The sequence below is a fragment of the Phoca vitulina genome, unplaced genomic scaffold, assembly GCF_004348235.1.
Source record: "Phoca vitulina isolate PV1807 unplaced genomic scaffold, GSC_HSeal_1.0 scaffold96, whole genome shotgun sequence".
Taxonomy (NCBI): Eukaryota; Metazoa; Chordata; class Mammalia; order Carnivora; family Phocidae; genus Phoca; species Phoca vitulina.
The window spans coordinates 16,589-88,677 of record NW_022589799.1 but is presented as its reverse complement, the minus strand read 5'-3'; the positions used below and the strand labels follow the sequence as shown (position 1 = coordinate 88,677).

Sequence of the window (72,089 nt, the reverse complement as noted above, 5' to 3'; positions counted from 1 at the left end):
GAGCTGGCAACACTGATGGGCATGTTGGCAGGCCCTTGGCAGGAACTGGGTAGACAGGCAGGATATCTCAACAAGAGTTAAGTCAAGTTGAATGTGAACTGAACAGCAGAACATACGTATAAACCTAGAATAAAGATACTTTTATTTTTTCTAAACAAGTGCTTGTTTTTCCTTATGCTTGTAAATAATGGGCAAAATCCATCAATATTTATTAATTCCATTAATTACCCATGTTACCATTTCATGGTTGTTTCGTGGCCTTGCCAGTGAAGATGTGCTCAGTCTGGTTTCAACCCTTGCCTACCACCACTCCATGTGTGATGAATTAACTAAAGGAACAATGAATCTAATTCAAAACTGTATCAGATTCCTTACTCTCCTCCCATTCACTAGCAAATTTAAACGAACCATTTGGTTCCCATTACCCTCTTGACTAGAAATAATTATTTTTCTTAGAACCCTGAAGGCATGAATGTGTATCCCCAGGAGAGTTTTCTATTAGCTTGCTTCTATTTTGAAATAAATTTTCTGAGGACATGAAATGAATATTTTTCCATCTCTCCATCTCACATACCACCTAAGCAAAGTGCCTGGATCCAGCATACAGGTTTTTAAAAATTGATATTATTGAAGCAGCTTCCTTGCGCCTTCTCATGTGCTAAGCACCGCCCCCCTTTCTAAGATTTTATTCATTTATTTGAGAGAGAGAACGCAAGAGAGATCACAGAAGGAGAGGGAGAAGCAGACTTGCCACTGACTGATTGGAGAGCCTGATGTGGGGCTTGATCCCAGGACTCTGAGATCATGACTTGAGCCGAAGGCAGCTGCTTAACTGAGCCACTCAGGTACCCTGTGCTAAGCCCCTTTTAATGGTCCTAAGCATTAAGTGAGGAAAATACTAATCTGCACATTTTACAGTTGAAGATTTATATTGTCTAAACAAAGTCTTTGAGATCACCAGCTCATAAAAAGCAGAGCTAAAATTTGACCCCTGATCTCCTGATGCCAATTCAAGAGACTATTTCCTTATAATAAATACATATAATAAGAGATTATTTTCTTGCTTTGTAAAATAGTAAGCATCTTGATTTCTAAAGGAACAGGTTTAGTCACAATCATCATCACTACCAAAGGGATCTGAGGAAACCACCTTAATGCATCTGATGATCTTGTTAGCAGGGACCTGCAGGCTACCCAGGGACCCAGCCCTTAGGAATGAGAGGCTGGCTGGGGGTGATGGATGTGTGGAGGAGTGTATCCCAGGAAGGGAGAACATATTTATAAATCATAAATCTGATAAAAGTTTGTATACAGAACATACAAAGACATATACCCAATTAAAAATGGACAAAGGATCTGAATTTTCATTTCTCTAAGATATGTAAATGGACAATGAAAACATGTTCAACATAATTAGTCATCAGAGTAATACAAGTCAAAACCAGAATGAGATTTCAGTTCACACGTACTAGGATGGCTATTTAAAAAAAAAAAAAAAAAAAAAAGGACAAAAATAGCAAGTCTTTGCAAGGTTGGGGAGAAACTGAAACTCTCATACATTGCTGGTGTGTAAAGTGGTACAACCACTGTGGGAAACAGTTTGGTCATTCCCCAGAATGTCAAACATAGTTACCATATCCAGCAATTCCACCCCTGGGTACATCTCCAAGAGAAATGGAAATGTACATCTTCATAAAAACTTGTACATGAGTGTTCACAGCGGTTCCACTTTTAATTTTTTAAGGAACCTCCATACTAGGTCACAAAAATGTTTTAAAATTAGATTGTGATGCTGGCTTCACAACTCTGAGTATCTTAAAATTATTGAATTGTATACTTTCCATGGACAAATAATATGTTGTGTGAATTATATCTCAATAAAGCTGTGAAAGAATCAGTTACAATTTTAAATAGAATTTAATTGAATCTATAGTTTGATGTGTATGGAAGAGCATCTTTGTAATACTAAGTCCACTGGGCTATAAGCATGATCTATTTCTCTATGTACTTAAATCTTCAGTGTCTCTCAAATTTTATTAAAAGGTATCTTGCAAGTCTTCAAATTTAGAGGTTAGATTTCTTTAAAAATACTTTATATTTTTGGGAGTGCCTGGGTAGCTCAGTGGGTTAAGCATCTGCCTTCAGCTCAGGTCATGATCCCAGGGTCCTGGGATCAAGCCCCTGCATCTGGGCAGAAGGGATCCTGCTTCTCACCACCCCCCTCATGCTTGTGCTGCTCTCTCTCTCTCTGAAATTAAAAAAAAAAACGTTTAAAATACTTTATATTTTTGACAATCGCATAATTGGAACTTTAAAAAACTTTTCCTACCTATGGGTTGATTTTTATATATTCATTTTATATATGGAAACTTAATAACGTCTATCTTAATAGTGTATCTACGTATTTGCTTTATTTTTCTACATACACAATCAGATCATCTAAAGTAATGCAAGTCATGTTTTGTTGTTTCTAATCCTTATGTGTTTTATTTTTTTTTTCTAACTTAAATGCCTAGCTTGAATTGTCAGGATGTTCTTGAAAAATAGAGTAAAGAAAACTTCATTTACTAAATTTTAAATTTTGTTAAGAATTTTTAATAATTAAAATTTAAAAAAAAGAATTTTTAATAATTAGAACTGTTTCATAGTGCCATAAAAACAAGTATCAGACTGATGCATCAGTAAAATAAAATACAGGGTGGGAGCAGACCCATGAATATATGGGAAGTTAATATATGACAAAGTTGGTATTTGAAAACAGAAGCCCTTAATAGTCACAAAAAGAAATTCTAGATACCTTAAACACCTAAATGAAAAATAAGAACTCTAAAAGTTTATGGAATAAAACACAGGAGAATATCTTTTAACCTTGGAGTAATGTGGGCTATTAAAAACAAGATATGCTACCAAACATCACCAACATCACTGTCATGCTGGGGCTCCACCTGTGATGTCTGGGCTGGGACTCAGGCAGAAAGAAGAAAAGAGGCATGGCAAAGGGTGTCTACCATCTCAGTGAGCCCTTTGAATTTTCTTAAAGCTCTACTTTTGGACATTTTCATAGTTTTCATCAATTATAGACATGGCCAAGTTGAGTGGTTTGTTTCCTCAAAAGTGTCCCACCCCACCCCCAAAATGCAGTGCATACCCCTTTCAGAGCCACGCCCTTGGAAACTCCTAAGGTGATTGCTAAATCGACTTTTCTACCCTCAACCCAGGACACTGGCATCTCCTAATGTCTGAATCCATGGAGGTGTCATCATAGGTATGAGTTTCCTCACTTTTTGTGATGAAGGTCACGGGTGTGATCTGTCAGATACAAGGCAGCACACCCAGAACACTGTTTCTAGATGTCCAGTGGTCCCACCGTTCTTTCCTAGAAAGTCATACTGTAATCAAAACTATTTAGTTGTCCCCAACTATTTGGTTGTATTCATTCTCTCCTCTTCCTTAATTTTAGAACCTCTATATTATCAACATCAACCAAGAGTCCAGTGTGGGGAGGAGGCAAACTGTGAACATGGAGTGCTCAGCATCACTGTTTCCTCCTCCCTCTTCCTCCACTGTCCTGGCTAGCAGGCACATGTCGCTGGCAGCCCTCAAGGACTGCAAAAGAAGGAAGTAGAGTCGTAACGCCCCAGGAGAAGGGCCAAGCAGAGCAAGCAGAGTGGGGACAGGGAGGAGCTGGGAGGTAGAACAGCCTAGAAGCTATGGCGCCCGAAGCAGACACTGAACTATCCCCTGGATGGAGACATTTCCCCCAGGAGCAAGATAAGGGGCCAGGACAACTCTGATTTTTTAGCATAAAAGTAACTTGAGCAAAAAACTCCTGATTCCAGGATCCAGGAATCTCCTGAGTGCTCTGTGGGACTCTGACCTGAGGAAACAGGGTGACTTTCTAAAGCTCAACATACAATGCTCGTTCAAGGAATTCTGGTCATTCCCATGGCTTCTCCACAGCAATTTCCAATGCCAGAGGCAATGGTATTCCATTCTACCTACAAGATAGGGACAAAGTGTGAACCAAGGAATTTAGATTCAGTCCAGCTGTCCTTCAACTACAAAGGCAATAAACAGTGTTAAACTTGCAAGACTACAGTGATTTTGGCTTGACGAACTCTTCCTGAGGAAGTAACCAGATGACCTCTGGCCTGTTGAATCATGTCAGAGAAAGCTCCAGCAAATGGACTAGGGGTAAGCCGTCAGATCAAAGACATAATCAAGAGTGAGGGTAATAGGGACCAAAAAAAAAAAAAAAATAAGGATTTCCATAAAATAATGTGCCTGACCTAGGAGCAGTATGTCACCATGTCATAAGAATAAATGCAAGCAAATTCACCTGGAAAATAGTTTAACAATTTAGATTGGCTCAAAAAGAAAAATTCAGCTCTATGCTGTATTCAGGAAATACATCTAAAACTAAGTAATTCAGAAAGTGGAAAATAAAGGGCCAGATAAATGTATACCAGGTAAATGTAAACAATAAGAAAGTAAGGGTTGTCGTCTATTTGACAAGGCATAATTCAAGTTTTAAAGTGTTTTGAAGACAAAGACTTTATTTTGCTAAGAGAAATAATTAACACTGAAAAATGTTATAACTATATGTGCCACTTAGTATACAGAAATTTGTATAGAGCAGAAATTACAGGATACCTGAGGAAAAAGAAAGAGTGTCCACTAAAGGATATAGAGAATCAATACTTAGTAAGGTAGATCTAATATACACACCAAACACTTAACCTGACAATTGAGAATACAGCTAATCTTCAAACGTCCACGAAACTTTCACAATAAAAGGCCATTATAAGTGTAAAAAGATAACCTTTAGAAAATCCCATAGTACAAAAATACAGAAAACATTCTCTGATGACAATGAAATAAATCAGAGAATATTTAGAAAATAAGAAAACTGAAAGACCCTTTTGTGTTATCTAAATGTGGTGTCTCTCGAGGGCCCCCAAATGTGGGACGATGATTGGGTGGAAGCCGGTGGCACGGACGGGGAAAGCATTCACCTGAGGCAGAACAGAGGAGATAGAAGTTTATTGAATCCCCCGAAAGGCAGGGGCGGGCAGGACCGCAGAAGAGAGACTTTCGGCAGGGAGGCAGTGGGTGGGTCTGTTTTTAAAGGGGGAAGGTGAGGAGGCATGGCAACCTATGGAATCTTCCCTTTTTTGGTAACCGTGCCTGTTTGTAAGTAGCCCATTGCTCAGTGAGGGCCTACGGGTATTTTGAGATGGGTCACCTGATGGGCCTGTCTGTATTCAGCCAGGGGTGGTTCTCTGTGGGTCCTTTCTACATTCCATCGCTCAAACCTATTTGCCTAAAAGCAGCCTCTACACTTTTTACTTGTAAGTTTAAAAAAAAAAATCGTGCCTTAAATACATACAACTCAGGCCGAAATCCAGAATAGAATGGGAGGAAATCTAGAGGCTTTTCCATTAGATTTAGAAAAAAATATGCTCACTGTCTCCAATGCCTTTCAACATTGTATTTAAGATATTAACCAATGAAATTAGACAAGAGAAAATAATTAGAGGCATAAGAATTTGAAAGAAAGAGGTAAGATTAGCTCTATTTGCTAATGAAATATATACTTGGAAAACCCTAAAAAATTAATGGCACTGCTACCAAACAATAAAAAGAGTTAGCAAAATAGCAGGTTATGAAATCAACAAAAATGAATAGCTGTCATGCAAAGAAAAGCAAGGTAGAAACTGAGGAACAGAGAAGTTAAGTAACTAGCTCAAGGTCACACAGCTGTTGCATGGTAGGGAATCCAATCCAAGCAGTCTTGTTCCAAGGTCTGGGCACCTAACCATTATTATCTGCCTTTTTTTTTTTCCTCTTCTGGAGTAGGGTCTTCTAGAAAACGTCGTTGGATCCCAGGGTATCTGGAAGCAGAACAACAACCTCACCAGCTGTGCTCCAGTACACTTGGAAGAGTCACAAGGGTGCCTTTCAACATAAAAATTCATACATTTATACCCACGATGCCACTGCCATGGGCTCTAACAATAGCAAAGGCCAAGTGCTCTGAGGCAAATCAGAGGGGAAGGGTGGGCGAGGCACCCAGAGTGGGGTTCCCAGAAAACAAAACTAAAAGGCTGACTCTCTGTGGCATTTGGGCATACTGAGGGGCTCCCTGGAGGCAGCCACCCTGACCTGGCTTTATCAATAAGGGAAAACAGTAGCAGTGCAGAGCTCAGGGTTATGGTTCCCTTCTCCTCTCCACCCTGCACTGGCCACTGATGCAGGAGGGAGGTCCTGATCCACCCCTCAGAGGGAAGGAAGCACCATTCAGAGAATCAGGCCGAAGAGGATGAGCAGAGGGGGAGGAAGGACAGAAGCTTAGGTGGAGATAAACCTTCAGAGTGTTCACCCTAAAAGTCTACAGGGTCTAAATTTAACTGACTTTAGCCTTTTCTTGTTTTTTCTGGGAACATCTACTATATTTTCATAGTTGGGGACCCCTCAACTCACTAGCTGAGTTTTATTGTTTTGCCAACACATATACATTATTGTCAATTATCTTATGATAGTTTTGAGTCTTAATTTAAAATAATCTGCTTAGAGACATGACTCTGTGTTCTTATTATATATTACTTTGTCCCTGCACAGCTATACATCTGGTTTATGTTTTCAGATGACCCAGATCAAAGCTGCTAGTCACATGCCATGCTATGTAATACTAGACAAAGGATTATGGTGACCCGAGCAAACAGATCCTGGTCCCAGAGCTCAGACACTGGGATTCTATCATGAGAAATGCCCAGTCAGGAACCCTGACCCCAGCACTGGGCAGCTGAAGACCCCATGGCCTCAGGGCAGGTGGATGAGGGACTTTAGGGGAGCAGATGAATGTCAGGGATGACCCAGCACACACTCAGTTGTGTGGTGCTGCCCCCTGCCTCACCCAGGGTCACAGCTCACCTTAAAGCCCAGGCCTGCCTCTCCTATAAAAGATGTCCCTGGAACTGGCTCCTCATCCCCTCCAACTGTCCTGAAACCTGCTCACTTGTCTGTGTTCAGGTATATAACCAGGGTAAATGTTTTTGGAAACCCAGGGTAGGCTCTGGGCAGGGGTAGAGATACAGCTGGTGAATTTTCAGAGGAGGAATGACTGGAATGATCAGGCAACCATGAGAAGGTGATATGTGAAGAAACATGTAAAATGGTTTTATTTATATCTGAAATAAAATTAGCTTTCTGACATAGGAATGTAGAAGTGCGATGTTTCTAGATGACGTTTGTCACGAAACTCATCTGAAACAGGCACCTTACTGGATGGAGCTATACTCCATGTCAACTCTGCCCTGGGGCTGGCTTCCCAAAGGCCTGTCTCAGAAGACTGCCCTGTTCTACCTGGGTACCAGGTTCCCATGCAAGTCTGGAAAGACTCCCTCTTCTGAATTCCCTGCAGACACAGAATTCATCTGGCAAGTAGAATGAAATAGCTTTTTTTAGTACATGGATCAACATAAAGCTTATTGAAATTGTAGGATGACTTCTTAAATCTTTTCTAGGTTAACTCATTATTTTTTGGTGGAAAGATACAAAATTGGACTGGAAGTAACATTACATAAAGCTTAATGCACATGAAAATATTTTGTGTTCTCTCTCAGCTGCATTGAACTTCTGCTCTATTGATGTCCTGCCAGCAGAACCAGCAGCAGTGCAAACTCCCTCCACAGTGTCCCCCACCCCAGTGCCCAGCCTCATGTCCCCCTCCAGTCTCTTCCTGCTGTGACTTTATCTCTGGGGGTGGCAGCTGCTGCCTGGGTCACTGCAGGCCCCATCTCTTCCATCAGAGCCAGCACCAAAGCCGTGACGACTATGAGTGAGTCCTTGGGGGCTCCAGTTGCTGCCACGGCTCTGGGGGCTGCCGCTGAACAGGGCCCCGAGGACCACGGGAAAGCAAAGAAGGAAGAGCCAGATGTTCCCGGGCTTTTCCCAGCCAAATGCTTTTTTCTCTTCTCTGACCTTTTGCTCTCTCTACCTCCTGGGTTCATCATACTTTATGTAGATTAAGGAGGTTTTCTAGCTGATATTCTCAGTGGATTTATAATCCCCAAAGGTTAGTATGGAACAAGATTTGCTCTTGGTCTTTTAACCTTATTCAACAATAAAACTCAAATTGTGTGATCAAAGTTGTATTTTGTTCTATTTTATTGACGCTCCTTCTCAGAGCTAGAATCCTTGGAAACTGTTACAATGAGATCTTTAATTCAGTGGACCTCTTCCATTGTAGTGTGAAGCAAATGCAAGATCCATTCCATCTTCAAGCCAGAGCTACTTCAGATGATGGCAGCAAAAGTACGGATGCATCTGTCAGGGCAGGGGTACAGACCATGGGTGGGTAGACCCAGAAATGCAGTGGCATAATGGAACCCCCACGAGTCTCTGAGAAATTACTTCCTATGTCATGACCACTTATTATTTAATTAACACTTTATTATTCTACCCTTGTTCTAGAGTTTGTATGTTTATGATTGTAAATAACACAAAAATTAACATCTTAAAATTCTGAAGTTCTGTTTGAATTTTAGAATATTATGTCAATGTCCCGATTTAGAATTGATTATAAAGCTGTTGCACCAGAACTATGTAAGAGGGTGGTTTTAATGCCTCTAACCCAGAATTAGAGAGTATCTCTTTCAAATAATAATGGGTTCAAATTATATTTTATTGTTTTCATTTGTATTTCTTTGGGAGAGTGAACATTTTCCCCAAATATTTATTGTTTCTTTCAATTCTCTATTTTGTGAATTTTTAAATAACTATTTCCCATTTATCTCTAAGCTCTTATTTTTTTAGAGGTGGGGGGAGGGGCAAAGGAAGAGAGAGAATCTTAAGCAGGCTCCACACCCAGCATGTGAGCCTGATGTGGGGCTCTATCTCACAACCCAGAAACCATGACCCGAGCGAGATCCAGAGTCGGTCACTTAACCAACTGAGCTACCCAGGTGCCCCAATCTCTAAGCTCTTATATTTTCTTATTGCTCACATGCGATTTTGAAAGTCATTAAGTCACATAATTTAGTCATTTATGTCTCCAACAAATGCTACAAATTTGGTTGGTATTTTATTAATTATATAAGTTGCTCTTCCCTTAGAAGGGAATGGCATGATTCTTGATGATTCAACTCTTCTATTGGTGATTTTGTAGTTTCATTCATTTGAGTCCCGAATACTTTTTATTCAGGTGATTTAAATGTTTCATGATTAGTGGCTTTTATGTAAAGGGCCACTGAGCTCATAAATTTAACCCAGAGTTTGCTTATTTATAGGATGTGGCCAATTTAGAGAATTTTCTTACTAATTCTAACCATTTTCAGATCAATTATTTTATTTTACTTTCTCAGTCTGTAATCATATTATTTGCAAATGATGATAGTTTTGTGTCTTTTTTTTAAAGATTTTATTTATTTATTTGACAGAGAGAGAGACAGAGAGAGAGGGAACACAAGCAAAGGGAATGTGAGAGGGAGAAGCAGGCTTCCTGCCAAGCAGGGAGCCAGACGTGGGGCTCCATCCCAGGACCCTGGGATAATGACCTGAGCTGAAGGCAGACGCTTAATGGCTGAGCCAACCAGGTGCCCCTTTCTTTACATATATATACATAACACGTACATGTTTCTGTACTTTTTAGTTTGTTAGAATTTCAGCACAAAACTAATTTATAATAGTAATTGGCACATTATGATTTTTTCACTTGCAACAAATTGTGTTCATCATCTCACAGATAATCTTTTTCCTCTGAATTTTCTAAGATCTTTTTACTGAGATCTAATATTGAATTTTATTAATCTATTTTTTCAGAATTTGTTGGGACACTTATGTATATATTTTTCTGACACTTGAGGTCTTTAGAAAACAGATTCTTTGAGTTTGGAAGGAGGATAACAGAAGAAACTGAGGTGCAGAGAGGTGGCATCACTGCTGCAAAGTCATGAATGAAGGTGGTGGTGAAGCTGGAAACAGGACTCTGCTCCCACACTTGGAACTACAGCTCCGGTCTACGGCCATACCACCCTGAACGCGCCCAATCTCGTCTGGAACTACAGCTCCCTGCTCCAGATAGAAGGGAGCAGAATTACTTAAAAATTGTTGAGTTATGAGTTAGTTAGTGTTTGTGCCCACATTTTACCTTCTCAATTTTATCTTCCTCATCTGGCTCATCAAAAACATCAACAGAAGTCTTATCAGAGATCTCATTGTTGCCCCTGAGTCTGTCCTGTTAGGAGACTATGTATCTTGATTCTGCATCTTTCCCAGGGATCTCTAACATCTAGAGCAATCATGTATGCAAGTGGTCACACTCTTGAGCTTTCCTATTATTTTTTTCCTTTTTTTAGTTATTTCGTTTCTGATACTTACTTGTGCAGACAAAGGTTAAAGGTACAAACTTCCAGTTATGAAATAAATAAGTCATGGGGATGAAAAGTACAGCATAGGGAATATAGTCAATAATATTGTAATAATGTTGTGTAGTGACAGACAGTGACTATACTTGGGATGAGCAAAGCATAATGTATAGAGATGTTAAATCACTGTATTGTAAACCAGAAAGTAATGTCACGTTGTGTGACAGGAGGCCATTCCTAGAGCGATACTTGCCAGGAAACTCTTTCCCACCCTACCCAGCACATTCATTCTGAGTTGGTTGCTGAAGTTACACAAAGGCAGTTAGTTCCTGGTAATCTGCAGTGGGGGAATGCAAGCTTGGAACTGAGTAATCTTCCTTGTCTCTGTTATCAAATTCATCATCAACACCAGCATCAATTTTGTCATCATTAGACATCTATTTTTCATGGTTGATGTTTCTAGAGGTGCCTTGTGAGAAGGTAAATAAATAAATGTATCTTATGAAAATGTATGAAAAGAGTTGGCTACCAAGGGGAACTTTCCATAATGGGAACATTCAACACTAAATTTTCTCATTCTAGGTATCTGTGATCTGAGGTAGAAGAAAACATTATGTTTTTGTGTTGCCTTTTGATTTTGGTTTTTAATTATGGGAAGAATTCCTTCTGTATACTCATTTTCTTGTATGTTAAGAAAACTCACTTTGTTTTCTTAATAGTTACCACAGTGCATGTGTGCCTGTGTTTCTGTGTGTGTGTGTATGTGTGCATGCATGTGCACAAGAGAAAGAATGAGACATAGTGAAGGAGAAAGAAGGTGGGGGAAGAGAGAGAGATGGTATAGTAGGAAAGGAGGGGAGGAAGGGAGACTTTCTGAGACAGGTTACAAGTTAGTAGAAACATGGACAGGGTTACCAGGCCTCTCATTGTAGTCTCCATGGAGGAATTCCATGGGACAGGGCAGCCAACCCATTGTTGGCTAACTCCCAACAATAATCAAGACATGCCCATACATAAGCCCATTTTATATCCCCACCTCCCTAGGCTGACCCAAGTACAAGTACAAATATGCTAGCCTTCAGGATCCAATCTGAGGGACTCTTAGAATAGCAGCTCTGTAAAAGATTTTTGGTGCACTGATCGAAGGAATTTATTCCCACACACAGGTACATGGACTTGACCCAGTGAAAAGGACAATGTTTACTCCAGGGAAGTGGGACTCAGCCCTGGGAAGTGGTGTGTTGGTAAATGTTTAGCACTGGGATTTCTGGGGGAAAAGACAACATGAATTGGTGCCCATTTCAATATTGTAAATATTCCCACCCTGGCAGATTTCAAGCTACCAAACTGATGGCATTGAATGCAGAGTTGGGAAGAGAGGCACACATTGGCTGTCCAGCCCACCACTGGACTGGGACACCAGACCAGACTGGACTTGTTGGGAAGAAGAGCCTCATGGCACCTAGTAAAACTTGCATAATGGCTGCTGGACCCCAAAGTAGAGGTAGGTCTAGACCCCATGTGGTCAAAGGGCTGTTTCTCAAAGATAGACAAGAGTGACTTTAAGACGGAAAAGTTGGAAAGATGGGCATTGGTTAACTTCCTTAAAAAAGAAATTTCAGAGACCACAGTGTTAGAATCCTCTATCTAGAGGCAACTTGGTCTCCCCAAACCTGGGCTATAGCCAAGGGAAAGAGTATGATTTATAGGATGCTACATACACAACTGCTCCCCCAAAGCCCTGACTCCCAAGTGGGCAGGCTGGGAGTTCCCTTTCCCAGCTCAGTGTGGAGAGAACCAAGGGGCAGGGGAATGTCAGGGAGAACGTGCATTTGCTTTGCTTGTGCAAGAGCCATGTCCTGCTCCTTCCAGAAGTATGGCTCACCTGAAGCCCAGCCCTGGAGCCCACATAAAAGGGGTCCCTGCTGCTGGCACTTCATCAGCTCAGGCTCCTCAGGGATGTGTCTGTGGCTGTCTGGGACCAGAGTGGGTATTTCTATGGGACCCAGAGGGGACACTGAGCAGGATGGAGATGGAGCTGGAGCATCACTCTGGGAGAGGAGCAGAGGTGAGCATGAAGGAGAAGGACAAAATGATGGGCAAGGACAGAAAGTCAGGACTTATGTTTGCTCTGGGCCAACCAGCAACCACCTGGAAAGGGTTGTCCCTGTAGTCAGACAGGGAGGTGGTATATGACCTAGAACTGTTACAGTCTTACAATGGCTGGCCTGCTAACTTTGAACCCATTTCTCTGAAGGAAACTTTTCCCTGACTGTGCAGATTCCATATATATATATTTATGGAGATAACACCTCTTCTAGCAACTTCTGGAAAACATTTCTAGATAGATTCAAGTTGTAGAATTGCAATGGACTCAACATGGCTTTGAAAGGACATGAAATATCCAGTCTAGTATTTCACTCTAGCATTTTTGGTATTTCTTGATGTATTAGTTATAAACCACTTAAGAATGAAGAACTCTGGACCACTCTGCAGCTATAAAAGTAAATAAGACACATTCACTGTCTCACATAGGTTTCTGTCTGTGCATGTATTTTATTTTATTTTTTACACAGTGCAGTTTTAATAAGTTTAGCATAAGTCTGTTCCCACATGCTTCTACACATAAGTTTATAAACATATCTTAATGAATGAAAATGTTACTTGAATGACACATTATACCCAGTGTAGTTTCAATGAGCTAACAACAGGGCTATTACCATATGCTTCAACACATAAGTTTACATACACGTATTTTTAAAATTTTTATTTAAATTCCAGTTAACATACAGTGTAATATTAGTTTCAGGTGTACAATATAGTGATTCAACACTTTCATACATCACCCGGAGCTCATCACAAGTGAGCTCCTTAATCCCCATCACCTATTTCACCTATCCTCCCACCCACCTAACTCTGGTAACCATTAGTTTGTTTTCTATAACTAAGAGTCTGTTTCTTGATTTGCCTCTCTCTTTCTTTTATTTTTTTTTCCCTTTGCTCATTTGTTTCTTAAATTCCACATATGAGTGAAATCATATGGTATTTGTCTTTCTCTCATGGATTTCTTTCACTTAGCATTATACTCTCTAGCTCCTTCCATGTCATTGCAAATAGCAAGATTTCATTCCTTTTTGTGGCTGAGTAATAGTCCATCATATAGATCGATAGATGATAGATAGATAGATAGACAGATAGATGATAGATGATAGATAGATAGATAATAGGCAGATAAATGGTAGAGAGAGATAGATGATTGATGATAGATAGATGATAGATGATAGATAGATAGATAGATAATCACAGCCCAAGTGTCCATTGACTGATCAATGGATAAAGAAGATGTGCACATATTTTAGCTATCCCTCCCCAACCCTGAGGAAGGATTTCAAAATAGGGAGAAGTTTAATGGCTCTGGAGGTTGAGTTCTGGGTATGTTTGTTTTCTCATTCAGGTTTGCTGAAATCCCACCAAAACGTCCTCTCAGCAGAACCAACAGTAGAGTCAACTCCTTCCCAAATGCCTGCCAAAGTGTTCCACCCCTACATGTCTCCCCAAGTGCCCACGCAAGTGCTCCCCCACTCCCAATTTCTTCTTGCTGCAGTGTCAGCTCTGGAGGATACTGTGGTTCTAGTTCTGGGGGCTGCTGTTGATGACAGAGCAGAAGGCAAGATGAGAGCAAAACATAAAGCTGACACCCTGCAACCACCAAGCCCCCTCCCCCCACGTGGGAAACAAAAGCAGAAGAAAAGTTACTGAATTTACAGCCCATTGACAAGTCCTTGAAACAGGCAGAGTGACATTCCTCTAGAGACTCTACTGCCTGGATGTTAATACTTTGCTAAGGGCAACAATCTTAGCCCAACCCCCAGGATCCTGTAAGTCTACTTGAACATATAAAAATTCCTTTGGAAACTTCCTTTATCTCTACCCCCCAAGGTACATGTTGGCAAACATTCCCCAAGCAAATGGCCCACCAATATACATCTGAAGGGTCTCATGACTCAGTTTTTTTTTTTTTTTAAAGATTTTATTTATTTGACAGAGAGAGCACAAGCAGAGGGAGAGAGAGAGAGAAGCAGGCTCCCCGCTGAGCAAGGAGCCCGATGTGGGACTTGATCCCAGGACCCTGGGATCACGACCCAGGCCGAAGGCAGCCGCTTAACCGACTGAGCCACCCAGGCGTCCCAATGACTCAGTTTTTACTAAACCGTAGTAAATGTCCTTTCCTAAGAATAGCTAGCCCCCTCAAGATCCTGGAAACCTTGTTTCCAAAATACCTCGGAGGCTGACACTATCACTAAGCCCCTCCCAACTTGAAAGTAATGGGCCACTCCTCATGACCCCATTGCAGCTCTTTCTGCCCATGGGTCCTATCCCCATGCTTTAATAAAATCATCTTTTTACACCAAAGATGTCTCAAGAATTCTTTCTTGGCCATGAGCTTTGAACCCTAAGGTCTTTCCTACATCACACCCACTCCTGGGTGGGATATGTGTGACATTCCTCAGGCACTCCTGGCTGCCCTAAAACTAAGTTAGGAAGGGGAAACAAGTGGTTAACTAATGGAGATTACAGTCCTGCAAGACAGGAGTCTCCCTCAGTGATTTACAAGAAAAAGCATTCTTATCCGTAACCTAACTTCCAGAGACAATAGACTCAATTTCCTGGACCTCTAACATCACCCACCCATCCGTAGTGATGTGGGAAACAAAGGCAGAAGGGAATGCAAATGAAATAAAATTTCCTTATAACTGGCAGTCCATTGACAAGGACCTGAGATAGGCAGAGTGTAACATTCCTCCAGGAAACTCCTGTCTTAATGTTAATGCTTTGCTAGAGGGAAAAACAACCTGAGCTTGACAATAGCCAGGCGTCCAGGATCCTGAGAGTCTTTAGCACATGAAAGTCCTTTTGGAAACCTCCCTTTTTCCATACCGCCCCCAAGTCCCAAGTATATAATCAGTCACCCCTCACAGCTAGCTTTCTGCCCACCAGTCCTGTCCCTGTGCTTTATTTTTTTAAAGATTTTATTTATTTATTTGACAGAGAGAGAGCCACAAGCAGGGAGGAGGGGCAGAGGGAGAGGGAGAAGCAGACTCCTCGCTGAGCAGGGAGCCCGACCTGGGGCTCCATCCCAGGAATCCTGGGATCATGACCTGAGCCCAAGCAGACACTTAACTGACTGAGCCACCCAGGCACTCCCATCCCCCATTCTTTAATAAAATCACCTTTTTAGCACCAAAGACACCTCAAGAATTCTTTCTTGGCCTTTGGCTCCAAACCTCACCCAACATTCCAAAACTACGTCACTGTGATTCTGATGTAGGAAAGAATGTTAGAGTTCTAAGTTGATGGCCAAGAAAGAATTCTTAAGACATCTTTGGTGCAAAAAGGTGGTTTTATTAAAGCGTGGGGACAGGACCTGTGGGCAGAAAAAGCTGCACTGGGGTCAAGTTGGGAGAGGGGGACAGCGTAAGTCTCTAAAGAATTTTGGAAGTAAGGTTTCCAGGACCTTGAGGGGGCTAGCTATTGCTGGGAAAAGGTCATTTATTACCATCTAATAAAACCTTAGTCATGAAACCTTTCAGATGTTATATCAGTGGACCTTATGCTTGGGGGATGATTGCCAAGATGTATCTTGGGGGTTTAGAGATAAAGGAATTTTTATATGTTCAAGTAGACTTACAGGACCCTGGGGTTTGGGCTAAGATTGCTGCCCTTAGCAAAGTATTAACATCGAGGCAGTAGAGTCCCTAGAGGAATGTCACTCTGTTTCAAGGACTTGTCAATGGGCTGTAGGTAGTAAGGAAATTTAATAGTTTTTTTTCTGCCTTTGTTTCCCACATCACCTGGACTGAGGAAAGGGTGGAAGACAGTGGTAGGAATGGCCGGGGACTGGGGTGATGTGGTCATGGCGTTTCTGGAATGCATTTCGTCTGCATTAGAAGAAAACCCCTGCTTTTTAGCCTGCCCATCTCTGTCAGTCTTTTTTGCTCAGGACTGAATGCAATGTGATTACTACATAGGGTTGATGTGGGATAATAGACAGTAGTCCTAGCAAAACTGACCCACATTCAGTTAGTACTTGCTCATATGTTAGACACATGCTTTATTTCACATAATATTTGTCTGGAGTGTTCATTCAAAAGATATGTATTAAGTACCTACTATGTTCCAAGAACAGTTTTAAGATCTAAGAATATAGAAGTGAACAAAACAGATAAAAATTTCTCCCTCACTTAATTTATCCTAATAAAAGAGCACAGATGACAAACAAAATGAATAAGGAAAAATATGCTATTTGCTCATCCAACAAGTATATTTTGAGGGCACCAAGTGCTTGAGGAAGGCACTGTGGATCAACCAGTGAACCAAAGGGATGAAATTCTTACCTAATAGAGTTTACATTCTAAGGTGAGAAAATGGAAAACACATACAATATGTCATGTGTTAGATGGTTGTAAACTCTATGGAGAGAAATAAAGCTTGGAAGAGGGACAGAGTCTGCCAGGTAGGTGAGGATTATGATTTTAAACAGGGTCACCAGTAAGGGCCTCCCCAAATTCATAACTGGACAAAGACTTGAAGGAGGTGAGCAAGTTAGCCACATGGGCGTCTGGGAGAAGAACATTTGGGGGAAAGAAACAAAACAAGAACAAATTTCCCTGAAGCAAGAGTGTGCCTGGAAAATCAGATGAACTGCCAAGAGGCCAGTATGGCAAGGGATAGAGGGGGGACAGTGTGGGACATGAGGTCAGGGAGGTAAGGGGGTGGTGAAGTCATGAGTCCAGTCTGTGCATCCCTTTGAAAGCCATTGGAAAGACTTGGGCTTTCATCATGAACAGAGTAAGAATTTATTAGAATGCTTTTAGCAGAAGAGTTGCATAATCTGATGATTAATATCTCCATCTTACAGATGAGGAAACTGAGATTCAGAAGGTTCCACAGGTTGCCTAAAATCATGCAACCAGGAATTGGCAGGACTGTGAGGAGAACCATATACTCTTTGACAGGAAAAGGCATAAATTCATAGGAAGGCAGTTGGCCCTTTGTGTGGAGGTGTTGGGGTGGGGGGATTGGGATAAAGGAAAAAACATGCTATTTGCACTGGAAAAATGGATGGAGTGGTTGAGAAGGAGGGATTCACGAGGGAATATGATCCAGTGGATTCTCTTTGCAGTAATATATTAGGGAAATACAGAACTTCCCTGTATCCCTTTGCATCCTGAAATGCAAAGATGAGGCAGTTTCTCCTGAAAATTTCAGGGGGTGGTCCTTAAGACCAAATGCAATTAAACAGCTCTACAAAGTGGTACATAAACCCAAGGGACTAGTGACCTTGTGTATGTTGTAAGAGAATAAATGTGTCAGAGAAGGGCTGGCAGAAGTTCAAAGAAACTAACCCCAGTGGGTCATTCCAGGAGAAAGAGGGATATATGTGCACCAATGTTCCCTGGCCTCTGTAGAATCAAGAGGGTGCTAGTGCTGTCTTGCCTTGTGTTTCTGGCCCAGACACAGCCCAGACTCTGATCCAGGTGGGGTTGGGGTTTTCATATTTCAGCGACCCACATGTGCACACAGTGGGAAACCTGTGTGACCCTCCCCCACATATGTGAAAACAGTCTTTGCTCCATAAATGATATCCTTTGATGACTTTTACTGGGTCCTCTTGTGATAGTTTTGGTGGGTTTGGGGGACAGGAAAGGAGGCAAGGATGAGGCCAGGTGAGGGTGCTCCCTAGCAAGCCTGTGCAGTGGCCACGTGTTATAATGGAACGTGCCCTGGATGGAATTCAGAAATTCCTGTCTAATGTCTGCTCCTACCAGGCTGTGTGGTCTTGAGCAAATTTCTTCCCTCCTCCATGGGCCTCAGTCCCAATATAGAGGGGCCAAGCTCTGTGCCTGTGAAGGCCCTCGCCAACCCTCCATTCCATGGTTCTATGACATAATCTCCTGACAATCTAGGAGGAATCCCATACTGTCACTGGAATAATGGTTCAGGGGATCTCTGGCAAAAGTCTCAGAGCTGAGCCTGGAGCAGAGACACACACAGACATGGGATCTAAAGGAGGGAACATCTGTAGTGTCTTCTCAGACACAGAAGTGAGATTTCTCACTGGATACCAATATGCCTGTGCCCTCCATCTCCCAGGTGTCTGGCTTCTCACTTCCTCCTACTTCTCTTCCACAAAAAAGGAGGGACCCAGATTTTGACCTTGAGTGTCTACAGTGTCTGATCAAGGACAGCTCCCAGGATGTGAGGAGACCTGGGCCCTGCCTTCAGGGAGCAACATGTGAAATTGGGTACTTCCCCCTCTGGGTCTCCTGGTCAGAGTTGGGGTACCACTGACTGGAAATCTTGGTTTGGTTCATGCACTCAGGGGCACAACTTCAAACATGTAACTCATGTCAGGATTCATTGATGCTGGTGCTATTAGGGACCTTAAGATAATCTAGTATATGGATTCTGACTGTCCAGATGGTAAATCCTGAAATGAGCTAACCAGAGGATTGCAGAGAGCTTTTAAAGACCAGAAGGTCTTCCTAAGAAGAACAACCCATTAGGCCAGATGACTCAGATATTGGTTTGTGTTGAGGCAGGGGCCAGACCCCATGACATGTTTTAGTCCCCTCCACCTCAGAGATGACATGATTCTGAATCTGTGATTTTGTATTCTGTGAATCCATGATTCTCTCTACCTATTATCCTGTGAGTCTACCAGACTATATTGCATGAATCCATAGGTCTCTGTTTCTATGAGCTGTGTCCAAAGAGATAAGTGGGGCCTTTTGGGGATAACCCTGTGACTCACCCTGGCACTTGTACCAGTCATCTGACTTCTCCACACCTCAACTTCCCAGCCTATAAAATGGGTGGGGCACAGCCCACCCACCTGTTTTGGTGGCACATGGAAACAGTATCTCTCACCAGAGATATTAGTGCTGCCTGAAGATGTTAAACCCATTAGTGATAGCATGGCCCCACAAAGTATGAAGTGAGCCAATCAGAGCTCACGGATGGCACAAGGTGCACAGATTGGCTAACAGTAGGACGGCCATTGGCCACATGGAGGAAGGAGGTTGGTTTAGGCTGTACTGTCTGTGGAAAGCACCCCCATTCATTCAAGCGTTCATTTATTGGTCTAGTTAGTGTTCCCCAGGTCCTGTGCTAGAGCCAGATGATATATAGTGAATGTGTCCACAGTTACCAATGCACAGAGATTATGGTCTAGTGGGAATAACTCCATGGACACTGAGGATATAAATACACTGCCTCTGTAGAATAAGCCCCTACAATCATAGAATATCATATCCAGGAGGGGCTTCATTGACTATTTTATGGTGGAAAAGAAAAAGCCTAGAGATAGAAGGGCACAGTGGGGCCACACTATGAGACAATGGCAGAATCAGAACTAGGCTGAGTTCTATTTGCACCTTGAACTATCTCTATCTTGTTTTGTTGACATGCCTTAAAATGGTTGGCCTTCTACGACATTTTCTTCCCTATAGCGTGAGGTTGTCCCATCCTACATCTGAGATATAGGGACTTCTTAATGACTGTGTCTGTTGGTTGGCTAAAAGCTATGGTTCCTAAAGCATCATGTATTTCAACACTAAAAAAAGCATGTTGTGGCAGAAAAAAAAATTGAAGAATAAACCTGGGTTCAAATTCTGGATCTACTACTTTTATCTATGTGAGCTTGGGCAAGTTTTTTTTTTTTATTTATTTAAGACACTATTATGGAGGCTAAATGTGATGAGCTAAACCTGTGATATATATGGCCCCAATAAAAGATCATTCTCGTCCCATTCCCATCATAAAATATCAGGCCTGGGTGCCAGCTGAGGCGGGACACAAGAGAACAGGTAATGGAACAGCCTAAAACCACTTCCACCATCCCCTTTAGGACAGGACTGGTGGGTTTCACAGATGAAGCTATGGAGTGCTACAAGCCCACCCAATACAGGAATGATGGGGCAAAGCAGGAAACTTTCTAAGTCTGGGACAGAATCTCCCCCTTGCTTCCTCCAAATTGTTCAGGGGCAGACCCTGCAAGACCTGGCTTGGGCTAGGGAAGTGTCTGTGGACTAGTGGGAGTTTGTCTTCTTTGTTGAGGAAATTTGGGAGCTGTTTATGGTCCTGGAGAAATTGGGATCCATTATGGACAAATGCAGAAACATCTTTTCCTTAGAGGCTATGGGGCCACCCGGGGGCCTGCACGAGTTGATCTGAGGGAGTGGTAGTTTGTAACCAGGGCTCGGCTCAGGATCAAGATACCCTTCTGCATTGGGCAACCTGACATGGATCAGTGAGAAGAGCGTGGGCTTTGAAACTAGACAGACTTGGGTTCAAGTGATACTCCATTGCCTACCAATGGGACTACCTTGGTGAAATAGTTGGGCCTCTGGGTCTTAGTTTCCTTGTCAAAATAGGGCTAGCATAGCCTACCTCACAGGATGTGCTTAATACATATTATTCCCATTTCTCTTGCTGTATTTACTGCATTGAAGAAAGGGAAGGAAGCAGATATTCAAGGACAGTGCTATGTCCAGAAATAAAAGGCAACATGTTGTAGCAATAAAGACCATGGCTTATGAAAGTAGACTGCCTGCATGTGAATTCGAGCTTCTTACTTAATTGCTTTGTGAGAATGGGTAACTTCCTTAATCTTTAAGGGCCTCAGTTACAGGGGCATCTGTAAATGTACATCCCTTATGAACTGTTTGGCACAGATGTAGCATTCAGTTAAATGTCAGATTCTACTATTATTGTTATCACACAGTGTTCATTTGGCTGGAATTCCCACTATGCTGGGTTCTTGGGGATCTAGGCCTGGTAGTAAGGTCCAGAAAGGTGAGGATGGGGAAGTTATGCGGCCTGCAAAGCTGAAGATGTGGGTCATAGGGCATGAGAGGCTGAGGAGAGACAGCCTAGATAAAGAGCCCCCACCCAGTTTCCCAAATTAACAGAATAACCTGCCACTCCATGGAACTAACCTGGAGTTCTTGGGGGGCCTTGCTGCTATACGGAGGCAGAGACCACCGGGCCCAGCAACCCAGACTAGCAGGAGCCACCATGGAGCCCCTCAGAAAGAATACATTATTTAGGCTGAGAAGATACACCATCTAGCTTTTGGCCCAGTGTATGAAAAATTGAGATGCCAACTATATTTTGAACAAGTCCTTGAAGACTCAAGTGACCTAGAAACAGCTTCGTAGGTACAGATCTCATAGGCATCTCATCTCTCATAACTTCTAGAAAAAGAAGACTGACTTGTTTCATGAAGAAGGCCAAAGGAATCATTTATCTCGTGTTCGGGAAAATTCAATGTCAAGCAGAGACATGCCCGGCCCCTGAGTGAAGAGCCAGGCATTCTGGGGAGGAATGCAGTGCCAGCTCCGGTCCTCGTGACCTCTCCTGTTTCATTCAGATGCCATTAAATTGCCTCATCGCCACACTATAAAAGGCCTCCCCAATGGCCAGCTCCTCAGATCCTTGGCTTCTCCCCATCTTGCTCCTGTCAGCGAAGAGGGTAAGTCTATGCCTGGGTTAGGGACACAACAAGGAAGGAGAGGTGACACTGGGATGGGATGAGGACAGTCAGGACTAGGCATGAGGGTGGCTGCTGAAGGAGCTGGGGCAGAGCTGATGGGAAGCGTGGAGGCTGGGGCCTGAGGGGGAGAGGCAGAGGTACGGAACTGGAGCAGAGCTGTTGGTCCTGTGTGAGAAGGGGTCTTCAGAGAACCGCCACCCTCTCTCTCCCCGAGTGCAGTTGTGCAGTCCTCTCATGGGTCCATTTATGGGGTGAAGTGATAGTCCAGCTTGCCTGAAGAGCAAATGGTGGAAACTCAAACTCCAGCCTTGTCAGGCTCTGTGGGGCTCAGCTTGAGACTCACAGTGGCTCCTGGTCTACTGACAAGAACTTGCTTTCCCTGGGTACTGCCTGGCCTGGCAGGAGGGAATAGGGAAGCCAGTCTTGAGAGAATTTGGCGACGAGGGGAAATCAGCTGGCAAGAAATTTCCCAAGGAGAATCTGCAATACAGGCACCAAAGTGAGTAATAAGAGAGGAGGCTTGGAGAATTGGGTGGAACAGACATCACTCATTCCAGTGCTTCATTTTCCGCTGTGGAAACTGAGGCACACAGCCAGGCATAGCACAAGATCCAAGCAAGATCCCTGGCTCTGAGTCCAGCCTATGTCAGGTCTGAGTGCCTGTGACCTTCTCAAAAAGATTCCTGCTTACAGACAATTCTATTCATACGAGATGCTGGGGGTTTCTCTGGAAACCTTCTTAGTTCTGATGAGACCTTTCTTTTCAGATTTTGCAAAGCCACAGGAAGATGTGTGACCAGCAGAAGCAGCCACAGTTCCCCTCATCTTGTGTGAAAGGTTCAGGATTGGGAGCTCTACAGAGTACCAAATATACCTCTGTGAAATGCCCAGCTCCATCCCAGACTCAAGCCTGTGTGAAATGCCAAGTGCCATGCCAGACTCAAACCTACGTGAAATATGCAACTCCTGGCCAGATGTATGTGAAATGCCCAGCTCCATCCCAGACAACCTATGTGAAATGCCCAGCTCCTTGTCAGACATACATGAAGTGCCCAGCTCCATGCCAGACAACCTATGTGAAGTGCCCAGCCCCCTGCCAGACCCAGGCATGCTATGGCCAGGGCCCTTCTTCTGGCCAGACCTACTATGTTCAGGCTCCTGCGAGTAGCTCGACCACCTCATGCTGTGTACCTGATCCATGCTCTGCACCCTGTTCCACCAGCTACTGCTGCCTGGCTCCCCGGACCTTCGGGGTGAGTCCCCTGAGACGCTGGGTCCAGCGACCCCAGGACTGCAGCTCAGGATCATCTGGCTGCCGTGAAGGTTCTGGGTGCTGCTGTTTGGGGATTATCCCCATGAGGTCCCGAGGTCCTGCGTGCTGTGATCGTGAGGATGACTGCTGCTGTTAAATACAGAACAGCCCTGCTCTGGAACATTCAGCAGCCTCCGGCCCCCTCTCTGTATCCCCAGTTATGTAGAATCTTATTGCTTCACCATGTACTTTGCTTCTCTATGAAGGCAGCCTGCCAGAGTTAGCGTGTGCCCCAAACTTTGGCAAGAATAAAGCTCTGAAAGCAATTCATAGAGATGTCCTGTCTATTTGGTCCATATTTATGCTTTTCTATCAGAAACTCTTCCTCTCTTCTTGCTTCTCAACAAGAGGAAGGTCTACATGGACCAAGCTGGTACGATCCCAGCCTGGGATCCCCGAGCATTCTAGAATGCCACTAATAAACTTCCCCATGCAAGTTAGCTGGAGATTTTAGGGTCAGGAGATGCCTTTTTCCTGCCCTCTGATGAGTGTGAGGAGAGGGTTTGGCTATGCTGAGGCCTTCATGGTAGCATGACTGTTATATGTGAAGTCAGAGTTCAGCTTCCTGGTTGTTGAAGGGTCTGTGAAATCAGATCTGTTCAGGTGTCTCATGATGATGCCCCTGCTTCTGTGGGAGGGGCTCTATGGATTCCATTTTCTCATCTGATGAGTTTGCCCCCCTGAAACCCCAGAGTAAAGACCTGAGGGAAAGGGTGAGGACTCACCTGAGGCAGGTGGAAATTCCCCTTGTTAGCCTGGGAGACAGCCCTAGTAGTGAGGGAGAGGTTGCCAAGAGGAAGGTGAGCCTCTTGGCACAAGCGTCTGGGTCTGGGCCAGACTCCCTTTCTCATTAGCACTTCCTCTTCCATTACTTTGCTAACCCCGGGGGTTTGGGGTGGATTTTTATAGCTAGAGACTGTAAACCCACACAGTAAAAAAGAAATAGGTAAGGGGTAAGTGCTGTTCAAAGCAGCCCCCCAAGCCCTAGTGTATGAGCAGAGGAGGCAGCATATTTGGTGAATATGTAAATGAACATTCCAACAAGAACTGGGGACCTTGAGTTTGTTTCTAAGCAATGTCTTTCAGGTTATCCTGGGACACTTGTGGGAGTGTCACCTGGACTACTGTGCTGCCTTTGAACATCTAAGTCACCCATGATCCCCCAAATCACACTCCATCCCTGCAGCCAAACCCATTGCAGCCAGATCACTGGGCACCATGATCTCCTGTACCACCCAGTGGCTCTGGCAATGTTGGAAGTCTATGTGCTGCTCCTTCAGCAATGAACCAGGGCATGCAATGCTTTTATATTTATTAATTAAAATTACATAAGTAGCACGAGCTTTGTAAACATTCAAATAGTACAGTTGATGTTTGAACAATGCAGGGGTTAGGGGCACCAATCCCCCCCGCAGTCTAAAATCCACACTTTTGACTCCCCAGAAAGGTAACTATTTAATAGCCTACTGTTGACTAGAAGCCTTACAGATAACATAAATAATCAATTAACACATATTTTGTATGTTATGTGTATTCTATCTATACTGTATTCTTGTAATGAAGTGAGCTAGAGAAAAAGTATTAAGAAAATCATAAGACAGAGAAAATACATTTATAATACTGTATTTATTGAAAAAAAAACACATATAACTGGACCTGTACAGTTCAAATCCAGGTTGTTCAAGGGTGAACTGCATGACATTTATAGATAAAAATTTAGTTACTTTTTGATTTCCAATACCACACCCTTTTCCAGGGATGACCATACTGAGTTTGGATTAGATCTTTGTCTAGCACCCAGTGACCCAATGTATGTGGAGAATGGATGGCATCCTAAAAGCCCAGCCCAGCACTGATGTGTCAGAAAGTATTGTAGGGAATCCATTTCATAACTCATAACATTCTTCTAAAATTCCCATTTTCTCTCCTCTTCAATTCTCCCATATCTTGAGCACAGACGCTCAAGTTTCCCTCACTAAAAGCCCCCAAGTCCTCTCTAACATCCAGACAGTGTGGCTTCTTTGTCTCTTTCTCCCTTGCCACACCACCTCCCACCTGACTCAGGTCTGGTCCTGGTTGTGAAGCCTGAGCCTCCCTCGCTGCTTTGCTAGTTTTCTCTATCCTTTACCCAATCCTGGGATTCTCCTTTCCAGAGGAACTCACCTAGGAACAAAAGCTTCTCCTTTTTCCCCAGCTGTTTCAGCTCTAGCCCATTCTGTTGGTTTTGTACAGGGAAGAGGGAAGAGGCTATAAAGCTTAAAAGGCAAACACATAATTCTCTTGGTAAGGAGTGTAAGTAGAGGAAATGGAGAAGAAAGCAAACACATGCATTAGTAAATCTCAACCCATTACATATCCTGAAGATTCCCCCCTCCCTTTTTATTGTGTAGAACCACAGTATGTATTGCTCTATGATGACCTGTTTTCATTTAATAGTGAATATTCAACATCAGTTTTGGTTAGTGCATATAATTGTATCTTTTTCAATTTTGCTTTCTGACATTTTTGTTCTTTGCTTTCTGACATTTCTGTTGTGTGGCTAGTCAGTGATATATTTAACCACCGCCTTATTGCCTTTTATGACATATATTTCTCTTTCTCTTTCTCTTTCTTTTTCTCTCCTTCTGTCTTTCTTTCTCTTGGTTTCTGCCTCAATCTCTCTGTCTGTCTCTCATTATTTATGAGTTGCTGTTAAGGTCTTTGTAAATATTTTAAACGTTCCATATTGAAATATAACACACAGAAAAGTACACACATCATAAGTTCATCATTCAATGAACACATCTGTATAACAGCTGGACCCCAGAAAGTTGAAACATGACTTTCAGTTGCTTTCAGTCATGTTGAAAGCAAATAAATCAAAATCCCTGATTCCCACAGAGCAGGGGACTAAGTTCAGAGGCACGAGGTGGAGAAGAACAGAAATATCCTTCTATAACTCCAGAAGCGTTGGAAGAGCGCTGCTTATGTGCCAGGGGTGTTTATGTAGGAAAGACTGTGTGAGGAGAAACAGCCAATGGAATCTAGGCTTTCAAGGAGCACCTCCCAAAGAACCCTGCATATGATGCTGGACTCCCCTCCCCTTACACAGACCTGCTTTCCTGGGCTCTTCCATGAGTCTGCTTTCCCACAGTTTTTCTGGAATAGAAAAATCTACTGAGTTGAATCCTAATCCCACTTCCCTGTGTAGAATAGTTTTTAATAATGTTTTCTCTCAGGAAAATGTCTATGCCAAAATTATTCATAAGTAAGGCTAATACACACAGATAGACCTCATAATATTTCCAAATTTAAGAAATAAACATATAGTCAAATATTAAGTTTTTTTATTTTAAAATGCATTATACATATATTGTCTATGAATGTATAATATGATTAAATACCCATAAGAAAAAGGACTCAGATCTATTCTTGACATCGACAGGGAAGGACAGAGGGAATTGTCCTTTATTTATTGAGAGCTTACTATGTGCTGGGCACTGTGCTAGTTGCTTTACATGTGATGCCTCTCTTATCTGAGCGATGAGATGACTGATCTGAACTGCCCGGCAGGTGTGAGAGGAGCAACAGCTAAGTTTATGCTAAAACTGGGACTCTCAAGTCAGACAGGCCCATTTATTGGTGTTATGACGTCAGACAAGTTGTATGATCTCTTTACCCAGAGGGATGGTATCTCATAAAACTGCCTGAAATAGTGCCCAGCACATATTAGGTCCACAATCTATGAAGCCATTGTCCTGTCCCTGGTTGGGGGGGCTATGTCTGTAAACCTGAAAGCCACTTAGAGTAAGAGAGTGACAATCATATCAGATGAAGACTATTAAGGGATTCTCATGGTTTGAAATTTTATAGTTCTAAAGTAAAATGCAATGAGAGAAGGTTTTATTTATGGATCTGATTATGAAATGTGTAGTGATGTTTCGAGTGACTATAGTCTACCAGCTTCTTCCACCTCTGTTCTCATGCCAGCTCTGCCATAGTACTTTCTCTAACATTGAATAAGCCACTTTGCCTCTTTGGGCCCCAGTGTCCACCTCTATAAAATTAGGAAGTTGGATGAGACAATCACCAAGGGCCGTTTCTAGCCCTGACAGTCTGTACTTCCAATTCTTTGACTCTTCCTCAAAGTTCAGACGGTGTAGCTTTCCAAGAGAATGGAAATGGGGTAGAGGTTTGATAGCTAATTGGTGGCCTCCCTTAAGGGGACATAGTCAGTGGGGCACCTAGATTAACAGCTCTTCCCCTGGGACTCAGTGCTTGACAATAAGGGAGAATCTAGGCCAGGTCTTTAGACAGAAGCTAGCTGGGGAAAATGTCACAATCAGATGTCATTCCTTGTCACTGGAATGTAAGCATCTCCACCCTGTTGATGGTTGCAGATGGCACAATTAGCAAGTTGGCTGTGTGGGACAGGTGGGTGATGCAGCAAGGCATCCTTCCCCACAGCGGGGAGAAGGGGTGGAATAGTATGTGTGGCTCCAAAGGGCTGAGAAAAGCAGACAGTGATTAATATTCTCAGAGATCCTCATGGCCAGCCCTGTGTCCAACCCACATTCACGTTCTGCTGGGAGATGTGTTCATCTTAACCTACTAGACGGAAGATTTATAGGAGAGGGAAATTAGATCCTATCTGATTTGATGTCCCCAGAGTCTAGTACAGGGTAGGACTCAATATTTTCTTATCAAATAAAGAAATGAATCCTCCTTATTTATATGTCTATCTTATGGGAACTTCCTGTATTTTTTTTTAATCCAGTCTGATTACCCAGGGAACAGCAAAGTCTCAGAGGCATAGTTTCTATGGACTTCTCAAACAGAAAAAGGTCAAGCTAAATACTATTAACTGTTCATTGAACCTGTCTCAGTGTTAAACCCTCCATATATCCCACCTCTGACCACAGGCTCAGACAGAACTCTGCTCCAGCTCTTCACCCTACCCTGCTTTATTTTTCTTCCTAGACTGCTTTACTACTAATACTACGTCACATATTTGTTTGTTTTGCCTTCCAACTAGATTGCTCTTCCAACCTCCTCAACAGATTAAAGATACAGTCCCAAATAGAGGAACCCACTATGAATTTATCACATAGCTGTGAATTGGTGTGCACTTTCCTTAACAAGTGTTTATTTTTAAACTTTCTCAGTTAAAATCTCTTCAAAGAAGCTTCAAAAGGGCCACAGCATTTCTGTGTCCTATCCTAAATGAAAGTTTTTTTCCTTATCTTTAGTGAAGTATGATTGACAAAAATTGTATATATTTAAGGTGTACAACATGATACCTTGATATATGTATTATGAAATGTTTACCAGAATCAAGCTGATTAACATATCCATGATATCACATAGTGACTGGTGTGTGTGTGTCTGTTTCTGGGTGAGTACATGTAAGATGTACTCTTTTAGCAAATTTCAAGTACATATTATAGTATTAACTGTAGTCACCATGCTGTACATTAGATCCCCAAAACTTATTCATCTTATGACTGGAAGTTTGTACCCCTTACCAACATCTCCCATTTTCCACCTCCACCCCTCCCAGTCCCTGGTAACCACCATTCTATTCTGTTTTTATGAATTTAACTTTTTTAGATTCCACATAGGAGTGAAATCATGTATTGTTTGTTTTTCTGTGTCTGGCTTATTTCATTCAGCATAATATCCTCCAAGTCACCCATGTTGTAAATGGCAGGATTTCCTTCTTTTTATAGTTGAATAATATCTCATTGTGTACATATACACCACATTTTCTTTATCCCTTCATCCACTAACAGACAACTGGGTTGTTTCTGTATCTTGGCTATTGTGAATAATTAAGTCACTTCTTAATTGCCCACACTAGCTGGTCAGAAAGGGTTTTTCTGTGGATTTTTTCCTCCCACTCATTTCCTATTTCCTGGCAAATATCTGCCCATGAATGAAGAGGTCTATGGAAAAGAAATCTCTATTCTTTATTTCTGGGTGGAGCTCCCTGACTATCCTTCCTCAGCCGGGATAGAGTTCTGACTCTGGAATAGGGAGAAGGTAAACTGTTGCTCTGTGCCCTTAGCTCAATCTCCTGCATCCTCATGCCCATGTCTTGATACACATTCACATTCCTGCAGGAGTCTTAAAAAGAACCAGGGCTTCTTCATGGTTCAGGGTGGGGTAAGGAGAGAAACCCTCACCCTTTCTTTAAAACATACTCACATATTTTAAGAAGGCTAAATTAGGCTTCCTTGTATCAGGAAAAACCAAATTCACTTATTATAACTATAAAGTTTCATCAGAATTGTATTTTAAAATCACTCTTTTTAAAGAACTATTATACTTTTAATGGGGAGTTTGGCAGATATATTTGAGGGGGGGAACGAACTCTTAATATAAGACATAGTGGGAAATATTCAGGTTAACATAAATTCAGTTTATATAATCCTTGCCCTGCTTGAGCCCACTGAATCATGGACATGCAACCACCACTAATATCAATCCCACTATACTTTTCATTATTTATAATTCTCATAAAAGTAAGTTTAATTTTTCCAGCCATTAAGAATCATTTCCTTCTCTGAACTCCCACAAAATTAAAAATCATTAATTCAATTAGAGAGTAATATGCAGTCCTTTATGTGTTAAAAGCAAAGAGTTGTAGACCTCTTACCTATATCACCTCATATCACCAACTCTTTTGCATTATTTTCATATTATCATCCCTCTAATGCTGTAGAAGCTTTTCACTCCCAGATCCCTCTTACTTTGCACATCTTTACATCTCGCTGTTATATAGTGTAGCTGTGAATATGTATCTCTGCTCCTCTACAACCACTGTTCCCATCTCCTCCTTTGTTCATTTGCATTGTTCACACTTTGGTTTCACAGAGAATAGCCTCTCCTAGAATAGTCTCTGTCTGCCTCATGTTGAAGTTGGTAGAGGACTTGTCTGTTGGGCCTTGTAGATGGTAATTTTATAAGACCATCTTTGAAGATAAGGGTGGTTTCTGAATCTCTCTGAATCCACCCTCTTACCTGGTGCAATACTTTGCACATAGAATGGGTTTCATAAATGAGAGAGAATGAGACACACTTACCCCTCATTCTTCTGCCATCTTTATCTTTAGAAGTATCCACATTTAGCCTCAGTTGAGTCTAAAAAAGAAAATAGAACAACAAGACTTCTATAATATCAGTTCTCCTCTGTGACCAGGAAATCTTGCTAGGCAGAATGATGCCATTAAAATACCAAAACATGGGAAATGATCATATTAATTGGAATAGTAGTAAGAGGAGTTAGAGGAGTAGCCACCACTTTTCTAGATCCAGCCACATGTGTGGTGCTATGCTCAGTGCTTCATAGGCAATATCTAATGTGATGCTTACAGATGAGCAGAACAATGGTCACTATTCTGCAGACCATGAAACTGTAGTTTAGAAGATATATGTAGCTTGCTGAAGACAGCATAGCTTGTCCATGGAGAAGTAGGCATGCTAACTTCAGTCTCTGAATCCAAAACTCTCCTGAATAATACCTCCAATTCAGAGCACCCTCTTTGCTGCCGATCCTCTGCCCCTCTAATGTCAGCTCCAGCCTCTCTTGACTAGAGGTATGTTTAGGGTCAGTATATTATACTTTCATTGATTATCATGGCTTTTGAAAAACTCTTTCTTCAAAATCCTGGTGCAAATCAAGGTCTCCTCTCTTTGAAGTGCTGTCAATCTTTGAACCAACACCACATCTCAGCCAACTTGGCATCATGGCACTTTACTTTTTTTTTTTTTAATTTTTTTATTGTTATGTTAATCCCCATACATTACATCATTAGTTTTAGATATAGTGTTCCATGATTCATTGTTTGTGCATAACACCCAGTGCTCCATGCAGAACGATGGCACTTTACTTTTGAAGAGGAAAATTACCCAGAGCAGGCCCAGGCCAGGAGGCCCCAGAAGATGGAAGGTTACTAACAATAAGCTAGAGATAACCAAAAGCCCTACCGGGAGCAAGAGATAACCTGCCATTTCTGCTTCTGTAAACAGGCTTCCCACCACAGGCTCCCTGCATTACTGTCCCCACTCAAAGCAGCCCCCGCTCCCCCAGTTTAAACCCACCTACCAGCAGTCCGCATAGCCCTTGGAACCTGACTGCCTGCAGTCCCCTATAAAAGCTCTATAACCCCATTGCCCGGGGCCCAGAACTTCGAGCACGAGCTCATCTGGGTCCGCCGGCGTAAAATAAATCCAAGTTCTCCTACTTTTCCGAGTATTATTTGGTCTCTCGCCTGTCTGATTTTTATTTTCCTCAACATCGACCACTCTGTATAACAGTGGTTTCTTCATTCTATTTTTTTTCTCTTCTTCATCACTCATCAATCTCTTAAACTTTCTGAAACTGTGATCTCTGCTTCTTCTATCCTACTCCTTTCAAAAATTATAATAAAGCAATTTCAGCCCTCACCATTAAAACTGCTATTTCCAATGTCACCAGTGATGAAATTTGGAAGTTTGGGTTCATGAATGAACAGCTAAGAAAGAATTCTTGAGATGTTTTTGGTGCAAAAAGGTGATTTTATTATAGCATGGGGACAGGACCCATGGGCAGAAAGAGCTGCACTAGGATTGTGAGGAGTGACTGATTATATACTTTTTAATTAGTCAGGGTTAGGGATAGCATAAATCTCTAAGGAATTTGGAAGCAAGGCTTTCAGGACCTTGAGGGGCTAGTTGCTGTTAAGATAAGGTTACTTTTAGTCATAAACATGAAGGCACTGGGGCAGCCATGAGTTCCTTGAGGAAGGTCACACTGCATGTTATAGGTATCTATCAGTGGTCTGCAAGCTGTAGGAGATTTAATTTAAGCTACATTTCTCTTGTCTTTGTTTCCCCCCCTGAACAACTTTGACCCTTAAATCTTTAAGGTTATAGAAGGCAGAAGGTCTCATCTTCTGTAGCTTCTTCCTGCTGAATAGGGGCATAGAGATGTTCCTAACTACGGGTCAAGGTAGGTCAGTTGAGAATTTAATAGGAGTTAAGAAAGGCTAAGGCAGCAGTATCTAGAGTTGATAATAGATGTGAGTCTCCTTGAGCAGATGATCCCTATGTCGGCTTGAAGTTACGGCAGTGAAGGAGTCTTGGTACCAGGTAGAAAGACATGGGAGAAGACAGTAAAACATGATTAAAATAGCAAGAAAAAAGAAGCCCAATAAAAGACCTTTGTTAGTTCACCAAAATCTTCCTCCAGCTCAGCAGTTTAGCCAATTATTAAAGGAGAAGGAGGGATTATTTAAAGCACCAATTTGAGTATTTATATTTTTTAGCAATCCTGTTATATTTTTGTGATAATCTGGAATACATACACAGCATTTCATTTTAATAATGGCACATGTTCCACCTTCTGCAGCTGTTAAAACATCTAATGCCATTTTATTTTGTAGAACTGTTTTATGCATCTGAGTTATTTCAGTGTTTAATAATAATAATGCTATTTTGAGAGTCATTTAAGGTCTTAATTGTGTAGCAGGTGGTGTTAACCATCTTATAGACTCTGTTTTGTTTAGTAAGCAATCAGGTAATTAATAAGAGGCACTTTTATGGAAACAAAAGAAAAATATAGGTTGATGGTTACAGCAAACTACAAACCCAGTGTCTGAGTCTCGAGTGCTGCCAGTGAGATTTTTAGATGTCAGGCTCAAAGCATTCTCAGATGGAGTGGGAACAGGCAGCCAGAATCAGATGGGCTTTTTGGTTTGTAATTCAAACGTCTCCGATGATCCTTTTGAATGGCCCATAGAGCAATAGGTACAAAGATTGTCTATACATGAGTTTTGTGGCAATTTTTTGAAGCTGACCTCAAGTCGTCCAGCATTAGTTTTTAGGGCTTTAAGAAAAAGTAGTTTTAGCTTTTAATGACTTTAAGTCAAGAGAATAAAAGAAGATTGGAAACCTAGTTTGGAGAACCATAGCTAGATATTTGAGGAAACCAGAAGAATTCAGGAAATAGTGTTAAAATATAATATTTACAAAGATGTGTTATTGAAACATTTTTTTCTCTAGAATCACCCTCATTTTTAATGAGAGATAGCCAAATCAAGACTATTTTAAAAACAAGCCCAATTTTAACAAACTTGGCCTAATTATTTATGTAAGCTCAGCAAGAATAGTGATTGATCTTATAGATCTTTTAAAATTTGCTTTGCTGGAGGGGCGCCTGGATGGCTCAGTCAGTTAAGTGTCTGCTTTTGGCTCAGGTCATGATCCCAGAGCTCAGGTCATGATCCCAGAGTCCTGGGATCCAGCCACCTATCAGTGGCCCTGCTCAGCAGGGAGCCTGCTTCTCCCTCTGCCTCTCTCTGTCTCCCTCTGCCTCTCCTTGCTTGTGCTCTCTCTCTTTCAAATAAATAAATAAAATCTTTAAAAAAATTTTGCTTTACTGGAACTTTTTATAAGGAATCTCGAATGAACATTCAGTAGCCTCTCTACATCAGAAGCCAAGCCAAATACTTGCCATCAGACATGCCTGCAATACCTGTAGATTGGGCAAATTCCTCTTTTCAAGGTCCCCAAAATATCCTGAGGTTCCCGCACCTGCCAGGAAGTGACATTCTTTACTCACCTGGTGAAGATGCTGGGAACTCTATAAGCAAGATATCAGGCCAACAGTTCTAAGGGGCTTTATTGGCTCCTTTAAGTCAACCTTAATGCCTTATAGCTGTTTGGTCATGTCTGAGTCTGAATGTCTCTCTCAAGTATGACATTCCAGTCAAAGCCTTGGTAAATATTTCCAGTGGTGTCCTGTTGATGAGGGAAGAGAAGGCAAGCTGAAGATAAAGCAGAAGCTGACACCCCACAACGCCCCCTCCCCCCAGATGGGGTATATGTGACATTCCTCATGCACTCCTGGCTGCCCTAAAGTTAAGGAAAGGAAAAACAAATAGTTAACCTATAGAGACCACAATCCTGCAAGACCTAAGTCTCCCTCAGTTTACAAAAGCCCTAGCAACTTACAAGAACAAAGCATTTCTATCAAGGGCCTAGCTTCCAGAAGGAAATGTAGATACAATTAAATGTCCTTATAACCTGCAGCCCATTGACAGATAATTGAAGCAGGCAGAGTGTAATGTTCCTCCAGGAAGTTCCGAACTATCTTCATGTTAATGCCTCACTAGAGGGGTAAACAACCTTAACTTGACAATGGCAAGTCCTCGGGTACCCTGTGAGTCTTCTTTAACATATGAAAATCCTTTTGAAACCTCCCTTTTCCTTACCTCCCTCAACCCCGTAGTATATAATCAGCCACCCCTCACAACCCTGGGCAGCAGCTCTTTCTGCCCACCGGTCCTGTCCCTGTGCCTTAATAAAACCACCATTTTGCACTAGAGACATCTCAAGGATTTTTTCTTTGTTGTTGGCTCTGGACCTCACCCCACCTCCCCCATATTCCAAAACCTCCCCTATATTCCAAAACCCCATCACTGTTACAAGGATAACAGACTCTTATTGAATTTATGCAAATAACTATGATTGTCACGAAAGAAAGAATACTCACTGAATGTTTTTGAATTTCAGAGTGTTCAGGTAGAGAGAAAAGTAAATGCTTAAATTTGTTTACAAAGGAATATTTTATCATACTTTCATACATCATAGCTATCTTAAGAGAAAGTTTCCTTAATCTGGAAGAGCAAACATTAGAGAACCAGCAATGTTTCAAACAAGAGTCACAAAAAATAAAATGATTTTCTTTAGTTTATTAGTCCCATGTTACTAATTCTTGTTCTGTTTGAATGCAGCTTTTAGTTAGTTTTCGAAATTCTTACCCATTTTAGTTTTATGATTTTAAAGATATCCAAACCCTGTATTTGTTAATTTTTTTTTTTGTTACCAATCTCCTTGAAGATGAAACTTGTTTTGCAACAGCATCAAAACAATAACTATAAATGACAAAAGACTCAAAAATGGGCATGGTTAAAGATCTGATAAGAGAACATAATATAGCTGGCAAGAAAATCCGGTTATTTCTGTGACACATAACATTTTAATAATCATAATATCAAGTGATGGCCTTATACCAAAACATATTAAAACTTTAGAAATTGCATATATCTCTAGAACAGTTAGAGCATTTACCCAAACATAACCAAAGGCTTATTTGGTCAAAAAGACTTCATTTACAATTTAAATCTTGGGGAAGTTTGTTAAAAACCTCAGAAAGTTAAAAGTAGTAGAGAGCCTAAATAGGATTACAGATTGTTATAAAACTTAAAATTTAATTATTTATTTAACCAAGGTGGCAATAAGAGATTCCAAAGGTAAATATGTAGGGTTACATAGTTGTTAGCAAAACCTAGCTCCTTTAAAATTGAGAGGTTTTATTTTTTTTAAGATTTTATTTATTTATTTGACACAGAGAGAGAGACAGCGAGAGAGGGAACACAAGCAGGGTTAAGTGGGAGAGGGTGAAGCAGGCTCCCTGCCAAGCAGGGAGCCCGATGCGGGGCTCGATCCCTGGGCCCCGGGACCATGACCTGAGCTGAAGGCAGACACTTAATGACTGAGCCACCCAGGCGCCCCTATAATTGAGAAGTTTTAATTATCTTCAGTAATCAAAGACTCGATTGAAACAAAACATACCAACTTTGGTTTTCCAGGCAGACAAAAGACAGAGAGAGAGAAAAAAGACACTTTGTTTATATTTTCTTATCAAGAGCAGACCAACAATCCAAGAAAATTTTGTTTTTTTAACAGAGAAAAGCAGAATTTCAATCTTATACCAGTGTACTGCTAAAATCCATTTATTTCAAATAAATGAATAAATAAAATCATTTTATTTCAACCTTAGTCCTGATGGCACATAAAATTCTTTTCCAAAGATTTCCCTTCATAAACATTGTACAACTTTTTAATTCATTCAGATTTTGACCTAAGCCCTTTTCCCCCAGCAGCCTTAATTATATTTAGCAGAATTTTAACTCTTAAAAACCTGTCTCCAGTGAAAACTAAGTAGTAACCGATTGAGAGCTATCTGTTACACCAGAATTCTCTTAGATCTGAAATTTATAAATACATTTTATAATTTTAAAAAAGTTTTTCATAGTACAATCTTTTAATAAAGCACAAATCATGTTTACCCACAGACCTAAGTATTTTTAGCATCTCTGCAATAAGAAGTCAAAAAAGCACAAACATACCGATGCTTCAGAGCTCCATCCTATTTGGAAAAGACCTAGATGTCCAACAAATTCAATCCAATTTATCATCCAAGCAAACTTTAAAGTTTTGGGTTACCAAGTTTTTATAAAACTTCCTCTTGAAAGCTATCTTAACAATTACCCGTGAAAACTTTGAGACAGACAAAATTAACAATCATTTTAAGTCATCTTTTTTGCTGACAAATTGCAATGGAGAAAACATGAACTTATTTGACCTTTAGCAAACCAGGGTAGAATAAAAGTTTCATAATCCTGATAACTCTAAAGATGTACCTATCTTAATTAAACCAACAAACTTAAATTAGTTTAAATATTGAACATATTTCACCTGGGTCCACTTAAAAGTCAACCATTTTGTTCCTCATTGTCAATTTTTACTTGGAACACTGGTGGGGAAATCTGATGTGGGCCGTGTAGGTCCAGGGGGTGCTCTCTGCTCCTTGACAGTGAGGGGAGGAGGAGGAGCCCATGGTGCAGGAGGCACCAAGGATGGAATAGGAGCCAGTTTCAGGCTGCACCCAAGGTAGTGCAGAAACAGGGGGAGGGAGAAGGGGAGACAGAAGAGGTAAGGCGCTGCCAAGAAGGCTGGAGGCAGATAAAAGCCCAGAGGACAGAGAAAGAGGTCTCCTGGTCATAAAGCTCATCAGCTTGGACAGATGAAAAGACAGGTTTTTTTCCACCAACAAGTGGAAATATGCAGTCCATGTCAGGCTGGAGAAGACAGGGAACTTCCCCCAAACAAAAGGAGTTTGGGCAGCTGCTTGGGGATATTCCTGAAAGTCCCTGTCCCAAGGTAGACTAACCTCAGACAGTTGACTCCAATTATCATAGCCATTAACCCTGGAAATGAATGAGGGAGAAGCCCCCACATATAGCTAGAGTAACCTGAGTCTATCAGGAGGAACAGTGAGAGAGAGTGTGTCCCCTTCATTAGGGATGGCTTGTGTTTTCTCCAGCAACCTGGATTTATTTGGAGGAGGCCTGTTTAGACAGTCATCATCCAATATGTCCAGAGGGGCTTTATTAACCTGGCTGGTTAGGTCAGGGTCCTGATTTAGGGCCATTCAGGCATGGACATAGGGTATCTCAATCCATTTGCCCTGTTTCCTGCAGAAGAGATCTAAATGATAGGCCATACTGAAGCTTAATGTCCCATTAATGAGCCATTTTCCCTCATCTCCTAAGGAGTACTGAGGCTGTGCAGTGTTAAAGAAGACCTGTCCTTTTTTAAATCTTGCAATCCAAATTGATTCCAGTGGGTTAAAAGGCATGCCAAGGTAGAGTCCTTTGCAACCAAAGTAGAAGCCTGGAGAAGGTCCATTACCAAAAACCCCCCTGACTCCCACACTGGATATGTCAGAGATTCCGGGTGTCAAAAGTGACCAGAGGTGTCCCTTGAACAAGATTGCTATTGATCGCCATTCTGCCCTAAAGGCCCTGCAGGAGGAATGCCGGCGTCCCCTCCCTTCCCCATTGCATCCTAAGCTACAAATGAGTGCTGGTGAATGGACTGAAAGAGTGTGTCGGGTCTTGTCAAGCTGTAAAAGCCCTGTTGTGTTATGAAGGCTGTGAAGAACCCACCATTTTTTTTTTTTTAAAGATTTTATTTATTTATTTGAGAGAGAGAATGAGATAGAGAGAGCATGAGACGGGGGAGGGTCAGAGGGAGAAGCAGACTCCCCGCTGAGCAGGGAGCCCGATGTGGGACTCGATCCTGGAACTCCAGGATCATGACCTGAGCCAAAGGCAGTCGCTTAACCAACTGAGCCACCCAGGCGCCCAGAACCCACCATTTTTAATGCACGGAAAACACTAGAAAAGTTTTACAAGGAGAAATTACCCAACTTTGTAACTTAAGTAGTCAGTAGGGGACACTAATGAAAAACAATAAAGATAGAAATCCATCATGATCTAAGCAACATTCCAACACATGTAGTCCTTACAGCTGACTTCCCTAGGAAACAGTCCCTGGTTGGGTTTTAATTCAGTCAGGTACTAGTTTTGGCTGGCTCCCAAGGGAGGCTCCATGGCCAGAAGTGGCTAGACCAGAGATGTGGAAGGGATCACATTAGACCAATGAGGAGGAAACCTCACACAGTAGTATTTAGATTGGCAGCTGTGCTAGTGACTTAGGTGGCTGTCCTGTGCCCCCGAAAGACAATTTATATAAGAATAGGAATAAAGAAAGGGCATCAATTTTCTGGGTCTTATTACCATTCTGGTCAGGCTACTAACTTCCAGGCAAAAGGCAGGCTTTCTCCTCCCCCACAGAGTAGCCATGGGCTAGAGGATTGCAGCCTGAGCATTCTACATGGAAGTGTTCCAGTAAGACTCCTTGAAAAGCCCCTGAAATGAAAGTAAGGGAAGAGAAGAGGAATTACCACGTTGCACTGAGGCTCAGAGTCCAGGTGAAAAGACTCGAAGCCCCATGTAAGGGTGCCCAAATGATGAAATGATGTGATTTGAAGTTTTGGCTTTGTGAGTAAATGGCTAAGAAACAATTCTTGAAATGTTTTTGGTGCAAAAAGGTGATTTTATTATAGCATGGGGACAGGACCCATGGACAAAAAGAGCTGCACTGGGATTGTGAGGAGTGACTGATTATATACTTTTTAATTAGTGGGGGTTAGGGATAGCATAAGTCTTTAAGGAATTTGGAAGCAAGGCTTTCAGGACCTTGAGGAGCTAGCTGCTCGTTACTTTTAGTCTTTTATAAAACTTAAACATTAAGGCACTGAGGCAGCCATGAGTTCCTTGAGAAAGGTCACACTCTGCATGTTACAGGTGGGCTGCAAGCTGTAAGGAAATTTAATTTAAGCTACATTTCTCTTGCCTTTGTTTCCCTTATCACTAGTACTATATCTAACAGCAAAAGTAGGAAGCAAGCCAAAGGCACATCAGATAGAAGGTGGATGAGTCATTGTTACATAGTCATACAGGGTCTGCGAGTCAGTGTTTCAAATGAATGAACTAAAGCAACACACAATACATAAATAAGTGAAAAAAAGCAATTACCCAAAGATTATATGCAGCATGATGCCCTATTTCTAAGTTTAAAAGAAGCAAAATATCTCATTTTTGTCTACTGTATATGGTTGGAAATAACTATGTGAAATGGAAAATGTGGTATTGATAAAAGCTTTTTTTTTTTGGAAATAATAAGTATTTTGGTTGGGGGGGGGCATGGTGGGGTTTGTGGGACAGGAACCTATGGTTAGAGGTAGGCGATTGTCAAATCCTAGCTTTCATTTGGGTGGGCTCCCTAGTCTTTTTATATTATTAAAATGAATGAATGAATGAACGAACGAACGAACAGATGGACAGGTCAACAAACTAATGAGGGGGAGGACAGTGTATCTGATTTCTCTAGTTCTGTACATCTGAAGTCTTGTGTTGCCAGAAATTCATTAACTTATATAATTTTCTAATTTGATTCTCACAAATGCATGATTTTGGTTCCCCATTAATTTTACAAATAAGGAAATTGAGTTCCAGAGAAGTTAAATAAGTCATCCATGGTCATGCAGTAAGAACAAAGCCAGCTCCCTGGCAGTGTCTGAGCCTTTCACTCCTGCTCACTCCTCTTTCTCCTCACCTCTCCTGGGCAGTGTTATCTCCTGTGGCCTCAGTTAACACTGTTACTCTGATAGCTAAGAAGCCCTTCTTAGAGAGCCCTTCATTGATCCTTGAATCTAAAATAGCCCCCTTGGCACTCAAGCACATAACTATGCTTTATGTTCTTCATTTCACATATCACCAACAACTGGTTTCTTATTTATTTACTTTTGTGCCCTCCTCTTCCCATTTTAATGTGAACTTCCTGAGAGAGTGAACCTTGTTACTTTGCCCAATACCATCTCTCCTATATCTAGAATGGAATATTGTGGATGCATGAAAAATGTTTTTTATCTACCTGGCTCCTAGGTCAGAGTTCACACATTTTCCTGAGTTTCAGAGGGCATCATGTGGGTGTCTTGCAGATTTTACCAATCAGAGGCACCATTCTCATTTCAAATTCAAAATTTACAATATAAAAACCATTCCCTAGGGTCTCTTGGATGGCTCAGTCAGTTAAGCTTTGTTACTCTAGGTTTCAGCTCAGATCAGGATCTCAGGGTTCTGAGATAAGCCCTGCTTAGGGCTTGGCACTCAGTCCCCAGTCCTCTGGAGATTCTCTCTCCCTCTCCCTCCCCCTCTGCTCCAGGCCTCCACTTTGCCTGCTTATGGGCACAAGCACACACTATCTCTCAAAAAAAGAAAAAAAATCTTATAAAACCATTCCCTAGCCCTCCATCCATCAAACCTCCTCTCTATTGATTTCAAGTCAGAGAACAGCATCATCATTTGCCCAGTTCAAAGCTTGAAGACATCTGGATAATTGTCTCTCTTGTGCCCCCCTTCCTCTTCATTGGCCAATGACAAGTGGAAGTGTCACTAAATTAAATTATACTCTGACAAATGTGTAGGAATGCTTTTTGTGAAATAATGATTAATTCCACTTAAGTTGGTCATTTTAAGTGTTTTATTACATTATTGAAATCTTTCTTTCATTGGTAATACATATGAACTAAATACTTACATATTATTTCAATGAAATTCTGGTTGTATAATGTTGAAGTAAGTCACTAACTTTTCTATGTTCAGTGTACTCTTCTGCCAGAAAGGACTAACACAATCACATAACTCATAGGGTTGTTGTAAGGATTAAATGAGTTACTATGTGCAACTAAATGGCTTAGGACAGGACAATAACTATTTGCTCTCATGTGACACCAGACCCTCAGGAACACATTTATTTCACAGATTACAGTTTTTCTGCAAACCACCATCATGATCAAACTTACCTTCATCATTAATGTCAGCATCATCACCATTATATGGCTACTCCCATCAATGACCTTGGTCCTTTGAACCAACCTCCATAACTAACCCAGCCCACATTATTCTCTTCTTTCCTGAATATCTAAAACTCTTGCGATCAGTTCTGCACATTCCACACTCAATTGGATACTGTCCTAGTTTTTGTTTTGGCAAGCCTCAAGAAATAGTGGTTATCGCATCTCTGGCCTTTCTTCTTCCTTATAAAGTTGTTTTCCACTTCTCAATTATTTACCACTTTATAAGTGCAATTCATTAACAGAAAGTATAAGTAATGACTTCTACTCACACATCTTCTTTGAAATCAGTCTCTCTGAGGTCACTATTGATGTCCTAACGGCCACATGGAATGGACTCCTTGGGAAATTTTGCAATGATGATCACCTTCTCCTTAGGACTCTTTGAATGCAAGTCTTTTTGTTCTCCTTTTCTTAGGCTAGTACTGACCATTCCTATGCTGCCCATTCTATTTCCTCACCTGTTGTCCATCAATGAAGTCTTAGAGTCCCCAGTTCTCTGTGATCCTGAAAATATGATGACCTCATTCTTGCCATATCATCAACCAGATACCATGTCCTTCTCCAGTTGGGTTACATGCCTTCCTTAAGCTCCAATAGCACCCAGGGTTTATGTCTAACGGAGAAGTCATGTGAACCCTCATCTGTCTTCCATGCTGGCTCGTGATGGCCTCGAAGGCAGGAATAATTATTCTTGTATTTTGAGCACTTACTAGAGTGCTCCTTCCAATGTACACTTACTAGAGTGCTCCCTCCAATCCCACCATGGAAGAAAATAAAGTTTCTCCTTCTAGCATGCCTGCCCCTTGCCCTGATGATCCTTCAGTACCACCTTCCTGCACCCCAGCCCCACCAGTGCCATCGGAGTTTCTCCAGGCAAAGCTGCCCAATTCAGGTTCTGAACATCCCAGCCAGTGCACAGCCTTGTCCAGACAACACTTTAGGACAAAGATCCAGACCAAGTTTAGTGACTTTGTCCTTTAATCTGGAAAAGGGATCTTCTTCCCTTCTGTCGGCCTCAGTGTTGGAGACCAGAATGCATGCGCAGGGTAGTTGCTCTCAGGTTTCCTGTGATTTATATTAAAGAATGTTCATAACATGTATCACAATTTATTTTTATAACATTCTTTGATAAATCAACAAGAGAAACAACCAACAAACAGCATTGAGATATGAAGATACAGAGATTCAGGTGGGCCACAGGATGGGACATGTGAGAGCTGAGACCATGGTGTGAAGCCCCAGTTCTTACTCTTAATTATTTCTGAAGTCATATGACCGGGCCTAAATGACTTCATACTCCAGATAATTTTGGCTCATTGCAAACTGTTTCAGAAATGATTATTTTTCCATTAGGTGAGCATCAGGATGTAATAAAAGTGGCTGTAATGTTAAGTAATAATAATAACAATTTGATTGTGATAATAATGATAATTGTGTTTATTGAGGGCCTGTTCATGGCTTGACTTGTCACATACCTTTTATTTAGACTTTACAACCACCTATGCAGCAGATATTTTTACATTATATATATGTCAAAACTAACCAAGGCTCAGAGAGAGTAAGTGACTTGCTGTTCCACACAGCTGCTTGGAGGGACAGCTACAGGATAAGCCCAGGCATGTCTGCCCCCAGAGACCTTGCCTTTTTCCTGGGGGGCTCAGTCTCCTGACTGGTTTTACTTCTCGAGATCCAGTAACATAAAATGTGGATTGTGTCTGAGGGTGCCTAACACTAGCATAGAATCAACAATCCATTATCTAGTCCCCACACCTGTGTCCCTGCTTCTGCTCCAGTAACCTCCACACCACTCCCAGCAGGACACTGAGTCTGCTCTTGCCATACTTCTGCTTAGAACTTTAGAACTGTGGCTTGCCATCTGAGGATATACACCTGGTGGCCCCTTCCTCCTGTCCACACTCACTGGCAGCTTTCAGTTCTGTGAATGTGCCACCATCCCTCCTGTCTTCCTTGCTGTCTCTTCACACGTGCTGTTCCCTTGTTCTAGCATGCTCCAACATGCTTCAGTGCTTCTCCTTAGCTTTAGATCTCAGCCCCACATATTCTTTTTTTTTTTTTTTTTTTAGTTTTATGGTTTTATTAACACAAATATGACGTGCACAACAAGCTGTCTATTCATTTTCTTCGCTGCGCAGCCTGGCGTTGGGATTGGTGACTCTGATTGCCAGCTGGGCTGCTCTTTCCACAATAGCTTTGCGGTTCTTGGAGGAGACATTGTGAGCAATCTCTGCACAGTAAGATTTGTTGCACATCAGCAGCACTTCAAGCTCCTTGACGTTGTGGACTAGGAACTTCCGGAAGCCACTGGGCAACATGTGCTTTGTTTTCTTGTTGCTCCCGTAACCAATGTTGGGCATCAAGATCTGGCCCTTGAATCTTCTGTGCACCCTATTGTCAATGCCTCTGGGTTTCCGCCAGTTGCGCTTAATTTTGACATAGCGGTCTGACTGGTGCCGGATGAACTTCTTGGTCCTCTTTTTAATGATCTTGGGCTTCACCAGAGGTCTGAGGGCAGCCATGATGCCCAGTAACAGATGGCTGCCGCCTCCACAGGCAGCGCCGAGGAAGAGAGCAGCCCCACGTATTCTTACTCAGGAAAGCCTTTCCTGGCCTCCCTGGCAGCATTCACGCTTGGTGAACCTCTCCTGTCAAATGCTGATCAGGGATATCATTGACTATCCTTGTGGCCCTTTGATTAATGTTTGTCTCTCCACTTGACCAAAAGCTCTCTAAGAAGGTGGGGGGGGGGGAGGCTACATTCCTTTGTTTGTTTATCTTACCACTGTAGCCCCAGGGTGTAGCACAATGCTTTATACACAGTAAATACCCACCAGCTGAATGAAAAACGCATGCAGGGGCAAATGAATGAATCAGCATCACCATAATCCCTTCAATCTGTATTAGTATTGAAATATCTTTATTAATTGCTCCAGCCCCTGGGATATACATATGCTGAAATATATTTGTAGTCTATCCGAAATTGTATTCAACTGGGCATCCTGTATTTTTATTTGCTAAATCTGGTGACTCTATCACAAACACTTGTCTTTTTATGCTATGGGCCACTCAGTTTCGTGTTTGGAGGTTCACAGTCCCATTCTCCCACTGGTGACTATCTGTGGCATTTTCTCCAGAGAGAGAAAGTCAAGACTTTGGAAGGCAGTGCTCCTGATTCTCCCTTCTTTAAGTGCCCCCCCCTTTCTAGGCTCCTACCCTATGCTTACATCTATCAAAGCTCTTACTTATCACCCTGCATTGCAAATGTCTACTCATCTATGTGTTTTCTTCATTAGACTGCAAGCTCCTTGAGGGCAGAGGCTGTAAGTAGCGGCTCAGAGAGTGTTTGTTGAGTGAATGGATGATGACTACCCCTAATCCAATTCTAGGATTCCAATAGGTGATCTATAAATACTTGTTGAGTGAACCATATTTAATAAACTCCACTTCATGAAATAAGATCACATTCTTTTAGCATAGAGTATTTGAGATAATGACTATTAATAGGGAAGATATAAAAAAGAAGTCATCACTAAGAAGAATACATATACTATTTCCTTGGATTATGGGTCAGATTCCAGTGAACATGTCCGTCTGGGTGATTTGTGTTCCCAAGATGCTTGGGGAAGATGTCTGACTGAGGTTCCCTAGGGATATTGTAGGAGGTACCATATATGGCAGGGAGGCTGGATCTCCAAAAGCCTGTGATTCTATGCTTCATGAATGTGATTTAGGTTTTACCAAGATTTAGGGATGTGTGTGTGTTATCTGTGTGTGTGTGTCTGTATACAATATGTTCACATATGTATATATACATGTAAATATATGTATATAATCTTTACTGAAATATAGTTCACACTTCATACAGTTCATCTATTTAAAGTTTACAATTCAATGTTTTAGTATTCACAGAGCTGTATAATTATCACTGCAATCTAATTTTAGAATATTTCATCACTCCAAAATGAAATCCTGTGAAATCATGAAACCATTAGCAGTCACACCCCACCCATTTCCCCAAGCCTTAATTTCTGTTCCCATAGATTTGGCTATTCTGGACATTTTACAGAATGGAATCATACAGGGGTGCCCGGGTGGCTCAGTCGGTTAAGTTTCTGACTCTTGATTTTGTCTCAGGTCATGATCTCAGAATCATGAGATCGAGCCCCATGTTGGGCTCTGCACTCAGTGTGGAGTCTACTTGAGATTCTCTCTTTCCCTCTCCCTCTGCCCCTCCCCTCCACTTGTGCACCCTCCGTCTCTCTAAATAAATAAATAAATAAATAAATAAAATCTTAAAAAAAAAAGAAATGGAATCATATAATATGTGGGCTTTTGTGACCAGCTTCTTTCACTTAGCATAATGTTTACAAGGTCTATCCATGTTGTAGCATGTATCAGAATTTCATTTTTTTTAATGGTAAATACATATTCCATTGTGTCAGTATACCACTTTGTGTTTATCCATTCATCAACTGATGGACCTTTGGATTGTTGCCACAATGTGGCTACTGTAAATATGCTGCTACAATGCATTCATGTACAAATTTTTGAGTAGATGCATATTTTCATTTTGCTTGGTGTTATTTTCATTTTGGTAGAAGTGGTTTGGTGGATCAAATGGTTACTCTATGTTTAACTTGAGGAACTGCCAAACTGTTTTCCACAGTGGCTGCACCATGTACATTCCAACCAGCAATGTATTGAGGGTTTCAATTTCTCCATGTTTTCCCCAACATTTGTTATTGCCTATTTCTTTTCTTTTCTTTTTTTTTTTTTTTTTATAGTCATGCTAATGGGTATGAAGCACTATGTCATTGAGGGTTTGATGTTCATTTCCTTGATGACCAGTGATTTTGAACATATTTTTATGTGCTTGCTGGCCACTTGTGTATCTTCTATGGAAAAAAAAAATCTATTCAGGTCCATTGTCCATTTTTAAATTGTAACATCTTTTTATTATTTAGTTAAGTGTTCTTTATATATTTTAGATTCAAGTCCATTTTGAGATATATGATTTACAAATATTTTCTTTTATTCTGTGGGTTATCTTTTCACATTTTTTGAGGTTCAAAAAATTTTTTTATTTGAGTATAGTTGACATACAATGTTACATTAGTTTCAGGTGTACAATATAGTGGTTCAACATCTCTATATGTTATACTGTGCTCAATACAAGTGTAGCTACCATCTGTCATCATACAATACGATTACAGTATCATTCACTATATTCTCTATGCTGTGCCTTTCATCTCTCTGACTTATTCATTCCATAACTGGAAGCCTGTATCTCTCACTCCCCTTCACCCATTTTTCCCATCCCCTAAACCCCCTTCTCTCTGACAGCCATCAGTTTGTTCTCTGTATTTATAGGTCTGATTCTGCTTTTTGTTTGTTCATTTGTTCATTTTTTGTTTTTTAGATACAACATATGAGTGAAATCTCAGTCAGACTTATTTCATTTAGAATAATACACTCTAGACCCACCCATGTTGTCGCAAATGGTAAGATCTCATCTTTTTTATGGCTGTGTAATATTCCATTGTATATATACATTCCACTACACACACACACACACACACACACACACACACACACACACACAGAGGTAATTTTTATCCATTCATCTATCAATGGACACTTAGTTGTTTCCATATCTTGGCTATTGTCAATAATGCTGCAATAAACATGGGGGTCATATATCTTTTCAAATTAGTGTTATCATTGCCTATGGACATCTTTTCATTTTCTTGATGGTATGATTTGCAGCACAAAAGTTTTTAATTTTTATGAAGCCCAATTTAACTATTTTTTCTTTTATTGCTTCTGCTTTTGGTGTTGTATCTAAGAAACTGTTGACTAATTTACTTCTATGTTTTCTACTGAGAATTTTATAGTTTTAGCTTTTGGGTTGTAATCTATTTTGAGTTAATTTTTATGTACAGTATGAAGAATGATATATTTTAATCTTAATTTCACCTGTGTACTCTTATGAACATTATTATACAAATTTATCCTCTCATCTTTCTGTATATATATCTAATGCTGACACTATTATCACAGCTCTATATTTATTTATTTCATTGTTCCACCTCAATCTATAATTTTCTCTCTCTTTCTCTTTCTCATTCTATTTCTATCTTTATAATTTGAATCAATTATTAGAACCAGAAGTAACTTCAGAATTTACCAGTTCAACTGAGACCCAGAGAATTTAAGTGATTTTGCTGGAAGCCACACAAATTTTAATGTCTTCTTTGTGTTAATAAAAGAGATTTATAATGAATAAAGGAATTTTACAGTAATAAGTTAACCTCAAGATTATATTTCGGCAAAAACATATATATAATAAGGTTCCAGTCTCTAAACTGGAAGGTAGTTTATCTCTGAAACCCACAGCAAACAAGTAATTCAAACATAAAAGAGGAATCTATATCTTTATATTCAATTTAGTTAGTGAAATCTCATCTTCTTTCTAGCCAACTTATATCTACTGAAGTCTTTCTTGGTATCCTATCAGGCAACCAACTCTTTTAATTGGCTCCTGGGACTTACTACTAGACTGATTTTCATAATGTCATTCAACAAACATTTAGTGGACACTTTCTAGGAACATGGCTTTCTGCTAGACACAGTCTTCTGCCACCAAGATACTCATCATCTAGTGAAAAAAACAGACCCTTTGGTAAAGATGTGCATTATTTGTAGGTCCCATAAAAGAAGACTGTTGGGGCCCCAGTGTGGCTCAGTTCACCTGGGGCAATGGTAATAGTAGAGCTAAGTGAGGCTTATGGAGACCTTGGAGTGATACTAATTCTAGCAGATGTCTGGCACACAGGGGAATGGGGTGGGTGGGGAGAGAGGGTCAGGAGACAGTGTTCTGAGCAGAGGAAAGAATTCTGAGAAAAGGCATCAGACATGAAGCACCAGCTTACAATGGGAGCACATAACTGAGCAGCAGGATGTGGCAAAAGGTTTCTCTGTAACCAAAGACAGCTTGGCATTTGATGTATCTTTGCCAGCAAACCCCTTTTACACTTCTCTAAATCACTGGATATTGATAACCCAACGATGCTACACTGATTATATTCTACAAGGCTGAGCATCTGATGAAGCAGGACTGTCCATTCGCCATGGTGACAACTGTCAGAGTTTACTGTGATTAAAAGAGTAGTTGGTTTAGTTCTGCACTAGACTCAGAGTATTACTGTTTGATGGTATGAGTGTTACAAGATAGTCAGTAACACTTTCAGAGGCCCCAAATTTTCTGTATAAGCAGGAGTACGAGTTGTCTAGCCTAGCTTTTATTCTGCTGAGGAAACGTACATATATTACTATTAAATTTAATTGAGGCAACATTATCAAATTTGCAAAATGTGAAAAAGAGTTAAAGTAGATATATAACTCTACTTTGGGTCTTATACCTACTTCCTGGTTTCTACACATTTTCTGTTCATGAATTTCCAACTCCAGCCTCTCTCTGTGTCCATCTACATCTTTACATCTCCTTGTATGTCCTTTTGATGTTCCCAATCACCATCCCTCTTGTGCTTGCTTCCTCTTTTATTTTTAATGTCTCTGTTAAAGGTGGTTGCATACAGAACTGGGGAGCTCTTCTGATCTGTTTAGTATTAACTTTTCTTTGTTCTCTCTCACACAGAGAGGTGTTCTTATTTCTTTATCTATTAAACAGCCATTTGGTGACAATCTATGATAGTATTTTGTGCCTTTACCTTTACCCTAGTTGACACATTAGGTACTATGTGGTTTAAATACACATCTGATCCACTGAAACTGGACTTAGGGAGGACCTCAGTAGTATCCTGGAGATAGGATAAAACCCTGATTACTCCAATTTTGAGGGTAGAGGTCATAAGATACTGATAATTTATATGGAAAGATTGAAAGGTATCTGAGATGACAAATATCACCTCCATTTCAGGGGTGAGTCCCTGCACCTCCAGTATTATAGTGATAGGAGGGGACTCAAATGAAAAGAAGAATGTGAATAATACAAAGGGAGAAGTTTTATCAAATCAGTTTAAAAACATACATCTTTGAAAAGCGAGGATAAGTATTTATTCTAGCTCTTAGGATCAACTCATCCTAACACACCAGTGAATTCTGTTAAGGTTCAGCAAGCCTGGGCCCCAAAGGATCATAACTCCTAAAAAGGGTCTCATAGTACAACAAAACATAGAGTGCCTCTCTATGTATCTGTAACTCAAGGTAACTTTGTCTCATTGTATATCTACTTCCTGAGCCTCTATCTCTAGATAACTTGGCTTTGAATCCTGGTTCTGCCATTTCCAAGCTTGTGACCACCAACAATTTACTACTACTTTGAACTTTGATTTTCTCAGCTATAAAATAATGATAATTATTTTATTATCACCAGGGCTATTTTAAAGATGAAGAGAGTTAATATATGTCAAATTCTTAGCCAAGTGACAGTTATATAGCAAGTGCTCAGTCAGTTATCTCTGGATTTATGCATGCCTTTTGAGTTGCCTCCATCTTTTTAAATTAATGCACCCATACATGCTGCTATCCCTGTGCCTCTGTGTCTCTTTCACATGACCTATTTCACTCCCAGCTTGTACAATTTATACTTCTGTATGTTTTTAATCTCTAACTCATCTCTATCTTTTGCTCTGTATTTCATTTTATCTACCTCTATTTTTATCATTTTTGTAGATATCTACTCAGCTCTCTTTTGATATCTTTATATCAATTTTATAAATCACTACATTGTTATCACCTGTTCCTAGGTTTATATGGTTATATGTCTAGCCATGTATATTTCTAAATAGCCCCATCTATCTATAGATATTGTTGAAAACTAACACCTGACCTCCTGGTCATTTGCAAGACTTACCCACAGGGTCCTCCTCCATGACTCTCATCCCACCTCTCTCTGAAAAAAAGCAGGAAGCAGGAAGTAACAAGGGTCACAGTGCTCTTTGGTCTTTGGATCGGACAATATCAATTCATTCTCCAGTGGTTTAAGATGTGTGAAACAAGCCCAATTTCATGCCATTCTTCCATTCATCTCTCTACCCATCCATGAACACACTGATATTAATTCAGGAATCTAGAGATACAAAGATGAAAAAGATAGAAATATTCCCTTCAGGAAGTGTACATCCTATCAAGAGATGAGTGAGGGAGACTCTGGGATTCAATAATTCACATTCTGGTGAGGCCAGCTGGTCTATGTTTTCAGTTTTTCTTCTTCACTGATTTCCTGAATACCTTCTAGGCCAATATCAAGCCCAGGGTTATACAAGTTCAGAGCACCTTGGCCAAATTGTGTGATCAGAGAACTACTTTCTCTGTTGTAGTGGAAAGAGTCCTGATCTGGGACTAGAGCTACCTGGAGTCTTATCTCTCCAAGAAAGCCATTAGCTTTAAGCCCCAGAGAGGTTCATCTTTCCGGGCTTCGGAGTCCTCAGCTGTAGAATGACAGGATGGGACTGGAAAATTTCTGGGGACCCTTGTTGCTTTGACCTTCTGAAAGTCTATGATCATACACAAGTTTGAAATGATATCTGGAGACCCCCTTTGGAATGAGTGTTGGGACCCAGAACTTGGACTCTGAAGTCAGGTGGACCTGGGCAGAGACTTCTCCATAGGAGGGATTGGTATGTGCACTGTAGGTCACAAAGCACTTTCATACCCATTATCTGATTTTATCTTCATGAGAACCTAGTGAGGCATTTTTACTCCCATCTTCATATGAGGAAACTAAAGCCCAGAGAGCTAATTGGGTAACTGAGTGCTAACTACTTTAGATCAGCTGTCTCATTTAAGTCACATGATAATCCTATGGCTTTTCCAATTCTTCTTCCTCTTCTTTATTTCTCTTCTTATTTCTTTTTCCTCCTCTTCACCTTCTTCTTCTTGTTTCCGTTTTATAGATAAGCAATCTGAGGTTTATGGAGGTTAAGTAGCTTTCACCCATTAATAAGTACTAGAGTTCAGATTCAATCCCAAATCTGTCTAAAGTCTGTGCTCATAAGCTTGGTCAGAATCTTTAATGCCTAGAGAGGTTGGAAGGTTACATAAAAAAGTGAAATGATCCAGGCAGAAGGATTATTCTACTTTCCTTTAATCTCACCAAAGAAAAACAAGAGCATAAGTAAAATAATAAAAAGAAACTATACTTTGCATTGCATCGCAGATATATTATAGAATGATGGAGAATTGTAGAACATGGAAGTAGATGTAGAACATAAAAATATATGCCCTATCTAAGAGGGGCACTATTAATTATTGGGTTTATGGAAATTAGGCTCACCTATGACATATCTTTTGATATTAGAGGAAAAGCTGGATGTCTAGAATCTTAAGTATAATTTCTCTATTTCTAAATATTTATAATTACTTACTAAATTATATAAACAAAAATTATGTAGGCAAAAAATAAAAAGATGTCTCATCCTGACTGTATCTGGCTCACAGGATGCCAGGTTAGTACTTTTGTCCTGCACTATGCTGTCTTCAAGGACTACTCCATAGCATTAGCTGAGTACCTGCTGTAAAGCCACCAGGCTGCTCAGCTCAGGAGTAGGAGTAAATGCTGTGCTTGTTGCTTATGGTCAGCATTTACTCTGAGTGGATGTTAGATTTTGAATATCATTCTTGGCTGGATGCTTTTGCATAAAATAATTGCCTTAACCCACACAACAACTCTGGGTCCTCCTCCATGACTCTCATAAAAAGATTTAATTATCTTCATTTTTCAGTTGAGTATATTAATATTCAGGTTGATTTTAAAGGTCACCCAGCCATAAGTAGCCAACCTGTGATGTTAGCTTCAGGTCTGACCATGTTCTCTTCATTCTGTAGTGTTGCATCTTTCAGGTGACTTTAATTGCTTCAAGTTAGGGAATTTTTCCTCTTTTATATTTATCTGATGAGAACCTGACATAAGGAGGAAGTCAGGGGCCTGGAATCATCTTTTAGGACAGATGATACCTTTGCCACCCCTCATTATCCCCACCACCAGGTCTCCTAAGGATGGAGAAGAAACCAATAGGGTGAAGAAGGAGGAAGAAAACAAGAATCTGCTCCTTCATGGTCCAGAAGCTTTGACATTGACGTGAGACACTCCTACATTCTGTAGGTGACTGCAAGGACAGACATACAGGGAGGGGACTGGCTGCTGGAATGCCAACCTGGGTGATGAAACATGCAGATGCCAACCAGCTGTCTCATTGTGTAAGCCAGACCCAGAACCCTTTATATAAAGACAGCCCTCTGTCCAGATGCTTCAGCCTGAATGTCTGCCTGCTGTGAGGAGGGTGAGTCTTGAGTTTGGGTCCTGGGATTGGGGTAGGGATGTGTCTCAGGGGATGCCCAGATTCACAAGGGTGAGGCATAGTGAGGGAGGGGGGAGTTGCAAGCAGAGGAAGAGTGGTACATAAACCTGAGGAGAAAAGTCTGGTAGACTTTTAGAGGACATAAGAAGAATATCTGTGAAGTTTGTGTGAAGAACTGAGGGTCTGAAGTCAGTGTATTTGCCTTTGATAATGCTGGCTTCCTGCTCAGGTACCATTTTCCCACATCAGGACATCTCACCCTGGAAAAGATGCATGAGTAATTTACACTTTGTGAGCAGAGATGTGTATAGGGGGGTTACTTTCCCTAAGGGCATGTGTTTTTAGATATTCTTTATTAATGGAGAATGGAAGGCTTTGCCTTTCATTAGAAGCATTTTCAGTATATCTGGAGCTTATTGAGAAGTGTTTTGTTGGATGAGTTAATTGTTAAATCAGCCACCCTGCTGTGCTGGTCACTGGGCTGCCTGTATATGAGCAGGTGAATTTAGGGAGGGCAGAGGAATGGAGACTGCCCTCTGTTTCTCCCTGGATAAGTGTAGTGTTAGAAAGTATGCCTGAATCCCCCAAGTACGTTTGTAATGCTCCTGTTGTGTAGGGGTTTATGTGTGCCTGAATGCCAGTCTTGTGATTTAGGAATCTTGCACTTTTTGGGTTACTCCATCTTAGGCAGTCATTCCCTGCCTTTAAGAGTGGCTGGGGTAAAATATTTCTGAAGCCAGCAGATTGTCCAACTTCAGGTGATTTACAACAACAACCTGCCTGGGCAAGTTGCCATGGTGGTTCTTTCCAAGGCTGGTGTGTTTTGTCTGTGTGATTTTTGCCTATGTCCATGAGGGTCATTTAAACAAATTCACCTAAAAATATTGAATGTAGATATGTTGGGTTTGAGCTGCCCAATAACTGACTGGATCCTTTACTTTCCAGTGGATGTTTTGAGAGCAAATGGTGCCTGAATGCTTGCTCCCATATGTTCATTTTTACATGATTGCACATGTGTGTGTTGCCACTGCATGTATGTGAGGATATCCAAGCTCCTGTGGGTGTGGAAACCCCACTTTGGGCTGCAGCCTTAGAAGCACCTCTACCTCCTATAGAGTGCTCTCCTGCCACTTAGGACAAGGAATCCCGTTGTCTTCAACACCCTCTTGTGTCGGACACTGGTATGCCCACCCTTCAGGGGGAGACCCTGGATGCCTGCACCCCTGGCTGTGCCTTTGAAGTTCCCTCAGATCAGGACTTCAGTTAGGTCCTTTGGTAGATCCAAGACAGGTCTCATGGGCAGTGATGACTAATATTGGGTCCATCTAACTCAGTAAGTGTTCTAGGGTAAAGGTTGAGAGTTGGGGATGAAAGTACAGGGGAGAAGCAGGGTGTCTTCCCCTTGGTCCTAGACGCTTCTTCCCAACAACTCACCCTCCTGACATTGATTTTTCTACCATCAGGTCTCACTCACCTGCCTGCATCAGAACCATGGGTGACCAGCAGCAGATTCAGTGTTGCCTGCCCCTCCCCCAGTGCTGTGTGAAGGGTTCCTCCTTCTACCCCTCCCAGTTCCCCAGTGCCAAGAGCCAGGTGGTGGTCCAAGCCCCTTGTGAGATGCAAATTGTGGAGTGTCCCACATCATGCCCAGTTCAAGTTTCCCAGGTAAAATGCCAGGCTCCATGCCAGTCCCAGACTACGCAGGTGAAGTGCCAGGCTCCATGCCAGTCTAAGACCACCCAAGCAAAGTGCCAGGCCTCAAGCCAGTCTAAGACCACCCAGGTGAAGTGCCAGGCTCCATGCCAGTCTCAAATTTCCTGTGTTCAATGCCAGGCTCCATGCCAGCCTGAGGTGTCCTGTGTGCAATGTGAAGCTCCATGCCCTGTTCAGACCTGCTATGTAGAATGTACTCCAGTTTGTTATACAGAAACTTATGTGGAATGCCCAGGCCAGACCTTTGTACCCCGTCCAGCTCCTCAGCCTGTCCAGACTTACGTGGCTTGTCCCCCAGTTTCCCAGACTCAGGGAAGATTCTCAACCCCGTGCCAGTATCAGGGCTCCCATGGCAGATACGTCTTGCAGCGTCAGTCCCCGGCTTCCTACAGCAACTGCGCCCCACAGTTCCAATCCGGGACTTACTACAGCAACTGCGCCCCCCAGCGTCAGTCCCGGGCTTCATTTAGCACTTGCGCACCCCAGTGCCAGGCCCGAGGCTCTTATGGGAGCTTCCCCGCCCAGCGTCGCTCCCAGAGCACCAGCAGATGCCTCCCTCCTCGCCAGCTGCAACCTTCTTACCGCAGCTGTTCCCCTCCACGACGGTCTGAGCCCTGCTACAGCAGCTGGCTGCCATCAGCATGTTCTTCGAGTTCCTATAACTACTGCACCCCACCGCGCCGCTCTGAGCCCATCTATAGCAGTGGCTGTCCTCGGGGTCCCACTTCAGGCTGCTCTCGGAGATGTGGTCCCAAGTGCCGGATAGAGATTTCCTCCCCCTGCTGCCCCAGGCAGGTCCCCCCGCAAAAGTGTCCGGTTCAGATTCCCCCCATCAGACGCTGCTCTGAGAGTTGTGCCCCACGACCCTCCTGGGGTGCCTCCTGCCCGGAGCTGAGGCCACGTGTAGAGTCACGTCCACTCCCAAGTTTCTGTCCACCACGGCGTCTGGACCAAAGTCCAGAGAGATCACTGCAGCGATGCCCACTTCCTGCCCCACGTTCATGTCTACATCCTGCTCCACGGCCATATCCACGCCCAGAACCACGTGCAAGACCAGAGCCCCGCCCATGTCCTCCACCGCGGCAATGTTCCGAACCCTGTCTGTGTCCAGAACCACGTCCAGCCCCGTGCGCAGTCCCACATCCTAGACCAGTGCAGCGTGAATTTCCCGAGTCACGTCCATGTCCACAGCCCTGTGAGCTCCCAGAACGTTATTTACTTCCAGAGCCAATTCCCCTTTCGGCACCCTGCCCGAGCCCAGAGCCCTGTGTGGAGCCTCGGCGCTGTCCCAGCCCATGCTCGGGACCAAATCCAATCCCATGCCGAGGAGACCTAGGCTGTCATGAGTCCAGCCCATGCTGTCTAGACACTGAGGCCCCCAGCTGTGGCCCAGCGGGTTATAACCAGTGGCAAGGAAGTGGTGACAGCTTTGGACCTTGTGATGGGATTCCAGAGCCACAGGGTTTCAGTGATTGTGGAGACCAAGGAGGCACCTGTATTGGACTGAAACGAGGTTCTTCTGTTGGAACAAGGGGGGCTTATTTTTAAGGAAGCATGGTTGACACATCCCTACCTCTTGCCCTGAAAATGTCACGCCTCCTTTCCCAGCAACCTCAATTTCCAACACATTCTATGTGCATCTCTCCAAAGACAGTCGCAGTCTCCCTGCTGCAGAGGTGATGTCCAAACTCCATCGCATGTCATCTCAGGATCCACACCTGGGTTTCAGGCACCTCTCCAGCCTCACATCTGGCTCATCCCCTGTACACATCCTCAGTTCTAGCCAAACCAGTCTGGCCACCAGGGCACATATGGGTGTGCTCCAGAACATACCTTAGGTGTCCCTGCCTCCAAGCCTCTGCTCACTTCCCACCCTCCTTGCATAGACCACTTCTCTGCTGTGTCCAGCCTCTGAAATCCAACCCATCTTTCAAGACTTTTTCCTTGGAGTCTTTTCTGTTTGTTCCTACCCACGGGAGCCTACACTGACTTCCTAGAACCCATTGCATTGTCCATACCAGCCATTTGGCAACTGCCTTGCAATGTCTCTTGAATTATCTCACTTTTAAGATGTGTCTGTTTTTCCTGACCAATAAGGTTGTAAACTCCCATTTGAGTGGAGTGAGAATATCCCTAAAGTCCCATGCTTCTCCTGGGGCAAACAGCTGCTCAGCAAAGCTTGTGGGTTGGCAGCTTGAGCCATGATCTATCCTGATAGGCAACCCCAGGATCTGGGAGAGAAGGAGGCCATGTAACAATAAAGATGATACCCTCATAGTCTGAGTCCTGCAGAATGTCTGTTTTTTACCCTTCCTGACTCTCTGGGATGAGCTTCTTTATAATTTTTTTTTTTCTTGAGTGTATCGTACCTGTGATCTGAACTTTCCTTAACTGGGTAAGCTTCCTTGTGGATTTTCTGTCTCCCCTCAGTGTTCCTGGCGTCTGGTGGGAGAAGCTGGATGAAAAGGCAGGAGGAATGAGGGAACAAGAAGAATAACTCTTGCTCCTCAATCTGGGGGTAAAGGACTCAGGTCTAGGTTGGGCAGGTCACCCAGCTGTGGGTGTCAGGAGGGAGAGGGGAGCTTGAGGAGAACTGGAAGTTCTCTGTGATATTCCACAGGATACACTCTTCTTTTGTTCAGAATAAACTATTTGCCCTTTTCTTTTTTTTTTTGACGTTGTAAAAAAGGGAGCACCCAAGGTTGCCATCGCTCCTGAATCCCACTGGGCATGAGTGGTCTTGGCAGCATGAAGGTGGGGCTTGGAGGGGCTGGAGAGAGAGGGGTGCCTCTTTTCCCCACTCACTGCCTATGAGTTGGGTGCTGTAGAATGAGTGCTCTTGAGGAGAACATTTCCCCAAATGGAGATAGTGCCCCGAGGCCACCAGGGTCTGTAGAGGATAAAGGGGATCCTCTTAAGAGGACAGCAGGGGGTGGCTCTGGCCTGGCTTCACAGATTCAGTTCCACAGTTGGGCACCACAGATCTAAGACCTGGCTCTGAGGATGTCTTTCCCTTGCCCCAGGGATCTGGTCCTGCAGTGTCAGAGGTAGAGACCCAAGAGACGCCTGGCAAAGGAAAACTGAGGTTCTTTATGTAAAGTCCATTCGTTCATTTACTTTTTTTTACTGGCAAATATTCATTGCCTACCTACCAAGTAGGCACTAGTAAAAGGGACAGAAATAACTCTTCTTTGCTCTCAGAGAGCTTACAGCCGAGAGCACTGGTTCTCAGGGTAGTACCTGGACCAGCAGCGTCAGCACCAACGTAGGACTTTGTGACAAATACAAATGCATCACCCCAGACCTACTGAAGTAGAGACTCTGGGGGTGAGGCCTGGGAAGCCGGGTTTTAACCAGCCATTCAGGTGTTTCTGATGCCCAAGAATGTTTGGTTGTTACTAGTTTAGTAAAATACCTTATACATGTAGAACATGAATATATGTATATGTATGTGTGTGATTTTCTGTATCTTCTCTAATTTTCAGAATAACCCATCACACAGGCATTATTATCTCACCATTTTGCAGAGCTGGAAACCTAAGCACACAGGCCAAAGCCACACAGCCAGACTCAATTCCAAGCCTACATTCTTTTCTACTACACATGGAAGTCATCTCAGTCATAGTCCCTATCTCTTCCAGAGATACTTCCTGTATCAACCCAGTCATTTTTCCAACATACTTTTATTGGACAGGTTATTTTTACCAGTTTTACCTTTGCCTCTTCTTTTCAAATCCAGGCTGCTCTAGGACTCTATCTGCTCCGTGGCACAAGCCCCCAGGGGCCTGGCAGGGCCCAAATGACTCCTATGAGACACCCCTATTTCTCCATCACCTAGGCCCCTGAGTGGGGGTGGAGAGAGGCTTGAAATACCCAGAGGGGGATTCTCATTAGATCTCTCCCCATGTTCTCTCAAACATACCCTTAAACAAGGACCCTCTTGTCTGGAGGATGAGTGGGGAGCAGTCCTTCCCCTCAAGACACAGAAGAAACACAGACCTGGGTGGGAGAGAAGGGCATTCCCTACTAGGAAGCCCCAGCCCCCTCAGGTTCAGGGTACAGGTCACCACACAGGCTTTTTGTTGCAATGACCCATGACCTGCTCTGTTCTCTGGAGATCGACTCTGGCTCCGCAGGATAAATAGGCTTGGATATGGAAAGATATTGTATGATGGCAGAATAGAGTGTCTCTGGGTGAGTCAGGCTGGGCCTGGGGCTCCCTCATAGACCAGGGCTGTGCACCAGCCAGTCTCAGTGCCATCTCTGTAGCCAGAGAGGCTCAGAGCCCAGTGCTCCTCTCTCCTGGGGCACTAGTCTGAACTGGGTCCTCTCACCTCTTCTGACAGCATGCTCAAGTTTGAGCCTCTAGGTAGGCCACCTGTGAAAAGCTACAGGCCATATATGGCAGCTCTGAAGGAAGAAGTGCCCAGGAGTGTGGGTCTGCTGTATCTGTTTGTATGCTGTAAAGCGTGGGGCTTCTAAAATATATGCGGTGATGGGTTGCAACCCCAGGAGCATGGGTTAAGATCTCCTATGGCCCTTCAGCCTTGGCTTTTGACAGCTCTTCCAATCACCCCTTCCACTCCCCAGCCTCCACCCTTTCATGCTTGACCTGCCTTTTCCTTCTATATCAACCATTTGAACAAAACTTGAAGGGCTAGGGATTGGAATTCAAGAGTAAAAAAGACTATTTATAAAAGCCTGTTAAAGGTGCTCAAAGACCTGTGAGAGAATCTCCTCTTTGAATATCACACTAACAATCTGAAGCAGTACACAGGTTGCATGGTGTTGTTTCCATTTCAGGTGAACAGACTGTTGCCCAGAAATGCCAGTGCCTCAGGCAAATCACAAACAGTATGAAACAGAGGTCAAGCATGCTCCTAGGCTTGGCATTCAATACGAGGACCTGTCTTCCAGAGATGAGGGGCTAGTTGGTCTGAATGAATGTAAGAGAGATTGGGTCTAAAGACCATGCCTCCCACCCTGGAATCCTTCTTATATCTGTGTGTAGTTTTCTATCCTTTCCCTCTTTCTAAGCCTTCCTCCCTGGGATTAGCATCTTCACTGTAGAATGAGGGAATTGCACTAGATGTTCTCAGAAGTTCCTTCCAGACCAAGTGGGCTAGCCACAGTTGCTCTTTGTCACAGGCACTAGGCTAGGGTGGAATGACCTGGGAACCCACTTAAAGACACAGAACCCCCAGATCCATCCCCAGACCTATTTAAAGTGAATATTCTCTAGAGAGAGAATCTGGGACCTCCATCTGAAAATTATGCTGATCAGCTGAGATAGAAACCATTGCTGTAGTGATACCCAGGGGTGTGAGGGAGCTTACTCAATATCTGCAAGGAGAATTGAAACTTGCACACATCTGGCCACAGCACGAGAAGGAGGTGGACACAGTGGCAAAAATGGGGCTGACCACTAACTGTTTTTTATGAAAAGTTTTATGTAATTACCCTATGTGAGAGTCCAATTTTCTACTCCTCAGTCTAGGAGCACCTCAGGACCAAAGAGTCTCTTCTTTCCTCTCCGTTAAATCCATAACCACTGCCACCCCCAAAACCCAGAATTAGGCTCTTGTGCATGGCTGAGGGAAAGGGGTTGTCTGACATATGTTACAGATTTTTACTGGGAGAAGATAGGCCTAGTTTTGGTATATACCTCCTTTAACCAGGCATTACCTAACCATTAAGAGGGAGGAATTCCACAATCCATAGTTTGTCCTACAGACTAGAATGGTCCTGGATGAATAAGCAAATAGAACTGTAATGCATAAGGGAATAGCTCAGCTCTTTATAACGGAATAGATATGTAGATAGTAGTAATCAGAAGACAGACAGTGTACACAACATATAGGAGAATAGCCAGGTGGTGAACAAGACTTGGTTCCTGGCCATATCATACTCCTGATTTCTGGCCAAGTTGGATGTCCAGAGGATCCGCATGCCTGTGGCTTGAAACTAGTTAGGAAGAGAGGGTGATGCATGATGATCCATGGGCTTCCCCATCACTGGGGACCATCAAACTCATTCCTCCAAAAGATGAAGCTTCCTGATCTGGAAGACTAAACTAGAAGTATCTAGAAGGCTAGGAATAACCCAAGCTATGCCAAACCCACCCATCATGTTCCTTACCACATCTTGTCATAGGAACCCTGAGCTAGGGTAACATCTTTCCTCTGTTCTCGAATGTTATATCTGTCAGGAAGAAAACCATTTATCAACTTATATTAACACATCCGTTCACTTTACAAAAATTTATTGAGACCTAGCTATCTGCCAGGAATTGTGCTTGGTCCTAGAAATACAATGGTGAGTAAGGCAGTGTCTTGCCTACCTTGAATTTGAGAGACAATAGAGTTTATGAGAGCTTGAACATGGGAGGCACAGGGCACCATGGAAACCTGTAGGAGGGGCACTTAAGTGGCTCAAGTGCCTAGAAGAGGTGCCTACAATCAGAGGTGTGAAAGATTGGTGGGAGTTATCTAATGAATGGAGGAAAGAGGAGAGAGTTCCAGGAAGAGACAATAACAGGTATGCCATTGTCATTAAACTGATATCAATGACAGACAATGCAGGGAGGAATATTTCCTCCTTACATGACCATCATTCCTAGTTCCAAACATGTCCATCTTGCTCTAATGAACTTCTTATCAATATTTTAGAGTAAGACTTGAGAGGAAACTGACCTAAAATTTCAAGTGATTTCAAGTTATGAGGGAGGATTGAAGAACATGTCTGTCAACATGGGTTAGAATAATGGACCTAATCTGACAAGATAAAATGTAATTAAGATAAAGGTGAAATTCTGAGTTAAGTTAAAGGTCTCCTGCACTTGTAGAAGATGAGTAGATATATGCAGAGCCACACATATAGAAAAAAGTTTGGTTAATTAAAATCTTAGCATGGGGCAAGTGTGCGATTGTCTGTGGCACATGGTGATGAGCTCTTGTTCTTCATAGTTAGTCATGATAGTGTTGCTCTCCTTGGTCCACAGTGGTCCAATGGGAGCGAGGCTGGAGGATGATGTGTCAGCCAATTATGCATCAGCCATCACCTGAGACAGGAAACCTACGTCCTTCCTCATACTCACAACTTGAAAAGATGCTATTATTTACTCCAATTTATAGACAGTGTGTCACACACACATCTACTGATTGTCTGGTCACACATCTAAGACCTGATAAGGCTAGAATCCAAGCCCAGGCTTATCTTGCTCCAAAACTTGGTTTTTCCTCCTGTGGAAGGAAGAATAATGTTATATTTTATTTTATTTTTTAGAGAGCAGGAGAGAGGAGGGAAGGTGTGGGGGGAGAGGGGGAGAGAGAGAATCTTAAGCAGGCTCCATGCCCAGCATGGGGCTGGATATGGAGCTTGACCTGGGGCTCCTTCTCACAACCCTGAGATCATGACCTGAGCCAAAATCAAGAGTCAGATGCTTAACCGACTAAGCCACCCAAGTGCCCCTAATGTATTTTCCAAGAAGTAGCATATTGCTCTCTCTCTTCCATTATTTGAAAGGCTTTCTTTCAGAAAAAGTAAAACTCAAGAGCTTAAATCCAATGGATGGAAATTTCTGACTAGAAATAAAGGGAATAATTTAATAATCAGAACTGTGTGGAAATGGAATGCACTGTTACTCCTGCATTCAACAAACACTCAAATACTGAGTTTTTACTATGTGTCAGGCAGTATTCTGGATGCTTGAGACATATTAATGAATGAAATAGACAAAGATGCTTGTTCTCAAGGAACTGATATTCTAGCAGAGGAAAACAGATATAAAAAATGGACATATTTAAAAAAATATGTAACATTAAAATATACAAACTGCTTTGGAAATAAGAACAAATATAGCAATGGAGATATTCTGGGCAGGCATCACAGACAGCATAAGAAGGGGAAGAGGACAGAGCTGGTGTGTGGGAGAAAGGGGCCCAGAGTGGTATGGAACTGTGAGCCAGCATGCAGGAATAGAAAGGGCATAGGAAAGCCATCATGAGGTATGAGCTGGATCCCAACTCCACCACTTACTAGCAGAGAGGTCTTAGCTTTGGCCGTTTCCCTGACACGTAGTTCCTTCATTTATAAAATGTGGTTAAAAGAAAAATGTACCCCTGTAATATACCCCTGTCTGTGTCACACAGGATTAAATAGGTTATTTAAGTTACATACACTTTGCATATTATAAAACACTACAAATATATCTGCCTTTAGCAGTGAAATGTTCACCCCTAAGGGGAGAAGTACAGGGAAGAGATGATGACTGGCCCATCTGATGAGGGAGGTTGGCCAAAAAAGCAGGCCAAGTCCAGGCCCAAGAAAGCCTGGACAGGCAGACAGGGGAAGCACAAACAGAAATGGATGTGGTCAGCTGGGGCAAGTCAAGGGAGGCATGGAGGAGACAGAATTGAAGGAGTGAAGGGACATGGGAGGGCAGACAGAAGAGGGTTGGGGGATGGGTGGTGGGAAATGGCTCAGGAGGGAAGCTGAATCTAGAAGGAATTAGAGATTTGGGGATAGTTTGCTCAGATGCCAAGGTGAATGTTGGCTTCAAGGATAGTGAGGTGAGCTGCTATAAAAAATGGTCATCAGTGTGTTGATGCCATTCAGCCAGTTTGCCAATGACATCGTTCTTTAGGTTAGCCAGCAGGAGAGGAAGTACCAGGGAGTGGAGGCTCTCAATCAATCAGAAATACTTTTAAGACTTGAATCAAGATTGGGCCCTTAGTCATTGAAAGGCTTTCTGACTTGACCCAGCCTGGATAAAAAGGCTGGATTGGGCAATCATTTAAATTATAAGTTCTTTCCATAACATCTCATCAACATTCTTCAGGGGCTTGTTTTGTTCAGTCAGAAATCCAGGAAGTGTTTCCAGTGAGCATAGTCTTAATCCTCCTGCAGCAAAGCAGGGTTTCCCACCCTCAGCACTAGTGACATTTTGGTAAGGATAATTCTTTGTCATGGGAGCACATTGTAAGATATTAAGTAGCATCCCTGGCCTCTACCCACTAGATGACAGTATCAAACACAACCCCCTCCCCACCAGCTGTGATGACTAAAGGCCTCTGCAGATTGTCAAATCTCCTGGGGGCATGGGATAAGAGTATACAAAATCTACCCATCATCCTTTAATAAGAACCATTGAATTAGAGGAAAGAAACTCTGGCCTTGCCCTTAAGACATTCCCAATCCCACGGAGAATGCTATCCTGCCCTCACCTCCATCCCAAAAGACTCCCATCCATTAACAATAAAAAGGTTCTGTTGATGTAAGGCAGGAGTACAGGCAAAGGATTCCAGCTTCAAGGATCCACAAAAGCTTCTTATTTTTCATCGAGGGAACTGAGTATTGATTATGGAAGAGTAGATTATCTTGGCTATTAGGGCGATTATGAGTAGACTGGCTGTGACTGTCATTATAATTTTTTGGCAAATTTATCCAATAGCTCAGAATACTCCCTTTCTAACTCTTCTGCTGGGTCTGCTAAGGAGTGCCAGTGGCAATCTGAAAAAAATTGTAAGCAAGAATTTACATTGTCTTGAAAAATCAGAACACAGGACATTTTGGGGCACCTGGGTGGCTCAGTTGGTTGGGCGACTGCCTTCGGCCGGCGTCATGATCCCAGAGTCCTGGGATCGAGCCCCGCATCGGGCTCCCTGCTCGGCGGGAAGCCTGCTTCTCCCTCTCCCACTCCCCCTGCTTGTGTTCCCTCTCTCGCTCTGTGTGTCTCTCTCTGTCAATTAAATAAATAAATAAAATCTTAAAAAAAAAAAAAAAAAAGAACACAGGACGTTTTTACACAAAAAGAATAAAAATTTTTTTAAAGATTTTATTTTATTTATTTGACAGAGAGAAACACAGTGAGAGAGGGAACACAAGCGGGGGAGTGGGAGAGGGAGAAGCAGGCTTCCCACGGAGCAGGGAGCCCGATGCGGGGCTCTATCGCAGGACCCTGGGATCATGACCTGAGCTGAAGGCAGGTGCTTAACGACTGAGTCACCCAGGTGCCCCGAAAAGATTAAATTTTTATTGATGGTTGGTTAATAGGATTCATAGGTAAAAGAGAGAAAAATGTACAAAGGCCCTAGGAAAGTGTTCAATAAGCATGCCCACATTTCTGTTTTCCTGGATTCCTCACTGAATACAATACAATTGTTGAGAATAAGTAAAAAAAAAAAAAAAAATACTGTATAAGAATGCATTATGAATTGAGGTTGATGGTGTGATTGAGTTGGGAAAATCTTGAGCTGTCAGTTAAAAATGGAGAGAACCTGAGCCTTGCTCAACTCAGAATTTGGACAAACTGGCATAGCAAGGCTTCCTTAGTTAAAGAAGTGATTATTAGCCATAAGTTGATACTCTTGGAAAATGTTAGATTTCTGTATTCCTCTAGTGACCAAAGAATGTAAATACTATAGACCATAATCTCTTCCAGACTATGCTCACTGGAAACACTTCCTGGATTTCTGACTGAACAAAACAAGCCTCTGGTACCCTTGGTACCAGATGAGGTTCAGAACTATTTTTTTAAGAGGGGTAGTGCAGTGAACAGAATTTATTAGTAACACTACAGGCATACTTCAGACTTAGCCATACACAACCCCATCACCATGCAATTCAAACCAAGGAGTCTACCACATCTTGGGTAGGCACAGTGTGTTGTTCAGATCCCCCAAACTCATGGCTTCAGGACTCCTGCCCCTTTGAGAAGGCCATTAATACCTCTGCAACAAAACACATGAATATTCACAGTAAGGTGAAGCCATCTCACTGTCAGGTCAGGTCAGTTTTTTGCCACCAAATGGGTGTCATCAACAATTGGACAAGAAATTCATTTCCAGAGACCTTTGGATGGAATAAGGGATCGTGAATCTGCAGTAACATTTAGGGGATTGTGGCAGTGGTATTTTCTCATCTCGATCCCTGCTGCTGTTGTCCTCTGTCCCAGGGTCTCTTACACAGTCCCCTTCTGTATTGGGACCCAGTGCTAATGTGATTATCCTTACCTGCTAAAATGACAACCATATATCTTGCAATAATAAAATTAAACTAAGACCTTCCATGGATTTCTGGTAAACATTCAATAAAACCCAAGTGACTGACCCTGGCAAAGGTCTCCCTACCACCCAGCCTTCCATTTATTTCTCTTTAGCCTTCCCCTGTCCTCACTCTTTCTCCCAGCTCCAGCACACATGCCCTACATTCCAGTCAGGCTGGATCGCTCACCACTCACAAAAGACCACCTGCATCCTGTTGCCTGTATCTATTCTCACACTGCTGCTTCTCCCTGGAATGTCCTCCGACCTCCAACCGCCAGCCTCCATGGGTCAAAGCCCCTTTGACAAATCTTTCCCAGACACCCTTCCTTAGAATTCCCCTCACTCACGTCTTTTCCAAGACTAAGTTGTATCCTTTTTCTGGACATGTTGTACCACTTATTGTATTTCTTTTTTTTTATCCTGCTTGGGATGTATTAGTTTTTTAGTCCTATTGAGATAGGGAAACTGAAGTTCTCCATAAAATTCTGCTTTTTGCTCCTTTTCCTGTTTCTATTCTTGCTAGGACCTGCATCACCACCTCACTTTGTACATGCCTCAGAATGCATATGTCCTCCTCCTAAGGGGCAAGGAGTTAATGATTTATTTAGAACAGATAACATCTAAGGAAGGACCAGGTGAGGATGACTGGATAAAGCCATCATATGAATATTTTAGACCACTAGTGCTAGACATCTTGATGCCAAGACACCCTGGCTCCAAGGAATAACAGTTGGGCCATCACCTTTGTTCCAGTCAGTTCCTGGATACCTGACAGGACATGTATACCAGACCCTGGACAAAGATGAGACTCTCTCTCCTTTCTGAGTCTCCTAGACACTCTGTCTGTACCTGCACTCTCTCTATGCCTTCAATAAACTCTGCTTTCCCTTCCTCCTGCCTCACATTTGATTTCTATCCTGTGTGTAGCCAGGGATCCTCTCAGCTGGTCATGTGGGACCCCCTCTGGGTCTTCAGACCTGGCCTGCCTGCATTTTGATAGTTTACATGAAATTTGGAAAATTGATCATTATTTAAAAATATATCCCCCACTCTCTTTATTCTCTTTCAGAAACTCTAAATATGTGAGTGTTGGACTATTTGCTATAATTCAACAGATAACTATTCATCTGTTCATTGTTTTGTGTTTTTCTCCTCTTTTCAATTCAATTCTTCAAGTTGAAATTTACCAATCTGTTCTTCTGTTGTTTACAATCTACTAAGACCATCCAATAAATTTTTGACATTGTATTTAATTTTGAACACATTTTTCAGAGACTATGTTTTTCATTTTTAGAATTTCCAGTTGGTTATTTTTGAGCATGGAAACACAGGTAATTCATATTGCAACAATGTAAACAATTTTAACTTGAATATTGAGTGTGTCTGTTCTTAGGTATGCCAGGTAGACCAGCACCACTTCAAGTAGTGCTATCAGGTCACCTCTTGGGCTGCTCTCTTCTCTTCACCCTTTCCATTTTTATTTTACCTCCTCCCTTCAATTTGCCTCCAGGAAACTATGAATTCTTTTCAGGCTATAATTGTCAGGCATTATGGGCAATATGCTCACCTTCAGTATCCCTTTCCTGATCTACATTCATCAAACCAAACTCATTGAGATACATGGGAGGAAAAAATGGCATTTAGTTTGAACAAGATGTAGGTACTAAAGGTGTCCATGGCCTAAAAAATTCCCCGTCCATTAAAAATCCATGTTTGCATCTATTTCTCTCTTTTTTTTGGTCTATCTATCCATCTATCTATTTCCTGAGTGTCACCAAGTACCACATACTATCTTGCCTACTTCCCCTTTGCCGTCTTAACTAATATGTAGATCCTGCAAAAAAGACACTTCTATCATTATCTACATTTAAAAGATCTATATTGTGAGGTTCAAAGAAGTTGAATACTTTGGTGAGGTCCTAAAGCCTATTTTCTCAACCACTATGCTATACACACCACCCCTCACAACTTAGACATGTAGATTTTCACCCAAGCCATGTAGATTCAAAGGTTTAGATGAAACCATATGATTTCACTCATCTGTGGAATTTAAGAAACAAAACAAACAAGCAAAGGGAAAAAATAAGAGAGAAGAAGAGAGGGAGAGAGATAGAGAGAGAAAGCAAGAAACAGACTCTTAACTATAGAGAACAAACTAATGGTTACCAGAGGGGAGGTGGGTGGGGGGATGGGTGAAATAGGTGATGGGGATTAAGGAGGGCACTTGTGATGAGTATTGAGTGATATATGGAAGTACTGAATCACCATATTGTACACCTGAAACCAATTATAACATTGTATATTAACTAACTGAAATTTAAATAAAAACTTAAAAAAAAAAAACCCCAAAGGTCCAGGTGAAAAATTACTATCTAGGGTGGAAAGAAAGGAGGGGCTATGTGACCAGGTCCATAAATGTGACTAGAAGGCCTTCCATAGAAAAAAAGACGCCTTCCATAGAAAAAAATACAACAGAGGACTCCAGGAATGGGGATGTTCATTTTGACCTACCACAGTCCTCATTGTAAGCAGGTACTTTCCTAGCTGGGAGGAGATGCCTTGAGGTCTCTAGATGGAGGCAGGGAGGAGCTGCCAGTCATTACCTGTCACAGGACCATGTGGTGGCAGGAGGTGGGTCATGTCATACTGGGGCCCTGTCTCACAGGCTGGAGGCAGAGCCCAAGGCCAGGATAAAGGGCCTTGGGGCCAGAGCCCTTCCAAGCACTCCTCTCCTGAGGTGTTGACGGATCCAGTGCTGCTTGTGCACCAGTAAGTGCCCCCTGGGACTGAGAGCAGAGTCTTCCATAGAGGGAGCTCAGACCAGAGCAGGGGGCAGACAAGGCCTTGGGCTGTGGTTGGAAGGATGAGGACCAAGAAAATCTGAATCAGGAGGGCCAGGGTGGGATGGGTGAGAGAGACCCAGAGCAACTAGGAAGAGATTTGTGTGCTGTATGCTAGAGTTTTGGAAACAGCAGATTGTTCGCAGTTGCTGGGTATGTTTCTCTTGTTTTAGTGAATGAAAACATTGATGGCTAGATTATGCTGGAGTGGTTGCATAGTGGGAATATAGTTTTGGAAATACAGCCAGACCCAGTTGCAGAGACAGTGTGTTGAGGATGTTGGTACTTAACAGAAGAGAGAATCAGAGACACCTGTGGATCTGTTTAGACTCCAACAAGAAGGTCCATAGTGGGAACCGGGGGCACACTGGAGCTGAGAAACCCTGGGGTTTGCCTGGGAAGCAGTCCTTAGGAGAAGGACTATGTGCATTAGAGCCCTGGGTTAGGAGTCAGGGAGTCTGGGAACAGAACTGAGACAAACTAGTGACTAGCACTGGGCCAGTGAATTTGCCTTTTTTCCTTCCAGTTTCTTCATTTATAAATTGAATTGGTTGGGACAAATTGACTCCAAGGCCTTTGCAGTTATGATTTTCTATATTCTGCAAAACCAAAACATATCAGAAATCCTTCCAAGAGAGAATGCTTTTGCCTTTTCCTTTAAGAGGCATTCAGTGCTAAAATGGTCTCTACACTAGATATCTGCAAGATTCTTAGTGATGTGAGAAAATGAAAGCTGGCCTGGAGCCAATTTATTTTCTGGTCTTTTCTCTGACACTAAGGAAATGTTAATAAGCATCAATTTTCTCTACATATTTGGGCATGATATTGTTGACAACATTCCAAATGGGACTGAAACGTGACTCTGTGAAACAAGGCACATGGTACACCAGTAAGAGTGATAAAATTGTCAGAAATGATTTTCCTATGTCTGATTTCAAGACTTTCACAATAAGGGTGCTAGAAGTGATGCTAAGAACAGGAAGGGGCAGGAGGGCTCTGTGTGTCCTAGGTCTGACTCGCTGTGTGACTCTCCCTCAGCTCCTGACCCCGCCAGCCGAGATGTCCTGCCAGCAGAACCAGCAGCAGTGCCAGCCCCCTCCCAAGTGTCCTGCGCCCAAGTGCCCCCCAAAGTGCCCCCCCAAGTGCCCCCCAAGCTGCCCCCCCAAGTGCCCCCCAGTCTCTCCCTGCTGCGGCTCCAGCTCTGGGGGCGGCGGCTGCTGCAGCTCTGGGGGCGGCAGCTGCTGCAGCTCTGGGGGCGGCGGCTGCTGCCTGAGCCACCACAGGCGACGCAGTTGCCACCGTCACAGACACCAGAGCCCTGGCTGCTGCAGCCAGCCCTCGGGGGGCTCCAGCTGCTGTGGAGGGGGCAGCGGTCAGTCGTCTGGAGGCTGCTGCTGAAGTGGACCCTGAGCCAAGGAGTGCAGAAATAGAGGCAGAAAGGGGCAAGGTCATCTTCCGTTGCTCTACCTGTGCTGCTGAGACATTTTAGTGAAGACTTCAAACTCTGTTCTTGAGGATCCTTCTTACCTGAAATCCAGATATCTGTGTCCTCTCTTAAAAACTCATCTTCTGAATTCTGATCCCATGTTTGCAGCCTGCCCTGGGAACCCCAGATAGTAATTCCTATGCCATTCCACAGATAATTTCCTTGGCAGTCCCCTACCTGAAGCAAAACAATAAAATAATCTGCTCACCATCTTGTTCTAGCCTGCTTTTCCCTTGCTTGTAAATGTACTGGGAAAGATGAGCATGTCTGATCTCAGCTCGGTCTCCCCTTGTCATCTGGGCCCTGATGTAGCACTGCTTGTTTTTGATGGGCTGGAAAAATTATTTTCTACCCTTCAAGAGTAGAAGTTCTTCCAGCTGGACCTAGAATTAAATCAACACGAGACAGATTAACAGGAGAAAAAGTCAAAGTTTTATTACATGTGCACGGAGGCCCAGGAATGACACCGAGGCCCAAAGAAGTGAGCAATGCAGGCAGTTTTTACTCATTTTAGACAGGCATTAACAAGACAAAGAAAACAACTTTAGGAGCTTCAATTAGTAAGGGATTCTAAGCAGAGTTTGGGCAGGGGTGGTAAATTAGTAAAAAGTAACAAGAGTTGTTTAGACAGACTTCTCTGCTCTAAATTTCCCACCTCTGGTGATAAGGGTGTCTCTTTACCTCCTGCTACAGGGAGGGTACTTTTCACATGGAGAATTATTTCCTGCTTTCAGGGGGATGGAGGAGAGTCTGAGTGTCCTTCTAGCACAGGCTGTTATTTAAGTAGCTTTAATTTGAAGTAATCAATCTACCATTGTGGTATATTTGGGGGTAGCCTACCCTGGGCCCCTACAGTTCCATCCTCTGGATGTTTCTCTGCAAGTTTCTCATATTAAAGCTGAGCTGGTGACTGAGGAGGAAGAAACCGATCTGCAAAGATTAAGAGATCTCCAAAGAAGAGAAAGGCCACAGACTAGAATGAGGATGAATAAGCAGAAAAGAACAAATGGAGCACACTTCCCCACATCCCATTAAACCGAATTCCCTAAACCCGGAAATAGATTGGTCTAATAGAAAGTCTGTGCTTCATTTATCTAATGAAAAATGTTAATTCTTTCTTTTAACTGATTCATGTTAGATATTATTTGTCCCATTTGGTTTACATAGAAGCAAAACTTTTCACCAATGATTGCAGAGGCACTCAGTGGATCTGGAGCATGATGATTTTGGAGTACCACAGAGGCTAAGCTCTTAACTTCTGATTGGAGTATTTTCAAAGTTTGCATAGTGGTATTGAATTCTTGTCCCATCACCACAGAGAGATTTAGGATTGCTTTTTCTAATTTATAATCCCCAAAATTTGGGAATAAGAGCCTTAACACTGAAAGAACTTGGAATTATGATATGACAGTGGATTTTCTACAATTTCTTGATGGGCATGTTTATGTAGCACAATTTTATGAACAAAGAAGCCCAAGTTTGTAATTGGCTGGCATTTAGGGTGGAATACTTAGGAACAAATGGAGCCAGGTATCCAAGTCTGCATCGTCCTGACCACGTAGGTGGGAATATTTTGTAGACCTTTTTGCCACATAAAATAAGACCAGTGTGGTTTATAGACAAGGTTAGTTTGGAACTTTCAAGTGTGGAGTGCTCCATGACCTTTGATAATGTTAATATTCATACATTCATACATCTCCATTTTTCATGTGGTCCTGTCAGTATATGAGAGTAGCTGATGTAGGAGGCCCGTAGTTTGGTTCTGGCAGTGATAAAGCTTAGTTTTGTCACCTAGCCAAGTAAGTCCAGAATTTTGATTGACCCAAATATAGTTTGTGGAATTCGGTAGTCTAACAAGGGGGGTAGCTAACATACCTCACGTTGTACGTTGATCTGTAAAACATCTGGTGATTTGGCAAATGTCTATGCTAGAGTTATTTTTAATCTCCTTGCCAAGTTTAAAGATGATATTTTTAGTATCAAACCACAGGATTAGGTAGCTATAAAGTTTTGGTGTATCTCTCAGGAGAAGTCCAGTCCCGGTCCATTGAAACAGATGTCTGTTTTCAATGCAAAAGGGAAATTTTTCAGTTATTTTTTTTTCAGAAACATTTTTCAGAAATTTTTTAGGAGTGGGGGTAGGAAAAGAGAAGTTTCTTGATAGTCCTTGAGATTCTGTAGAGATTTTCTGGAGCCCAAGTAGTTCACCAGGCAAAAAGGCAGAGTGAGTGATATTCTTCTGGCTGTAGATACCATACCTTGCAATCTATCCATCTACCATGTTCAGACAACCAGGTGTTCACATCTGCAGGAATGAAGACCATTTCAGGTTCTTTTGCATTATCTAGATGTTGACA

General features: G+C 42.4%; 3 protein-coding genes across 3 annotated transcripts; 2 read left to right on the top strand and 1 right to left on the bottom strand.

Annotated features, from left to right (window-relative positions):
* The first annotated feature begins 22,712 nt into the window (after positions 1–22,712).
* CUNH1orf68 (chromosome unknown C1orf68 homolog) lies at positions 22,713–23,333 on the top strand. Its single transcript, XM_032397062.1, has one exon. The coding sequence runs from the start codon at positions 22,713–22,715 to the stop codon at positions 23,331–23,333; it is 621 nt and encodes a 206-aa protein (XP_032252953.1).
* Positions 23,334–43,390: 20,057 nt separating this feature from the next.
* On the bottom strand, positions 43,391–43,893 carry LOC116627292 (60S ribosomal protein L32-like). The gene has a single exon (XM_032397038.1). The coding sequence runs from the start codon at positions 43,844–43,846 to the stop codon at positions 43,439–43,441; it is 408 nt and encodes a 135-aa protein (XP_032252929.1). The 5' UTR covers positions 43,847–43,893; the 3' UTR covers positions 43,391–43,438.
* A 10,246-nt stretch (positions 43,894–54,139) lies between these two features.
* Positions 54,140–55,909, top strand: KPRP (keratinocyte proline rich protein). The gene has a single exon (XM_032397037.1). The coding sequence runs from the start codon at positions 54,140–54,142 to the stop codon at positions 55,907–55,909; it is 1,770 nt and encodes a 589-aa protein (XP_032252928.1).
* The last annotated feature ends 16,180 nt before the right edge of the window (positions 55,910–72,089 follow it).

What these genes read in the sequence shown, in the direction of transcription:
- KPRP (XM_032397037.1), top strand. Translation starts at nt 54,140, where the DNA reads ATGGGTGACCAGCAGCAGATTCAGTGTTGCCTGCCCCTCCCCCAGTGC.
- LOC116627292 (XM_032397038.1), bottom strand. Translation starts at nt 43,846, where the DNA reads ATGGCTGCCCTCAGACCTCTGGTGAAGCCCAAGATCATTAAAAAGAGG.
- CUNH1orf68 (XM_032397062.1), top strand. Translation starts at nt 22,713, where the DNA reads ATGTGTGACCAGCAGAAGCAGCCACAGTTCCCCTCATCTTGTGTGAAA.